Source organism: Cricetulus griseus, chromosome 8 (assembly GCF_003668045.3).
Source record: "Cricetulus griseus strain 17A/GY chromosome 8, alternate assembly CriGri-PICRH-1.0, whole genome shotgun sequence".
Classification (NCBI taxonomy): Eukaryota; Metazoa; Chordata; class Mammalia; order Rodentia; family Cricetidae; genus Cricetulus; species Cricetulus griseus.
In genome coordinates this window covers 10,631,400-10,698,809 of record NC_048601.1, presented here as the reverse complement: position 1 = coordinate 10,698,809, position 67,410 = coordinate 10,631,400, and the positions used below count along the sequence as shown (strand labels likewise).

General features: G+C 39.1%; 1 protein-coding gene across 1 annotated transcript; it reads right to left on the bottom strand.

Annotated features, from left to right (window-relative positions):
• Nucleotides 1–6,869: 6,869 nt before the first annotated feature.
• Lmo3 (LIM domain only 3) lies at nt 6,870–61,197 on the bottom strand. The gene is made up of 4 exons (XM_027429936.2): nt 61,173–61,197; nt 56,927–57,140; nt 18,739–18,864; nt 6,870–6,975 (listed from the first exon to the last, which is right to left on the bottom strand). Exons 1-4 carry the CDS (start codon nt 61,195–61,197, stop codon nt 6,870–6,872), a joined length of 471 nt encoding a protein of 156 aa, XP_027285737.1.
• Between the last annotated feature and the right edge of the window lie 6,213 nt (nt 61,198–67,410).

Below are 67,410 nucleotides of genomic sequence, written 5' to 3'. Positions count from 1 at the left end.
TCTCTCCTTCCCTTCCCTTTCCATCCCCTCTCCTCCCTTCCCCTTCCTTCCTTCCTTCCTTTCTTCCTTCCCTCCCTTCCCTTCCTTCCTCCCTTCCCCTGCCTCTCTCTCTTTCTTTCATTCTTCCTTCCTTGCTTATTTTTTTAAAGATTTAATTACTTATTTCCTTTATGTGCATGTGTGTTTGCTTCATGAGTTTATGTGTAACACTTTCCTGCAAGGGCCATGGAGACAAGAAGAACCCTCCAGATCAGATTTCCATGGAAATGGAGTTTCTGGCTGTTCTAAGCCACCCTATGGGTGCTGGGGACTGACCTGGGTTCTCCTCAAAAGCAGTAAATGCTCTTAACCATTGCATTGAGCCATCTTTCTAGTTTTGTAAATATGCAATGCAATTTAATCATGTTTTTCTAAGCTCTTCAGTTTAAACTCTGGTGTTATTCCAAAATCACTGAAGCTTCATTTGGCTCAAGCTCCTATTAGGACCACTCAACTAACACTATGACTGACAGGTTCAAAATGACCCCACTAAGTGGAAGTGACTGTAGGGAGGACAGGCTGTAGGTAATTGGTACAAAGGAAACAGGGATCCCTCAGAACTTTCTCTATATTATCATGGACATTTGAATAAGGCATTTTTTCCTGGGTAATTTGACTAACTATTTGCTATATTCTCTGTTGCTTCTGTGTAGTTTGCTTTATACTTCTAAGACACACAGTTCTTAGCTGTTTGGCATCGACCTGGATCCAGCACCCTCAGAACCTTTGTGGTTCAAGCCTAGCTTGACCCATATTGCTATTCCAGACGACCAAATCTCAATCTTCCTCCTGTTTCAAAGTTCCAAAAAACATCAAATATTGATATACAGTCAATTATTTTCTTGGCTTCTCAGACTTGGCTAGTTATACTTCACTGCAGTTTGTTTCTGGGTACACAAAGAGGCTGCTCTCAGTGCACATACACTCCTACACTCCTGAACTGAGACCACCCTCTTGTTCTCAACACTGCTCTGCTGAGAGCCACTAGCCTTAATATGGAGGCTCTGCAGGTTCAAACAAAGGCCTCCATCCATGGACTGATTGAGAATATTTCCAAGTAGACTGTTACTTGGAGAAATGTGACTATTCTTATTCTAAATCATTTCCTCCTCTGCCTCCTTGTCCTCTGCTTCCTATTGTTTTTGGTTTTTTTGGAAACATTGTCTTGTATAGCCCAAGCTAGTCTCAAATTTGCTGTGTAACCAAAGATAGATGACTTGTGATTTCTGATGCTTTGTGGAAATTCTGATACTTCTATAACCACCTAGAGTGCTGAGGTTGGAGGTACATATAACCATCCCCCATTTATGTAGTTCCGATGACGAACTTAGGACTTTGGTGCGTGCTAGACAAACACTCTACCAACTGAGCTAGAGCCCCAAGTCACCATTCTTCTTCTTTAATGACAACATTAACTCTGAAATATTTGAAAACTTTGCTCATGCATAGACACTACTTGTGAGCTCTTGGTTACTTCAAGAGGCTGCAAAAACAGTAACCATAAGATAATGCTAACAAAAAGATAGCAACTGCCACCCAGAAAGTGACATTACTAGAGGGACCAACATCCAGAAATCCTGTGTGTAAACCTCAGGGCCTCCACTCAGGACCCCTGTTCATCCTCTTATTTGACCTTGAGTAAGTCTGGGTGTGGCACCAAGTACTTGCATTCCTGGGTAACACTGGAAGAAACAATCTCAAAATAATAAATAAATAAAACAAAAAATCACTAAAACTGGCATATAGTACTTACATACTTATATACTGCTGGAGGTTGCAGAAAGCCACCCAGCTCATGATGCTGCTTAGTCAATGTGGCCTGTGGTTATTAAGAGCTATCAAAGAGACATCATATGTAAATGTTGCGTAACGCACATGTATTGCTCCCCGTCCCCTGAAGTCCCTGGCTCCTTTCTTTTCTTTGTACTGTGCCCACTGAATCTGGTGTAGTTAATGGCAGTCACCTTGCCTATAAAACCCAAACGTCCTTTTATCAGCTCCACCACACCAATTTCACAAGGACATAGATCCTCGGACCAGAATACCAACTGTGTAAAAAGTGTGATGAATTAGACTCCAGTTCTGATTGCAATGATCTGAGCCAAACAGAAACCACAGATGATGCAGGGTGACTCGGGCCTTACAGCTTTGTGCATAACGTGATCTGGATGCACAAAACAGGGACATCTTTGAATTTAACATGTTTCCCCCCCTCTTTTCACAAAATGAGATTCTTTTAATTAAAAACATTTTTTAAAAGTTCAGGATGTGTAATTGTTAGCACCTGCTATGTGTTACCAACAGATGTTTCTCACTTACCTAGGGGAACTGTTGTAATTATTCTGTAAGCATACTGGAATGGCATTTACCAAGATGGCTGAGAAAGTTTCATTTGTGACTTTGTAGCACATTTGGTTGGTTATTCTTTTTAAAAATCCCTCCTCCTATTGCTTTTTGTTCCCAAGAATCCACCCTGACCCAGCTCACCAAAAGCAGAAATGTCCTCTGGGGCTAAGAAAACATTTCTAAACCTGGCATTGGCGATGCATATATTAGTCTCATGGGGCTATTATTGAGATTCAACCTCATATGTGCGAATGCATTGTAAGACTTACCTGTAAGTGTCATAAGAGCTAACTCAGACATCGTGCAATATGGAAGCCCTAAATCTTCATTATAAATGCGTAACTGCCGTTTTAGAGAGATGGCATCCCTGTAACAGCTTGACTTCAAAGGAAGCTGTAGTGAAAATGGGCTCTCTTTATTTTCCCTAGGTCTTAGAAGAAGCAGGCACTCTGAATTCTTCATTCATGATACTAATCACACAATTACCTACTGACATGTGCTAAATATGAAACCAGTTTTAGCCAAATAATGGCCCAATCGCAAACAATGAATAAGGAAAGATAGCTCCGTTCATAACCACTGTTTCAACTGAGCTCGGTAGTAATCAAAGCAATCTGAGGGTGACTCATTAATTAATTGATGTTCTTTTTTATTGTGTGCTATTGAGTTAATGACTAATTTGGGTGAGATAATTCTCTGAGCACATCGATTACTTGAGATATTTTCTGAGGCTTTCACACCAATGACACACTGCGTTGTTAGAAGATATTCATATTTGTGTGCTCATTATGGATAAGTTTAAGATGAGTGTCAATGCTCAAAAAGACATAGTTAAAGGTCTGGATACATGAGATCTGTCTGTACTTGTCCACAGAGCAAGGTCTGACACACAGTAGGCATTCAGTGAAGTCTCAATCTTTTGTTTCTTATTTCCATGAATTAAAAACACATTAAAAAAGGAAACATGTTATAATGGCATTTTAAAGAAAAAGTAGTGATCAAAAAGCTTTTGCTTAAATTGTATTCCGTGTTAATGGCCTATTACAGTAAACATGCAGATTGTTTTTGCAACTCACTGAAGTGAACACTGAACATGTTGGGCCTGCATCATTTCTGCAAAATGGTGTAAGTGACGATTCAAAGAGCAATCTGCCTAAAGTGATAGTTAAAACAAAACTGTTCGTGGATGGGATGCTTTACCAGACATTCCACTGTCACCTCCCTGCTTCAATTAAGGCACCGAGTGTCTTTCTTGAAAACACAGAATTTAGTGGATGTTTTTCATTTTAATTCATTTTGTAGGAAATTTGAAATTTAGTCTGCTGACAGCAACACAGTTGTTTTCAGTAAGATCACTTAAAAATATATGTAAATGCACAAAAATATCATATCCAGCAATTGCTACCTCCATTTTAGACAAATGTTTTTTCCCACAAAAGTAAAATAGCAGAGAACCTCCTCCTTCAGGACTCTTCACCATTCTCATTGGAAGGAGGAGCTGAGGTACCTTCCTTATGTTTGTTGGGATCTAACTTGGGAAAGGCAGTTTTCCGTTTTACGTAGACAATGGATGCTCTTTTCAGACCATCTTTGTTTTTGACAATTAAATGCAATCAAGTGGTGGAGTGCTCTTTTTTGTAGAAAACATGAATCTGGATATTTAGAAAATGAACAGAAGAGTCCAAATATGTATAGGCAAGATGAAAGTGAAATTACAAACACGGGTCTACCGGTCTGCCCAGGGTACTGGTGGGATGGTGGTTACCTGGTCCCTCATCTTGAACAGGCCCCAGAGATGCCTGCTGAGAAGAGAGATTTCTTAGCTTGTGAATTCAGAATGCTGTGTCAGGTGTCCTCCTGGAACACCAGGTACCATGGCATAAGGGCCACACAACGCAAAGAGAAGAACTCACAAAAAGTCAGGAGCTTTGTGGCCCCGGGACAACTAGCTTAATGCTTGATGCAAAACTGCTACTACTTGTGGTCAGTTAACTGGCAAATAGCTTAGAGCTGGAAATTTACCTTTGGCTTGGTTCACAATTTCATGGAGATTAAAGATAATCGAAAGATATGAAGGCCTTAACCTTTAGGCCAGGTGAGCATCTTTCCCAAGGGTAAACAGAAGCCATGTATACCCTGTTTGATTTAGGGAAGGCAAGGGTGGTTGAACAACTGCAGAAACAGAGAGAAGTTTCTTCGCATATTTTGACCTGCTATAGATAGTCTGAAAACCCATTTTGATGCAAAAATCTAAGGATCATTTCAAAACCATGTGCACAAACTTTATGTAAACTTTGAACAACTGTCAAGAAGAGCCAGCAAGGCTGCTAGGAAAACTTGCTGTGTGTCTTCTTCCTTTTCTGTCTGTCCCCTTCCCTACTCTATGTCCCCTTCCTTTTCTGTGTGTCCCCTTACCTTGCTCTGTCCTTCTTTTTCTGTGAGTCCCCTTACCTTGCTCTGTCCTTTTAATAAAAGGAATTGTGTTCCTCTTTTATTATTTTGTTTGGTATGTTTTAAGCTAAGCCTGTCTTATCTTCTCACAAAACAAATTTATGGGGAAATATGAAATGCCTTGTGGACTCCAAATGGATACTTTTGCAATTTTTCATCCTACCACAAGTGTGGGACTTGCACAGTCTCAACAATGAAGCATTTGGAAAATATGCCTATCATTCAGTTTTTAAAGAACTGTTCTTTTCATGAAGCAATATTCAGGTTTTCATGCATTTCCCTAATAAACTTATGTTTCACAATGGTTCAAAGACACACCAGCATTGCTTGCATTTAACACTTTGGCCCCAGACCAAGAATGCAGATAGAACCTTTAATGGCCATCTGTAATGCAGAAACTGGCAGGGAAAATGTGTAATACAAATAAAGGTGGGAGACAGTTCCTGTATAAGTGATGAGGAACAAAATAAGGAAGCCCATGGTGTGGAGTTTTCTTGAGAGCAAATATGGTCCACGGTGCTTGTATAGAGAGGATTTGTGGAAAATCACTTCTACCACAGAATGCAAAACCAAAACAATGACGTGTGAACAGAAGAGGGAACCATATTCTTGGTTTTATTTCCTTAATTGCAATTTAAGTAATCATTTCCCACAGTTTCTGTTTCTAGAACATTCTTCTTCATCAGCTATCATTTAAATAAGGGGAAAACATTTCACCATTAAAAAAATGAAATGATAGATTTTAGCCAAATGTTACATAATCTGAGTAGGAAGACGGCAAAGAACATGAGGGGCTGAGAAAGTGTTGCAAACCAAATCAAAGTGTCCTGAACATGGAAATGGTAGGTGAAATACATAATAGTCAAACAGTCCTCAACTTTTTATCAACGCTTTGTTTCTCTTCTATAAGATATTGTACCTATAATTACATTGCTGTTGACAGATCACTGTCTGACTGGAATGCCATCACAGTCTCAATGTGCATCATCCTAATTCACTTGCAAATTCTGTTCAGTGCCATCGATTCATTAACCACAAAGACGTTAAGCCCCATCTCCTAGGGAGAAACCTGGACAACATTTATACAAGAGATTTAAAATTTGAAAAATTATGTCATAATTGTATCAATACCTTTTCCATTTAGAGTAACCCTTTGGAAATTTTTTACATGCTACCCAAAGGCACTAGTTCACATAAGTGTGTGTGATGGGAAAAAAAGAGAAGTAGAATAAATCTATAGTGAAGGTAAGGAACACAATAAAGAATATTAAAAGGACATCACTAAGCCTTAAAGTCATTCTAAAAATGGCACTTTTCACGTTGGTAGAAAATGAAAGTGCTTCAAGATGAACTCTTTATCGTTTTTTTTTTTTTAAAGCTGATCTTTAGTCCCCTGAAAATAGGGGGTGGGGGCAATCATGAGAACATGAATACACCAAACTGTAGTAGCCATAAGAAGTGGATGTCACTAACTGCTTTGTGTGTGTTTACTTATTCATTTTCACTTCTAATGTTGACAGTCTTGCTTTATCTGTGCGCCATCAGTAAGGTTTGCTCTCCAATTCTTACTAGAAAGGTACAGCTCATTGAAAATAGCTGGTAGACACAGAAAGCATAAATATACAGTAAGTTTCAACACTGATTGTACTAAATGCAACGATACAAAGAAGCAAACAAAAACACAAATGGTAACACAATAAAACTGTATTACATTTGTGCTTCAGATATTACAATACATTATATACAATAGTCCAAAATAAACATCTCATGCCAAGTGACACAAAAACGAACAGCAAGCAAAAAAATCCAGCAATATATACATTACTTTTCTGTCTTTAATAATGAACATTCAACTCTTGAACTGGGGCAATCTCACTACGTACAGATGCAGTCCGCCTTTTATTCCATATGGCCATCCTGCTGTCCTATCTCTACCCTATTTAGTAGGTTCCTGTGTCAATTCTTATATACATGTGTGAGCAAAAAAGATAAAGGATGTAGTGCTTTGTGCTGTCGGGGGTGAGGCCGACGGATCAGCGGACCTGTGGTGCGTAGCCTTCTTTCATTAGACCTTCCTCATAGTCCGTCTGGCAGAGAATCATGTTATTCTTCAAGAAAAACTTGTCTCCGACACAAAATCTGAAAGCACACAAACATAAAGTGTGTAAGACCACTGAAATCCAAAGGACTCTCTTAGGAAGTTACTTTTATTCTAAAAGTTAAAATTGTTAATGTCACTTATTAACACTTGCACACAACCTTTAAAAGTCACTTTCAAGTATAAATGTGGTAGAAACATTTTGGATACCAATGGTTATATTCCTTATTTCTTCCCTTTTCTCCTTTGCTTTTCCATACCACATTGGCAAGAAGAAAATAAGCACCCTTGTTAAAGTAAAATTAAATATGATATCAATTCTTACTGGTCATGATCATGAACGATTTTATACTGGTTCTTTGTCCAGTTAATACAAACCATAAAAAACATTACAGTGAACCAAAGAATTAAGAAATGGTCCAGATTAAAGTTTTCTATCCCAGGCTCCCTTTAACTCTGTTATTTATTTATTTATTTGGTTTTTTGAGACAGGGTTTCTCTGTGTAGCTTTGGAGCCTATCCTGGCACTCACTCTGGAGACCAGGCTGGCCTGGAACTCACAGAGATCCACCTGCCTCTGCCTCCCAATTGGTGGGATTAAAGGTGTGCATAACCAACACCAGGCCTTTAATTCTGTTATTAAAATGTGACTGAATCTTAGAAATTTGGAAGGGCCTACTGTCCAGTGAAAGGTCCCTGCCTGAGGGTCCTGAGGCTGAGCTACCTTCTTCTTCCATGGCAAGTTCCCCAGCTATGAAATGGTAATGTCACTTCTTAGAAAGCTTCCCATTAAGACAGAGTAACCTGGATGAACTTCCTAATATTGATGTGATAAATAAAACCAGCTCCCAGCAGGAAATCATGCATTTTAGTTTATGAAGCATTGTTTAAAGTGCAAGATTGTAATGTCTTTAATAAGTGCTCTTTATATATAGTTTCCCAGTGGGTGATACTATGGACACAATTCAGGTCAAAAGTAAATGCTTGTGCTGTTTCCAGTACATTTAACAATAAAGTAACTCTGGGGAGATCTGTATATATATTTAATTGCAACAATTGAATGTTCAAACAGCAGTGTTTGGTAGGGTTGACTGAGAACAACTCTGTAATTATACAGGCCGACCTCTGTGACCTTTGGTGGTGGTCATTCTTTATCAGATAGTCAATTCTGAATGATGCTCAGGCAGAAATCTTAGTGGATGGATTAAATTGTGAAGTGAAAGCCATCCTCTAATGCTCTGCAAAGTTGAAGGTTTAAATGAGGGGCACTTGGACTGATTTACATTTGCAAAGATTGGAATTCTAGACAAATAGCGAATCTATTTATTTTCCATCCAGGCAGCTTTGGAAATTTATCCTTATACTCTCTAAGTAGATAGAAGGGAAAATAGTGTAATAAAAAAAGTAGATTGAAAAGAATTAGCTCTCCTCTTAAAGGAAAATTGGTCTGTTTATTTGTGGAATTTACTTTTTCCCTAGGATTACTGCCTACTGCTGATGTTGGTTTAAAGTAGAGGCTCAGCTCTGGTCTTGAAATCCTGGATTTGTTTGCTGCTGCATCTTTTGGACAAAATGCACATTTAAGTTTGGGACTTTGAGTATATTTTCCTTTTTTGCTAGCGTTAGCCTGTATGCTTTAAATATTGCATTTAAACAGCAATGTTTAATAAATTGGTATATGTAGCTATTATGACCATGAAGACATGTTGGATAAATGAAAATATTCTTTTATTTGGACAACCGGTAGGAGCCCAAATTTGGCTTTTATCTTTTATGAAAAATTATGTGAAACAGCAATAAAGACATGTTTAATGAGTGTTCAAGACAATCTGTTTATATTACTGCTGAAATTAATTTCAGTTCATTAATAATATAATAGCCTATTTGAATAAATACATTCAGCAAAGCATTTCTGTCTGCTTCCTGTTATTGAGTTGGTTTTCCTACAACACAATTTATCTGAAGATTCTTTTCAATGTTCATTGTCTTTAACTTTGTTTAATTTCTTACCAGGAATTCAAATTCTATTAGTCATCATATACAGAGATGGGATTCTGTCATCTTCTCCTGTCCTATAGTATCCTATCATTCTGAGCTCAGAGCCCTTTAAGACAGAATATTTTATTTTATATGTGAGTAAGAGCAAGGTTGTCCTGGGGACTTGGCTGCATGCTCTGCTTCTGTCACATACCTGATGCAGGTAAGGGAACATGACACTCTTTCCCTACTTAAGGTTTTTTTTTTTTTTTTTTTTTTTTTTTTTTTTTTTTTTTTTTTTTGGTAGGAGAGCTGACGATACAGTATCCAGCTAGAGGGAGTTACCATGAAAAGCACAGGGAAAGCAGAAAAGCAAATGCAGTGGACAAGCTCCAGATTCTAGCCTTCTATGGTGTCAAAGACAAAGCTCCCCCTTTTGATCATATAAAATGATCAGACTTGTTTCTCACATCCAGCCTAGCAGCTCAGTATACCCTGGGCTGCTACCAGAATGCCAAAGGCCTGTCTGGTTTCACACAGCCTGTGGAAATGTGGTGGGCAACTGAAGACACTTCAGCTATTTGTTGATCCCTGGCCTGTTCTTTCATCCAGGCCAGGACAACATGAAGAGTGAATATAAGTTTGTTTATTAGCTTTATTTCCTTGAAATAGGGTCTCACTCTATTGCTCAGGCTGGCCTACAATTCACTTTGATGTCCTCAAACTTACAGCAATAATCATGCCTCAGCCTCGAGAGTGCTGCTATTACAGGAAGGAACTGGCACACCCAGACCCACAATCTTTGCATTTTCATAAATCTAACTACCATTTGATGAAATATACATATCATTCATCCTATTGACTAGTACAGAGAGAGACAGAGAGAGAAATGGGTGAAATATATAAACATGAGAGAAAATACATCAAAATAGTAAAATATTCCTTTCTGAAAGGTTACATAATTAACATTTTAACAACTGAGAAAAGTACATAAGTGCATTTCAATCTATATGTGAAGGATAAAGATGACACAGAACATGGGTTAAAAGTATCACAGTCATATTTACATATCCATGCCCCCATTCTCTCGCCTTCCCCTCCTCCCATATGAGTAGTTAAAAATAATAATGAAAAATGAAAAAAGTATCACAGTCACACCTAACTTAGACACCAATGTAAACAGTGTTGGCAGCTTTGGTTAGGAGCAGACCATGGCTGTGCAATTGAAATCATCATTGTCCCTAATGAATGTCCCATATAGAGGCTGAGAAGATGGTAAAGTGCTTGCCACGCAAGAATAAAGATCTGAGTTCAGTCCCCAGCACACAGATGAATGGCCTGGCATGCTACTTCTTGCTTATAACCCTAGAACTGGGGAGGCTGAGACAGGAGGATCCCTGGTGCTCGCTAATCACTTTTTTTGAACTGCACTGATGAGCTTGAGGTTCAGTGAGAGACTCTGCCTAAAACAATAAAGTGGAGAGAACACTATTAGAGAAGACACCTACTATCAGTCTCTGGCCACCCCATGTACACTCACCTGTACACTCATCCACATATCAGTGTTCATGCATACAACATGCAGGAGTGCATGTGTACACATGTACACACACACACTCACACACACACATTCACACACACACACTCACACACACACACACACTCACACACATACACACACACACACACACAATCATGTATTACACTCAAATATACAGATTTTGAAGAAATTAGATAAATTACAGTGTAGATATTAGATGCTCAACAAAATAAGCAGTAACTTTACTTTTGCAAGGAAAAGCTAATTTCCAACGTCATATAACCTGCTTCTTATGAGATTTAACATTTGTAGAAAAAAAACATATTGAATATGGTGATGGCTAAAGAATGCTTTACGTTATTAAAAGGCCAGGTAAAATCCTCGTGAAATCCCACTCATCATCTTCCTAGTCATCCAGTCTGAAATGCTTGTGGGATGGTCAACTCTATTAGCTTTATCCTCATTAAAAAATTACTAAAGAAGGAAAAAGGATGTCAATTAGGTTATTAACTAATCTAATATTCATATGTGGAAATTCAGAATGCAGTTAATTTCCAGCTGAGGATGAGTCTAGCTGACTTCATAGAGTTTTTTCATTTCTGGGAAGTGTAAGAATAAAGTGTAATTAATGAACTGTTCTAAAATGGGGGAGTATAGAGCAGTTCCCCTTTTATATTTTTATTGATTCTTTGAAAATTCAGTACAATGTACTTTAAACATTTCCCCCCTCTTGGTGTCCCCTTACCCCCCCATCTCAAGTCTCCACCCCTTCCAGTTGGAGCAGGTTGTCAATACCCTGTTCTAAGAGGCCTCCATTCATAATACGCATTTGAAGAAGTGAGAATGTTAACTTAGTTGTCTTATTTCCCCAAGGTCAGTGATGTCCAATTATAATTTATTTCTATCTTTATAATGTTTAAAAAGAAGAGGAAATCTGGTATGTATTCCCAACATTTCCATTTCTCACTCGGCATTTGTAGCCACTAAAGGATGGAGTGTTCCATAAGGCTGTATGCAGCAAGAGGAATTTGCCAATCCCTGCACCCGTGAACAAATTTCCTGTCTTTTCCCCACTGACAGCCCAATTGTCATTGCATCCCTCACTCCTTACAATCCTTTTGGCACCGAGGAATGCCATCCATATCCTGAATCCTGCTATAAATTATTCAAAGTCAACTCTACCTTAGCCCTGCAGGATCTATTTATACTTACATATTCTTAGTCAGAAAACACCATGCTCTTCTGAAATCCCTCCGCTCCAGAGAATAAAATCCTGAATTGCTTGGCTTAAATCTTGAGTTGATCACTTACTATCTTGGGCAGAGACTTAAATTTTTCTGCACATCTTCTATATCTGAGAAATGTTACTTTTATGTCTGTTTTTAGGGCTGACCATTTGTCATTGGATAACCAACAAACTGGTGTGCTCTTCCCAGTGGAAGATTGTTTCTCTTGCTTTAATCTTTCCTTAGTTACCTGTAGTTCTTTGAATCTGGTTGAGGCCTCCTGGGCTTTCCCAACTCTATGTTAGCATGTCTATTGTGTGTGTAATTAATGGCAACCTTTTCAGTCTGCAATTATATGTAATATACATGATAGTAATGTATGTATTTAATTATATATATAATCAACAATTAATGAAAGGAAGATGGATTACAAAAAAAGCAAAGAGGAATGTATGGAAGGGTTTAGAGAAAGGAAAAGGAAGGGGAGAATGATATAAATAAAATCTCAGAGAAATAACAAAAAATAATCTGCATTCCTATTTGTCTACCCCAGAGGCTAAAGTATCATCTACACAATAGTCATTTTGGGAATTAAATGACACCGATATATATATATATATATATATATATATATATATATATATGTATGTATATATATATCAAAGAAACAAAGTATAAATCTTAAAAACTACAATTTAAGTTGTATTTGCCATTTTAAATTAGCATGTTTCAAAATCTTTCTCGCTCTCTCTCTGTTTCTCTCTCTCTGTGGTGTTCATGTAGGTGCCTCTCTCCGCCCCCTCTCTGTCTCTCTCTGTCTCTGTATCTCTCTGTGTGTCTCTGTCTCTTTCTCTGCATGTGGATGTTTCTGAGTATGGAGGGTAGCTCTCAACTGCAATGTCACTCTTCCAGAGCTGTCCACCAATCTTTTTGAGACAGACTCACACTGAGACACAAGGCACACTGATTTCGCTAGGTTGACTGTTCTAGGAGCCCAAGGAATCTTCTCATACCCACCTTCCCAGCTCTGGGATTACAGATTTGTCTCCATACTGGTTTTGCTGTTTTGTTATGTTATGTGACTTTTGGAGCTGGAATTCAGTACAATGTGCCCATCTGTCACACATCTTACTAACTTAGTCATGTCCCCAGCCCAACCAGGACCCTGGGGACTCTTTTATGAAAATTAAATATATTGGACTCTGAACTTGAAAAAAATTGGATGTCTCTTCCCTCAGCAGAGACCTAAGTCTGATTAAGCTCTTCTATGAGTCTCTGGTACCTTGTCTCCCCCAGAGTGCTGAACACATGGAGTTTCTTAAAGAAATTAGACTTTATTCACCTCAGTTTCCACAAGCCTAGCATTGTTTCAGTCCTTAAAACAGAAAAGCAAAGGACGAGCCAGTGACTCAGCTCCATGGGTCAATGTGTTTGCTCCTGCATTTGATTCTCAGAATCTGCAGGGTGGAAGAAAGGAGATAACCAACTCCCACAGGTTACCCTGTGACTTCTGAACATGCACTGTGGTACACACATGCACACACAGCAGAAAATTAATATGTATAATTTTTTTTCAAATTAAACACCACAAAGAAAAGAAAAAGAAAGATCTTCAAGATCTGTTCCAAGGTCATTATGCTATGGAATAATCTTTTTGTACACTGTGAATATGTGTCACTCTGATTGGCTTAATGAAAAGTTGAATGACCAATAACTAGGCAGGATTTTCAGGGCAGAGAGGATGCTGACGAGAAGAAGGGCAGAGACACCAAGGACACAGAACAAGCTGGAAAGGCTTCACAAAGTAAAGATAACCTAGCCACATAAAAGAATGTAGGCTAAAAGATATGGGTTAATTTAATTTAGAAAAACTAGTTAGAAACAATTCTAAGCTATCAAATGAGCTTTCATAATTAATAAGAAGTCTCTGTGTCGTGGTTTGGGAGCTGTCTGTGATTATAAACTAAGTTACAGAATGATTTTCCCCCAGTTTTCCCCCCCCTTTTAAAAGGAGATACTTCTATAGTTAAAATACAGGATGTACATTTTTAATCATGTGTTGCTAGAAAAAGAAGACCTGTACAACCTAGTCTTACTGCTTTGTGTCTCTCTCTGTGGTGTATGCATGTGCAAATTCATGTATGTGCACATGTTATGTGTTTATGTGTACACATACTACTTTGTGTGTGTGTGTGTGTGCATGTAGGTGTTCATGTACTGATGTACTAATATGTATGAGAGTCAGAAGTGGACACTGGGTGTCCTCTAGTACTTTCCTCATTATTTATTATTGTTACTATCAAAAAATCCTTGGAATTTTCTTTCAATTTCATGAAATAAAAATTGGGAGTCTTTTGTTTTGGGGGGCTGATATGTAATTACACGTGCAGAGGTCATGGTAGAGCATAAGGGAGTCAGTTCTACACTGTGGATTTCAAGAATCATACTCAGACTTTCAAGTTTGGTGGCAAGTGTTTTTATCTACCCAACCATCTTACTTTTAAGATAGCCTTCTCCTGATTCTGGATTTCTCAGATTCAGCCAAAGGGGCAAGTTCACAAGTTCCATGGAACTGCCTATTCCTGCCTCCCCAACATTGAGATTATAGGTGTGCAACCTTTTGATCCAATTTTTATGTAGGTGTTGTGTATCTGACTCTGGTCTTCTTGCTATTGGGTTATTAGGGTGCACACTTTACCTTTATTTCATGAGAATTCTCCACAGCCACTATTACTACCATTTTTAAAAAAATATTTGGAAATACTTTAGATCTTCATATTTTGACTTAAAAGTGAAGATAAAGTGGGTCCAGTAGTAGAGATCTGCCATGCCTGCCTCTGGGGGTGGTGGTGGAGGAGCTGAGGCAGAAGGATTCCAAGTTCAAGACCTGTATAAGCTATAGAGTGATTTTGTAGCTAATCTGGAAAAGCTAGTGCTCCTTCTCTCCAGAGAAAAGAAAAAAGAGGGCTTTGGGCATAGTTCAGTGGTAGAGTGCCTGTCAAGAATGCATGAGGCTCTGGATTCAATCCCCAGGACAGTAAAGATAAGTAAATCCATACAATAAATACATACTTAAAAACAAATTTAAGGTGAATACTAAATAAAATTGATATACTACTTTAATTCTATAAATTGAAATGTTGGCAGAGTTTCCTTAAGGGGAAATGCCCATGAATGACCTCTTTCCTTTTTGTTTTTCTGGGAAAAATAAAAGAGGGTTGGGACAAGGCTTTGCATAGGCTTTGTTAGGACAAGTTCAAAGTGCATACATCCCCACAGCAAAGTTCCATGGAAGAGAAGCATTTCCATCTTGGAACCCTCCTGTATTCAGGGTGGACCTCATCTGTGAGCTCTGCTTGACTGATGAAGATGAGCTGACTTCTTGCATTGAGGAAGTTTGTCTTGTAAGGACCACAGTGACAAGACAATCACCAAGTGCTAATTGTGCATAACCAGTACTAAAGATATGCAGCCCCTTTACGGCAGGTAATAAATGAAGCGGACATAGAAATGTATTAGGTGCTTTTGTAATGAGGTTGGGACGGTGTTTTGCAGCCATACGAATGCGAGTGGTTTTAGAGTCAAAATTTAGGAGCGTTTGTTTTACTTGACTGAGTTCCACTGAGCAGACAGACTTAATTGTGAATGTAACTTTTTATTTCCATGATGAAATAAAACTGATCTATGATTTGTAAATAGCACTAACCACCTTCAATTACTTTGTCTCATAATGGGATTTAGGCTGAGTTTAGCACTTGAACGATGCTTTCATTTTCAGTGTGGTATGTAGATAAAATATAGAAGCCTGCCCTGGTAGGCAAATGGACATAGGGCATAAACAGTTCCCAGAGGAGGAAAATCTGAAGGGCTACAAGTCAGCAAATAAACACCAATTAAAAATTATAATCAGGTAGCAGCTTTTATCTCTGAAGCTGACAAGAATTTCTTTCTAAATAATAAGCCCCAGTGTCATGGCGAATGTGTGAGATCATAAGTAAATTTGGTGTGGAATAATAGGTATGAAGATCATTTGGTCAATATTTACCCTAAGCTTTCAAATTGTTGTCTTCTTTGGCCAACTAATTAAACTCCTGTGAACTTGTCCCAACACAGGTTTGAATATTTGTCTGCTTAAAGAGTCAGTATTCTATTGATGAACAAAAATGTACCATAGAAAGAACCAAAGCATCAGACCACACCATGTGGGCTTAATACTAATGATAAAAATGAATGCAAAACAGCTTAAAATATCTTAAAGTAAATTAATGGCGAGCAAAAGATAAATAATAGAGATTAAATGAAAGAGTTCAAGTGTCACACATGAAGATCCTCCCCTGTTAAATTGCTTAGCATGGTATTTAATCAATTCATTCTATGCTTTTGCACAATCTCTTTAACTCCTCCCAGATACACCCAGATCTCTCAACTCCCTCCCAATTTCATGACTTATTTCTGTTACTGCTATTACTACTGCTTTTAGACAAGATTCTCGCCATGTACGGGGTTGGAACTAACTGGATCTTCCTGCTTCTATTTCCTGAGTGCTGAGATTACAGGCATCATGTGGGAGAGTCCTATTACTATTTTTTAAATCTGATTAAATATCAGTATATATTGAGAAGTTATACATAACTTGTCATGTGCCCATAGGAAAAAAATCATGGGTGGCTATATACTAAAATACTATTTTCTTTTAGAATAATGAAGGCTGGAGTTATTTCTCATTATTGAATTTTCTTCTATAAATATGTAAGCTCTTTTAAGTAGAACAGTTGGACAAGATGCTTTCTCCAGGTTACCTGTCATTGCTCCTGCCACGACTAAATATACCTGTCAAGTGAATGGAGGTATTCTACCACTGTGGCTAACATACCTTTAACATGTGTACACATGCATATACGTGTGTCTGGATGGATGTGTGGATATTTGCGCTTGTATATATCCATATTTTTATTAAAGATAACACGTGAATGTGATAGTTTATTGCAGGATAAGTGTCACCTTAAACTGATGTCTTTGTTGATATAAAACGTTTGTTTGGAATAATCAGTCCCTAGGTTATTTCCTAGGAAATATGTTGAGTTGTAGCAGGCAATATTCTAAACACCTAAATTTGGCAAGATACTCTACTGGGCTATTGGTTTTATAGAAATACCAAGCAACTGGGGTACAATTTGGACAGGGCACATTATAAATATAGAAGGGATGATTTTTGAAAATGCATTCAATATTTAGTGAAAATTATTTTAACTTCCATACTTTGCAAGGCAATTATTTGGTGTTCTATTTTATTGACACAAAATTGCAGCAATTTAGAGAGATTAAATAACATATTTGAAAACACAAAGCTAATGATTTAGCTAATACATGGTGGGGCCAGAATTTGAATCTTTTTTTTTACCACAAACATCATATCCTATTATTTCATAGAGCCTCATGAAGTGACTTTGAGTCAAACAGGACTTTCTAGCGAAAGTTATGTAAGTTGAGAACCCAAAGCAATAGTCATTGATGACACACATATGGACATTTTCTCATAGAAATACTATACATTCTCAAAATTCTAGCAAGGGTTTTAAATTTTAAATACTGTAGTTTTATATGCATTGTTTGCCATTTTTTGTGTTTGTTTATTGGCTGTTTGAGACAGGGTCTCACAATGTAGCACCAGCTGTCTTAAAACTTGCTATGTAGACCAGACTCATCTTGAACTCAGAGATCTGCATTCCTCTACCTCTGATACACTGAGATTAACTGTGTATGCCTGGCCCTGGCCCTGATAGGCATATTTATAGTATTTCAAAATCTGCATTACCTAGGCAGAACAGGTTGGAGTCGTAGAATAATTTCTATGGGGTGGTGTAATTTTTGATAAAGAAAAATTAAAGGATTTAGTATACTCTTCATTGGAAAGAGTTTTGAAATTGATTAATCAAGTGTTACAACTGTAGAAACTGGATCTAGAGAGATGATGTAGTTAGCTTAAGATGGCATGGCCAGTTTCTAGCAGAAGCCAGGCTGCAACTTAGCTTCCTAGACATCTGTGCAATACTATTTCCTTTGTTGTCTTTCCAATGCTGGTAATTATTTAAGTATTAGCTTTATTTGTCTTCCTTCTCAAAGAGATTGGAGGTAGCTAAGAGTGTATAGAGACCATGCTTAGAATTCCAGAGAAGTCAAAAGATGGGAAGCAAGAAACACATGCAAGGTGAAAACAAATTTCCTGTTATCAATTCTTTGTCTCTAGGAGAATGACACAACAGGTGAAAGGTAGAGGTGTGTGTGCATGTGTGTCTGTGAGTGTATGTATGTGTGCATGTGTGTGTGTGCGCCTGTGTGTATCTGTGTGTGTGTCTGTGTGTGCGTGCGTGTGTGTGTGTGTGTGTGTGTGTGTGTGTGTGTGTGTGTGTGTGTGTGTGTGTGCGCGCGCGCGCGCGTTCATGCACATATATAGGCCTGCCACAGCACATGTGTAGAAATCAAGAGGACATATTCTGGCATCAGTCTTCACTCTCTACTTTGTCTGGTTGCTCATGGTTTGCTGGGTTTGAAACCAGGTTAGCTGGTTTCAAAGCTTTGGGTGTGTGGGGGGGAGTCCCCCATCTTCCTCAGCCCCTGTCCCCATCTTTCTACATTTTGCTGTAGGAGGACTAAAGTGACAGGAATGTACTAAGTTGTCCATCTTGACAAGGCTCCTGAACCCAGGTTCTCAGACTTCTGTAGGACATGTTCTGCTCACCAACCATGTCACTGTCTCCATGCAGAAACTTTAAACCACCATATTAAGAGACAGTGCAACAATAACACAAATGAATGATGGATCTTGAAGTCAGTAGAAGTATTTCTGTGTCCAGTTGCTGTCACATAACGCCTTCTTTTGAAGAGCTCTCTCTGCAGTGGTTTGTTTCTGGTAGTGCATGAACATTTGCAGAACCCCAGAACGTTGAGAATAATTGGTCTAACAAAGTGGACTGTGATCATTCCCACCTATTAAATCAGTACCCAGCCTGGTGAGTGGCATCGTTTGGGGAGGTCAAATTAAATGTATTAAGTGTACTCACCTCTGGTTGCAAAGCTGACAGGCAAAGCAGTCCAGGTGGTACACATTATCCTTGGCACGCATCACCATCTCAAAGGCAGGGATGAGCTTGCTACAGGCAGCACAGTTTCCCGTTACACCGAACAGCCTAGAACAATAAACATTTTCTTTTTCAACTTAGGGAAACCTGGGTTTGCAAACTAAGAAGCTGTTAATCCACTCTTTGAAGCCATCCATTCACAATGCCTCGTGATGCTCATAGATGAGTTTTTATCTGAGCTGTACACTGTACACGAATATTCTTCTTCGATGCATCCTCCCTTGACCTCTCCAGATGAAAATTGCCCCTCATTTTAAGAGGAAAGGAAAAGATAAACACGTTAGGATGTTTACACATCTGCAACAAACAGCAGTCAACGGGGTAAACTTGCTCAGAAAACGCTTAGTTGCTGGAGTATCCATATAGAAGCAGTATAATCAGACCTTAATGTTACATAGTAGCATTTTTGTGAAAAAGAACCTGGTGTGTCTGATGCGTTCCTATTTGACATCTAATTACTAAAAGGCTTGCCAGTGACATTAAAGAGCACCTATGAACAAGCCACTTAAGTGATTCTAACATACAGAGGTGCATGCATGTGCTGGCCCTATAGAACAGTTACAGCTGTGATTATGTACTTCAGGTAACACATTACAATAAATGAGGCTATGAGCTATACATAGCCGGTTCAGGAACTGAGCTGAAATATACTATCAGAGTTAAGGCAATAATCTGGGAGAACACACACACACACACACACACACACACACACACACACACACACACACGTGCACATACATCTCTTATTTGCTGAAGATTCCCAGAAATAGTCATAGTAATGACTTAGAAATCATTACCAAAAGTGTCTTAACATGATACGAGAGGGAGACAGAACACTTTTTCTATCTGCGTTGGCAGTATTTAAAGCAAGTTTCTTTAAAGTTGTTAATGGTGGTGAGAAGTTATTACAAATAATATTTTGTGCACAGTGGTTAAGGTCTTTTTAAAACTAGGGAATGAGCTCAGAGAAAAACAGCCCATCTGCCAGCTTTCTTTTTTCTCCAGCATCAGGCTGACGGGAGAAAAAATATAATGGTTCTCCTGGGAAAGACGAAATTAAAAGCAGTTCAAAACTAATGAATTCAAAGGTGCTATGGAGAAAGCTTGTTTTGGTTATAAAAAAAGCACTTTCCAAAGTCTTAGCCTTTCATTTTTGAATTTTAGGATTATACACAAACATGCTGGAGACTCGTTTCTTCCTCTAAACTCCAAAGGTCCTCACTTAAGGTGAGCATATCCATTTTCAATTTATAACCTTTCCTGTTATGGAACTAATGATGACACTTGGACAGGGTTGTCACAGCAATGCCCAGGAGTCTGACAAAAATGTGGCACACAGATTTTCATGTGCCTGTTTTTGTTAGGTTCTTTCTTCAAAAAATACTAGCCTCTTGAGGATGAGACAGCAAACACCTCCTAAAGGGCTCTGTGGTGTTTCTTGAGCACCAGCTACAGAAGCTAACAGGCTTTGCAACAAGATTAAATTCAAGATGAATAAATACTTATCTTCCTTAAAGATTGTTTAAAATTCAAATGCTCATCTTGCTGGATGCACACACCTATATTCCCAGCATTCTTGGGAGGTGGAGGCAAGAGAATCAGGAGTTCATGGTCAGCCTCACCTACGTAGTAAGTTCAAGACCAGCTGGGTGATATAAAGTAATTGACATAATCTTTACAGTCTCAGTTTGCAATTCCTATCTTCAGAAATAGGATTCCTTTGAAAAGGACTTTCATGGAACAATGTAATGTTGTGGGTCTACTCCCAGCATCATTAAAAATGAAACCAGCACACAGCAAAGCTTTGATCTTTTCCCCCTTTGCTTTTTTGATTTTTCTTTCTGTGTGATGTGTTTCATTATGGGGCTCAGGCTGGTCTTGAACTCTCAGTCCTCAGGCCTCAGTCTCCTGAGTCCTGGGATCACAGCTGCCCACCACCACGCCTGGCTTCATCTCATTCTTTTCGGGGCAGAAGTGTTCTAGTTCCTTGAATCACGGCACATTTACCTCTGAGTATACTGCATACCATTTACTCAGAGGTCACACATCGCTTACTCGTGTAATTTGTGGCTTCTTTTCCCTTGTATTTTTAAGAAATAAGGAAACTCAAAGGGTTCCTATTATATGCATATCACGATGTTTTTGCATATAAAATCTCACAAATATGAGATAAGGTTATTGTTAAGAATTACTCAGTTTTCCTCACATCTAATAAACACACACACACACACACACACACACACACAATGCCATTTTGAAATTCTGGACATAGTTTCCCCCAATTTCAATTGCTCTTGCTAGCTGAGCATTTATCAGCTACCTGATTAGAATTTGTTTCCACACAAACCATTGATCATCAGCCTATTACTAGGCAAATGACAGTTAATTACCCACTACATTAACCACTGGGACCTGAGACCTGCTTCTGCTGCCATCAGTCAACATGATAAATGTGGCAAGTTCAGTAATGCATGGCCAGCCCTGAGCTGCCTGCTATACTGTGAGCAACCCTCAATCTCACTTCCAGGCCCAGGAAAATCTATGGCAATCTGCATAATTACAAGCTCTGGGTTAATAACAGACAAATGATTTGTTGCATCTAAACAAAGTCCTTGGAATGGTCCCAGTCTCTGGTGGCTTCTGTACAGCGTTCTGCCACCAGTACACTTTCCATGACAATGTGCACAAAACAGCTCTCTGGCGTTATAGCCTTCCAATTTGTTGCCCCCCAATTTATGGATTCTGCATATGTGATTTTTAATCATTAAAGGACTCTTGAAGCAATATTATCTTAATTATTCTCTGCTGTAACCAGGGAATTAGGCTTCAGATAAAATTTTCTTCTTCTGTGCACTTTCCTTGCCTCGCTGGAGGCTCCATCAGTTTCCATCTACACCTGGACTCTGAAATCCTAATGATGAATTATTGCCCCTTTTCCTAGGAGGGCGAACCTTACAAGGGAACATTTTACTGAACTGTCAGCTCACAGACTGAGTGCGGAGATGCGGAAATCTGATCTAATTTACTGCAAAACGATGCATTTGTTAGACTTTTCCCTCAGTTTTTGTCCAAGGATCAAGAGCTCATTCTGTAGCTGTGCTCATGTTCTTGGTTTTCTCTGGGGGTTGTGGGGGTGAACCCCAAGATTCTCTGCACAAGGAAATGCAGAGACATGATGGTACCCTTTGGTAACTATTGCATTTGGATTCTCAGACAAAAATGTATCTTTTCACACAGCAGTTAAACTTAAGGTATTTATGTTGAGGTCCTCATTTACACAGTACTCGAGTGTATCTGGGAAATAGTCAAGAAGAACCTCTTGGTTATAAGATCCCTTTAAACAAAAGACCATCATCCCAGCACCACTTTGAACCTTCTCTGATGCTGTTCGCTCACTTGTTTATGAGGCAGATTGACACTCTTGTTTGTAGTGCTTATGCAGCAATTATACCATCACCATGAGAGAAGAGCCTGCATGCTCTATCTAATACATTAGAACAAATGGACCTTTATTTAAAAACCTGTCATTTTGAAATTTAGACCCAAATAAATCACGTTGCACTAGCTTGTGAATTTATAGTGAACAAAAACAGAGACTGACTGGTTTCTTTCATTTGTTTTAGGAAATCTTAGAGACTGTTAGGGCATACTTGGGGTTAATTGGCCTCCTTATGGGCTAGGTTGTCCCATAACATTTATATTCATAATAGGTTTTAAGCAATATGGCTATCACTCTGTGGATGACATACTATCAAAAGTTGACTTGCCAAACAAAAAGTGACAAGCATCAACGGGCACCACATCCATGCCTATCCCTATTTCCGCACACCCAAAAGATACTTGTATTCCTTGTCTATTTTAATTTTTGCTTTCACTACCTGGTATTGACAATCTATAAACAGACAAGACAAAAACCAAACAGACAACTTTCATATGGAACAGCTCAGCTTATCTGTGCACTGGTTGATGCCTCCGTATAGGGAGATATTCAGGAATTCTGAGAATGCTTAGTCAATATATGCATCTATGTTTTTTAAAGTCATCAAGGCAATTCTGCATTTTTATTAAATGTTCAACGGCTTTGGTGGCACTGCTGTAAATCAGGAGGCTTAAAGTATACTCATTTCCAAAGTTCCTGGTAGGTGGGAGCTAGAGAAAACCTCAAGACATCTAATCATTTAACATAGCAATAATAAATACGGTTTACGACAGGCATTGGGGGAAGCCAGTGCTCATTGTATGAGTATCTTTCTATTCACAGCACCAGATGTTTCTACGGATTTTTATCAAAACCAGGTCAGTGGCTCACATCACTAAACCAAATTTCCCCAAGCTATGAAAAACATAGTGTTTGACTCAAATTAATTTATTGTTTGGAAGAAAAATACACAAATAAATAGTGTTGCAATAATCCTCAATTCTGAACAAAGAGAAAAATTTCTCCTCCAGCCAGGTACTTAGCCACACCTGAATGTAACATTAAGGATTCCCTTTAATCTTCAGGTTGAGACTACATTAATTATCATCACATGTCTAGAAACCCTTTCTCTGTGGAATACCTGGAAACGAATAGAGAAAGGTGCCCCTGCTTTCCACAGATGTGACAGAGTGATCAACTGGAAAGGTCTTCCAGTCTGGACTGCAGGCTGGAGGGTTTACCTGAGCCTGCGATACCAGCAGGAATGGGGCATTCCCACAGACCAAGAAGGGCGATCTCATTTTTGTCTCCTGTAAACACTTTTCATCATCTTTCCAAGTTCACTTCTTAAACCAAGGTGTGGAGTGCTGGGAAATGAACTTCCTGTCAGCATCCCATCCCTTTGAACCTGAGAAATCTCACCCCTACAAAAGGGTGAAGAAAAAGGAACTTACTCCTCCCTCTCTTGTAGGGTCTTCACATCAGTTTAACGTTACAAAAATGAGGATGTTGTAGGAATTTAAAATCAATAATGCCAGAAACACTGAACATGCAAAACTGAGCAGAGGAGCACATATGATACACTCCGAGTTACTCTGAGCCCTGTTCCTAATTTGCGTTTGGTTTGTTTCCAATTAACAGTACACACCGGTGCACAGAGAAGGTGATTCTGCTTCCTAGAGGTAAGGCAGAAAAGCTGAAATGCTGACTGCATACTAATGGCATGAACATGCATCGTGCTTACAAGCACTTGGGGCTGTTCATTGACTACATCATGCATGGTATCACCACAAAGCATTTGTACTTTATGTGGCTTATAACTTAAGTTCAGTCTTTGTTCGTAGTACTTTTTAATTAGCATATGCTGATTAGGGCTGTGGGAAAGTTCTAGGCAGCCTGGATAGGACACCACAGCTGATATGACTTAGGCTTGAGGTCCAGTGCGTTTGTTTTTAGTGTTTTCAATACTGCCACTCTTCTGTGCTCAGCTCAACCCTGCATGTCCTTGAATCATGCAGAATAACACCAAGGAGCAAGGGGCTCTATGCTCATCCCTGATCACTTGGTTATTACCAGCCCCTGTCTGCCAGACACTGAGGGGACTTACGGTGTCAACTCATGTCCACTTCTTTTAACAAAATCGGCATGGGTAGAATAAAAATAGCTAGGTTGAAAATAATTTCTACATTTTAGGAAAGAAGATCTGATTTTCCTAATTCTGGAGATCCAGTCTTAGTCGTATGTTGGCAACAAAAGGCAGTGTAAAAGAATGTTAATGATTTGAAGATTCAGCTCTGCAGTTGAGCAATGTATGCACCCAGCACTAGGGGCAAAACTCAAAGGGAATGTTAAAGTTAAGATGGGAAAGAGATTTTGATGAAAGCCACTGTCAACTTGTTCTCTAGGTGCAGTGTTAGACAGAGAAAAAAAAACAACAAGAAATATTCGAGGAATCCCTGGTTTACCATTAAACTCACACAAGATTTGTAGGACTGCAGCATTTCATCTGTGCAACGCTGATCTTTCATAAGAAATCCCTGATATAAAGCACTGACAGTTTCTACTCCAGCTTGGGTCTGTGATTCAGTTTAGATTGTTTGAGCCTTGAAATAGTCCAGAAAAGCAGATTGAAATAGCAACAAACACTCTACACCCTGTTTGCAGAGTTTTTAGTTTTGTTGTAGAGATGCTGCTTTGCTTACCTACATCCAATGAATACATAAGCCAAGCCAGCTACCCATTTCCTCTCATGCCTGTGGTGAGGCAGGAACAGCATCCAGCACTTACGGCTATGTGGGTCTAGCCACTACTTCTAGACTAGGTATGTGATTAGTCTTGAGTTTTGTCACACACAATCATAAACTACTTTATGAATTCTTTTGAACAATATTGATTACATGTGGAGATGATGGACTTTTGGATGCACTGTATTGAAGAAAAGATTTTAAGACAAATTTCACCTGCAAAAGAAATGTCCTTTTGCTGCCAGGACTGTCGCTATATGGAGCTTTGATTTGTATTGGATAGTGTAGGCTCCTGTAGGCTGAGTTTCCTTAATACTTCCTGATATGTGTCAATTATAACTTTCAAGGAAATGGAGAGTTATAATTTTTTAACCGGGATCGATCCTAGAAATTTCTGCTCTAGACTAAACACAGGCTAGAGATGTGAGCATATCGGCTTACAATGTGAGTCATGATAGCTCAACCTATAACCTGAGTAGATGACAATACCCCAACAATTCTTGTCAATTTCAGACAGTTGGGTGTTATTGCTTTCCCGGTGTTTTACTTTCTCACTCTATACTGATACAACAGAACAAAAATACAAACACAGCAGGGTGGTGCTCTGGCTGACTTGTCCCATCATAGCTCTTGTCCATAGAGAAAAGATACTCCATGTCTACAAGGGGAAGATGTAAAATTAAGCACCATAGGCATATGAATAATTTACCTTCCTCACCCTAAACTTGTCTCTCCCCCTGTACTATTTTGTGTTTCCCTGTTAAAGAGACCATAGAAGGGGTGGGGGGGAGATGACTCAGTTAGTGAAGTGCTTGTTGGATAAGAGTGAGGACCAGAGTCCAGATCCCAGCACTCATGCAAAAAGTAGGGCTCAGTGATGCTTGGGGCTCTGGGTCTCATGCTAAACATCCATTCTTAAGCATCATATACCAGGTTCAGAGCAATTGTAGAAAACACCTGATGTAAACACCTGGCCTCCATACACACACATGTGTGCACAAACACCTGGCCTCCATATCCCTCATATGCTCTCTCTCTCTCTCTCTCTCTCTCTCTCTCTCTCTCTCTCTCTCTCTCTCTCTCTCTCACACACACACACACACACACACACACACACACACACGTAGGACAAGAAAAGGTGCTTTGAACAAGTCTCTAGCCCTGGGACCTGTCAGAAGTCTATATGACCAGCTACAGTCCTTTGTCTCCTTCTTCACATCTCACTGTTAAAAGTTGCAGAAACTGTTTAAATGCTACACTTTTGTTTTTAACAAATCACTGTGGGTTTTCCCTCTTTAAAGTCTCATGAGCAGGTGTTAGGGCTGTTTAGATCAGTGCAGCAGCCCCTTGGGACAAACTGTTCAGAGGAAAACAAAATTGAATATTTTTCTCTCAACATTTGGTGAGGATAACATCTCTGGGCAAATGCGACAATTGTATCCGCAATTCATAGAATCACAAAATCTAAGAAGAAAAGTGTGTCAAGCTTGTTTTTGTTGTTGTGATACTGAAAAGACAAGATTTTGCACAACTGTAGATATAGTTATGGAAATAGAAAATGTTAAGAAGGATAGAAGAATATCAGGAAAACAAAGGAAACACATATGAACTGTAACCAGGAACAGATTTTTAAAAACTGCTTTATTTTATCTTACAACTATAGCCTTCCTAGTCTAATTATAACATGTTTATAATGAAAGGCAGAATATATCTGTGGTCTGTGGTTATAGATCAGTGGAGGAATACCTGTCTAGCATGCACAAGGCCTTGTGTTCAAGTCTTGGAACTACTAAAATTAAAATCCCTAAAGTGCCTATAAGTTTAGTGTTTTTGTAATTTGTTTTTGTTTTTGTTTTTGTTTTTGAAACAGGGTTTCTCTGTGTAGCTCTTGCTGTCTTGGAACTCACTCTACAGACCAGGCTGTCCAAAAACTCAGAGAACATCCTGCCTCTGCCTCCCCAGTGCTGGAATTAAAGGTGTGCACCACCACTGCTTAGTCTGTTTTAGTTTCTCTGTACCCTCTTTTCAGAAAAGTCATGAAAGCTGTTAGTAGAACTAAATAAATTCTATTCAGGTTTAACACAGTGCAGTAAAAGCCACCTGGAAGATACTCTATGTGATTTTATAATAAAAGCTTTAAGAATTTTAAAAGTTTTAGTCCATTTTATCACAAGTTTGAGAAAGCTTTGTCTACAAAAGACTGGAGACATCTTTCTAGCGAAAACTTTAAAAGTAAATACCACTTTCCTAAAGCATCATTGAAGCCCTTTGATATTTTCCCAGACGTTTATGAAACCCATAATTTCTTCTTTCTTATCTTTTCTTCTCACACTTTTCTTTTCATGCATCATTTATAAAAGTTTCAAATAGAACCTTACTTGGAAATATTATTTTTACTCTCATGACTGATTAACTTCAAATAAATGAAATTTTTTCCAAGAAATAGAAACCAGAAAAGGAACAGAGAAGGCAAGGCGAGAAGGTCTACTTGGTAAACCACTAGTTGAGCAGTGACCTAGAAGAAGACTTCCCCTTTCACCCTTGTCATAGAAGCTATTGAATGTTTTCACACTTCAATTTCAACATGTTTCAAAGAGTCACCCTTTTATCCGGGTACTACACCCAGCTGCCTAAAGTGCCACTGAGTGACACCCAGGCAATTGATTGACAGTGCAATGCAAACCTCATTTGTTCTGATACAGAATGTGTCTTTCCACCCAGAGGTTCTGAATTAGAGATAGTTGATAGTTTGGACTTGAATGGGTTATGTGGCATTTCCTCTATTTTCAGACAATCGTCTCTTCTGTGATCAATTATTATAGCTTATTTCAGTTAAAAAAATGCTATGTTGAATGGCAACAAGTCATACAAGAGCCTATTGTTGAGAAATTAACTTCAGGTTGTATTGCGATCATCCATGAAAGACAACTGCTCAAGTGCTCATGCTTCTGTTAAAGAATAAAAATAAAATACCTGTGTGGTGATCAGCTATTTGGTATTTTAAATTCACCAAATCAGTTATACATCAAAAATGCCATCCCAGGTCTTCCCTTTTGTTTTGAACTAAAGGATTTATATAGTGGAAACATCATCTCATATATCATAGCTTTGAATTACACAGACATGATTGACATGAGTCATGGAATACATGTTACTTACATTTATTTTATAATTTCTTCATATCAAATATAAGTTCTGGGGATAAGAGGCAAAATTACCGTTTACCTCGGATTGTTTTAATGAATGGAGAATTATTTTTTAAACCCCTTAAACAATAAATTATTTTTAAGTTCCTTAAGAAAGTATTCTTGATGCTACCCTGTTAGAGCATGACTCATGAATCAAGTATAATTGTCTGTCAAAAATGTTCTGGGCTCCATAAGAAACTGCATGGTGACCAAATGTCAAGGATCAAACAGAATACAAATGTTTTAAAATTGTTAGATACTCAGTCCTCCAGAGACCTATTGTGTAGATTGAACTAAACACCCTTGAAGAGAGGTGTCTAAATTTACAATTCTAAGATCCTGTGTTCTGGTTAAGTATAACTGAACTATTCAGGTAAGAATTAATTTGAGTTTAAGTTCTCCGACTGGATTTCTAGTGATCTAGTATCCAAGGGAAATGAGAAGCAACACAATGTTTATTTAGCATTGTGGGGTGTGTGTGTGTGTGTGTGTGTAGACAAGTGCATGTGCGTGTGTTTGTATGCATTTAAGAATCCTTTAAATATTTTAGACTACATTAAGATATTATTTAAGAGCATTATCAAAATAAAGCCTGGAAACAATTATTGGTAGGATTAGATGGGTACTTTGGGACTACTAAAAAAATAACAAGAAACAAGAGTCCAAACAATTCTGTGGAAGGATTTGATGCTATTTCTTCATAGTGTTTTTCTCAAAGTTGATGCAAAATGAATCAGCACAGCGTTGAAACTTGCATTATGGCAGAGGAATTTCAGTCAAACTTTGTGTTGCAAAATTAAAAAAAATTATAGTCCAAATGTAAATTGTATGTTCTTATATACTTGTACAACATTATTATAAGTGTTCATAATGCTTTCTGAGTAGATTTCAAACTTTTTATCGAGAAAATGCAGTTTCCAAAGAACTAGCTGCATTTCTAGAATGTATATGTATTTCCTTTGTGGCATCACCTTCAGGAATTAACATCAGAAGTAAGTTTTTTAATATGTTATGCCACAGTATCTAGAATTTTAACTAGTCTTTAAACATATCAAAACCCAGGAGTCAAATCCTACACACATATAGGGGTATGTCTATTGGGGGGCCACATCAATACACATCCCACTTCTAATTTACCTCATGCATCAAGTTCAGCTATCTTTGGGATCATGTATAAATTATTAGCCATGTAATGATCTTCCTGGTGTCAAAAGACATTTTTGTAAGAAACACATGGAATCCACTTTGGGAAAATCTCTTCATGAAATATATGTCAGAATAATTCATTCCAAGAAAGAAATGACAGAACTATATAAAATCAAATACTTTATATTTGATCTGAATTTGCACATGCAATTTCTAAAACTCTAGAAATAAGAGGTGAAAATCAGAACAGTTGATCAAAGAAAAAAGTAATAGATATGAACTATATATTATTTAAAAATAGAGATTTATTTGCAAATGGTATAATTTTCAAAAATATGAGAGTTTTGTTTTTATAATGTGCCTCTTTAACCAGGTTTATTTTGTTGAAGAAAAACGTCTTGCATTTTAATGATGAAGAAATCACTTGGATAAGTCATGAATAGGGAGAAAAAATCACATTAAATAAATACATTTCAATATACATACATACATTCATATATATATATATATATATATATATATATATATATATATATGCACCCATCACTTAAACTTACTATTAACATATATTGTTCTGGGCAAGTTTAACGTTAAGAAAGAAAATGTTGTAAAGAACAGTAATTATATGAAGAAATCATTAGTGAGTAAAGTCAGAGGGAAGGATTTTGAACTCATACCCTCCAATACAGAACAGTGGGGTATTGGGGTCAGTCCACAGCTCTAGTTCACTAGCTTATGCAGATCCCAGAAAGACAACTTTGGAGCTATTTGCATGCGCCCCTATGCCATGTGTCCGCATGCACAGATACAATACTAACCTATTACTTATCTCTTTTACTCTCAGCCTGTCAAAAAAAAAAAAAAAAAAAAAAAAAACCTGTCAGCTGCATGGGCGATAAGGGGCGCATTTTAAAGAAGATATTGGAGCCTTAAGCCTCTTAATGTTCCAAGAATCAATCCCATGAAAGCAAACAACTTGAAAGGGGGTTACACTGTTTAGGGAATCACTGACGCTCCTTCAGTCCAGCTCCAGCTCGAGCTGGTGCTCAAGTCTTCTCACCCTAATGACCCCTGAAGTAGCCCCTAGGGACTGCAAAACAAGGCCGTTACACAAGGCAGCTTGCTAATTGAGAAGTTGATCAGGGGTAGAGAAACCCAGCCTTACTGCGTTGTGTCCAAATCAAGCATGACGGAATTGACGTCGCCAAATCACCGTCTGGAGGCCACTCCACGCCAGGAGCAGCAGGGTTTTTCACACCTGATAGGCCTTCACTCTGTCTAGATCAAGTCACATTAAGAAAGGAATGGATTACAGGGCGGGGGTCTATGCCCCAAAGAGCATTACTCCCGTTGCCTAATTGCTGCATCTCTGCTTTCCCAGAGGAACCCGAGTGCACGTAGGAGACCTGATGCTTACTTGACCCTCTTGGAAAATCAGCTCCTTGTACTCCTCTCTGCCTATTCAGTCTCCAGAAAATAACGAGGCAGCAATCAAACCCTGAGATAAGTTGAAGCAAGACAGTTGGACTTTTAGACACTGTGCATTATATATCCCATCCCACTGGGTGAGGAGGCTGTACCCCGGAAACAGGTTTTAAACCACATCTCTTCAATGTTTCTTAAAAGTTGCAGGTGTAGGTGTAACTTGGCATAGGTGGAAACACTGGGGTCAGAAAGCTTCTTTAGACTCAGAAAGGTTCCTAGAGCAGAGTCCTGCTTTTGACCTTTGGGTCCCCAGACTAGGAACTGCATCGCTCCAGTCTAGATTCTCCTGTGACAGCCCAAGCCATGTTCCCAACAGCCCAACTTGGCAGGTTAGGATTCTATGGAATTTTTTGCTGTTCTGTCTCTGACAAGGAGAAACCACTTCACCAACAGTTCATTTCAGGTAGAGAGTAAAGCCTGAATTATGAAGGTCCCTCTTAGTTCTGCTGGTTTTAAATTTCATTTTTTGTAACTGGAAATCCCTATGTTCTCTCTAGTAACAGTGGGGCACACACAGACAAATACCACACATTTCTAGGAATATCAGCTTTAGGTGGCCACCAGAAAGCAAACTATTATATAACTTTTTTTATTTTATTTGCAGGTGTGTGTGTGTGTGTGTGTGTGTGTGTGTGTGTGTGTGTGTGTACAGATGTCTCTGTCTGTGCAAGTTTATATGGGTACCCAATGAGGCCAGACGTACCTTCCATATGCCTTGGAGGTGGAGTTACCGGGATTTTCAAACTATTCAAGGTGGTTGCTAAGATCAAAATTAGTCCATCTGGTTGAGTAGCCCTTGCTTTTACCCACTGAGACATCTATTTAGCTCCCTGTTATATAATTTCATTATAGGAAAATGAAATAGTGGTGGTGGGATCTACAGGTAGGTAGGTTAACCAAAGTGCAGAGGTAACAGAGCCTCCCACAAGGTCTCACCGTCACTACAGCAGGGATGGAACAAAGGCGGAGCTCATGTGCTCCTACGGGGTCTCACCGTCACTACAGCAGGTATGGAACAATGGCGGAGCTCATGTGTTCTGACAACCAACTGCTGCTCACTGCAGCTGGGGATTTTCCCTCACTCTTAACCGAAGTATGGTACACAGTGTGACAATTACTAACAAGAAGAAACAACCAGGAACACACAAAGGAAAAGGTATTCTTTCTAAGAAAAGATGACAGGGAAATCCATAGTGCTATATGACCCAAACACTATTGACTTACCAGTTTTAATCCCAACTTCACATGTTTCTGTCATGTTTTTGTCTGAAAATTTCAACAAGATAATTTACAGCACTCACAACAAGTAGCTAAACATGAATAAAACCCCACAAAGATTGGATCTTTCTTTTTGCAAAATATAAAGTATAACATGAAATTCTCCACACTCAAGGGGAGACTGTCTATGAAGCATCTTTTATGACAAAAGCAATATACAGAGTCCTTTCAGATAATCACACATCAGCAAATTAGAGAAATCAGTCAACGGATTTTCCTCTGCTCACACTTTTAAAATAAATCTCAAATTTATATCTCAAATCAATATCAATATAAGATCTGGTCAATGTTCTGAGGGCTTAGCCTATAACAGCCAGTGTCTTTTGAGTGCTGTCTCTCTACCAGACATTATATTAAGCATCTCACATGGGTTATCTTGTCTTCAGTCCTTACTGCAGTGAACAAGGCAGGTGGTATCATGTTTTCCCATTTTATGGATGTGAAAGATGAGAAAAATTGTGTACCAGGCTCCAACTACACTAGATTCCATGTATTAAGCCATTTAGAATACCCTCTCAAAACACACACACACACACACACACACACACACACACACACACACACACACACACACACACACTTTGTTCTCAACAGAACAACTTAAAAGCTCATACAGGCAGTACAAGAGGATCCCCTCTGAGGTCCACTCCCTGACCTCTAGGACATGCTCATAATTAAAGCTGTAAGACCTAGTTCCATCATTGCCTACTTCTTTCTGTATAGCATCCATTCCTTTTTGCCAGCTGTATTCCCCTCCACTGCTATTTCCAATGCCAAAGCAAATGTTGGAAAATCTGCAAGACCTTAAACCAAAGATTCCAGATTCATCTTGGATTGCTACTCTTCTCAGGCTTCCAGATCCAACTCTGAGTCTCACTCAGAAGGGGATACATTAATACGCCCTCTTTTCTTCTTTCCTAGTGACCCAACTCTAGCAAGCATCTCCCTTCTGTTGCATGAAGACTACACCAGCGATCTGAACAACCTTTCTCTAAGCACACTTTTCTCTGTTCCTCACTGCCCTGCATACTCTGTAGTCACTAACCTTTCTGGGACATAGGTATAATGCATTTCTCCTTTCTAGAACCTTTCATAGCTCCTCTCTATATGTAGGATAAGTGGATAGCACCACAGAGACTCAAACTCTTCACTCTCAATTCTTACCCACCAGCCGTCACTGCACTGCACTTTCATCCCCTCTCCTCTCTCCTTACCAAGTGCATTAGGGTTGATGGCCTTCCTCTCCTCCACCCCCCACCCCCGTTGAGACCTCACCAAATCTACTCTGCACAGAAGATCATGACAGTGTTCCATATTCTGTTCAAATGTCACTTGATCTATGAGTCTCCTCTGATTTCCTTCTGGCAGAGTGAACGCCTTCCTTTAGATATTAAAATGCTTGTTTTCATATAGCACCATGATCTTTCAGAATTTATATCAGCTTAAGTCTTTCTGCTTGTCTCTTTCTTGCCAGATAATAAGCTCCCTAATAGCTTGCCCTCTCCTTCACCCAGCACCTAACACATGTGCTATTCATCTGCCCCCCCAAATTACTGAATTACAGGGTAGGAATATAACTGAAAATTAGTATGCTCCCCTGGTCTAATGCGTAGATTTCAAATGGGGATTTTACTTATGCTCGCCAGATTAGCACCACCAATTTCTAAATCCCATTTTGAACTCAGTGTATAATGAACATGAGCTCTGTAGGTGGAAGTAAAACATAAAGTATCTGAATCCTGTTACAAAGGAGCAATCACACCACTATCCCCCACGCCCCCCCCCTCATTCCTGAAGTATCTCTTTGAGAAATAACTGGTTAAGGGCAAAGCTGTGCTATGAGGCAGCATTGGGCTCTCTAGGCAGCACCCTCATCTACTTGCAGAAACTCAGCACAAACCTTTGATCACATCCAAGATGGTTTTCGTGATGCCCACATATCAGAACCCTGATCGCAGCTACTGTAGAATATGTTGGTGTGTTCTCATGTTTATCGTTTATGACCCCATTACACCAAAGCACTCAGAAGAATTACATTGAATATCCACCTCAGGCAGGCAGCTCGAAAGGGCATGCCACTATCCTTTATATTGTGAGGGAAAAGGCTTTACTCCCAAGACCCAACTTCTAAATGTTCTTTCCAGGTCTCAGTCCCCCATAAAGCCCTCCTGGGTAAGGGCAGTTATCAAAACCACATTCCTCTACCAAGTCAAAGTTTTTTTCTTTTTGTCATTTTCCAATACAAAGTTGCTTCATTGCATTCAAGGGAATCAGCTTCCTCTTTCTCCAATCAATATTAAGTAGCTCAATGTTCAGTATTGTATAGGAATAGTATATACAGTATATACAGAATAACCACCTAAAGTAATGTTGGAAGTTCATTTGGGGGATTTCTTAATTTCCAAATGTTGTAGAAACGACTCAAGTTGGAGACTTTTTTTTTTTTTACTTAGTTCACTTTAGAATATTAGTTAAAAATTACTGCCTATCTCTTTGGCCTTAAGGGGGAGAGAGAACAAGGTGAAAGATTTTTAAAAGTTTGAAAAGGAGGAGGTAGTTGTAGTTGGGCTTTCAATGGTGTAGACAATGTCAGTTGGATCCATACTTAGGTCTGATGTGAAGTTCTTAACGCTTTAAAGTTTTATAATAAGGCCCACATTTAGTTGTCCAGAGAGAAATGTCCATGAGGAAAATGTTTGTCGTTATGTATTTGAATTCTTACTAGAAATAAAAGTGAATAGAAAGACATCTCAGCTGCTAAGAGCACTTGTTGCTCTTCCCAGGAACCAGAGTTTGAGCCCAGAACCCACAGGGCTGCTCACAACCTCTGCAACTCCATTCCAGGAGGATCTGGTGCCTTCTTCTGTTCTTTGTGGGTATTGTAAGCATGTGGGTCATGTACATACTTGTAGGAAAAATATCCATACACATAAATTAAAAAATGAAAGCAAGTAATAGATAAACTAATAACACCCACATTTAAATACATACAAAAGAAGTAAAAAGAAACAATTTATTAATTATTTGTTAAGGCCTGATATATACTTTTGACAAATTAGGACACTGCATGTTGGTGACTTTTTCCAACCCAAACACTCGATGGAGCATCAGTTCTTCTTTAAAGGCACTGGTTACATAGGTCATAAACTTCAGTAGGGATATTTCAGAAAGAGAACAAGACATTTTCTAGCAATAAATTATATATCTTCTCTTAGACATTCATTATTTAGGTATTTGGGACAACCATCATGAAGTCATTTAAAATTTTGAGAAAATAAGAACAAATAATTGTCCAAATTTCTCTATTTACTCAGAAAACCAGTATCTGAAAAAATAATAGATGTGCTTTACAGAAGGATTCTTGGTGAACCTCCAAACAGAGTTAAAAAAAATCTAATGTGTGTAGCTAGAGCTTCCCATAGCCATTCGGCCCCCATTAAACACACAAAGACTTATATTAAATATAAATCTGTTGGCCGATGACTTGAGCTTCTTACTGGCTATCCCTGTCTTAATTATTAACCCATAACTACTAATCTATGTATTTCTACATGGCCTTATTTTACCAGAGAACACCTTGTGCATCCTATCCTCCTGGTCCCTCATGGCAACTATTTCATGGTCTTCTTCTGACTAACTTTCCCAGAATCCTCCTCATCTCCTTGTCCTGCCTAACTTCCTGCCTCATTGGCCAAATAGTGTTTTATTTATCAACCAATAAGATAAACATTTATATAGAAGGACACCTTCCACCAAATATGTCTGAGGCAACTGGATGAGAATCAAGTGTCCCTTTGCTGACACTTAACACCTGGCTGACAACTCAGAGATGGTACACCATTAGCTTTAAATAACAACACATGCATAAGAGAAAGTGGTCATCTTGCTTCATATTGTCACCATATGAATTTTAAAAAGAAGTAAAAGAAACTCACTTTCTTTTTGTGATTTTAGAGTAACCTCAGCCATTAGGCAATACCCAAGTGATCAGACTCGCAGTGAAGCAATACCTGGGATCTTCTGGCTCACAAGGAGCTCAGCAGGAAGAGACCAAGGCTGCTTCCTCTTAAGCTCTCCATTCTACCTGCCTTACAAGACACTCAGTATGAAGCCAGCAAATTATTTTCTTGCTTTCCCAGCAGGAACTGTATTTCAGGGCAAGCGAGAAATTTCAGTTGCTGACTGAAAAGGCATGCTTTACAGGAAAATATCAGCTAATAATCATAGGTGTGACAGAAAATGATGAGATAATTTTTTAAAGTTAGACAACAGTTATCAGTTATTTCAGAAATGAACGGTCTGTGACTGGAGAGGTGGCTCAGCAATTGAAAACACTAACCACTCTGATGAAGGACCTGAATTTAGTCCCTAGCACCATCATGGAGTGGTTCATGACAGCCCGAAATTGCAGGTCCAGGTATGTGATGCCCTCTTCTGGCCTGTGTAGGCAACCCACATGTAGATGGTGCATATCCATTCGTGTAATCACACATGCATGCCCCTGTACTTGCAAGTGTGCGTGTGTGCGCAAACACACACACACACACACACACACACACACACACACACACACACACACACTACAAACTAACAAACAATTCAGTGGAGAGCCAGGAGGAGTTGTTCTGCAAGTGACAAGGCCCAGAAGAGTGTCTGGTCACAATGGGCAATGGTTAGCTGAGAAAAGAAGTAATGCTTGTCCTCTATAGCTATATAGCATACATTGCATGTTTTCTGACAGGATGCAATGTAAGGAATAAACTGTTGCTCATGCATTGTAGAAAAGAAAACACACTTGAATGTTACTAGTATTTTGTGGAAATTCTGTTTTTATGGGTGTTTTAGGGGTAAGAGAAAAAGATCACTGATCCCAAAAGGATGACCCCATCTTGAAGATGGTGGAACATTCTATATGGCAGGTCTTACTATATCTTTTATTAATAAGAATGCCATCAAAATCAGAAATGGTCAAGATTAGGAGACATGATGAACATAACATGTAATATAAATTATAATCTTGAGATCCTGATATGGGACACTAAATTTGGAGGACTTGGGGGGGGGATGAAGAGATCTACATATAGATCAGATAATAGATTAAGTGATAATATGGTACCATTAATAGATTGAAAATATCAGGTTACAAACAGTAGGAAAAGATATCACCCCAGCTGGACAGTTGGATAAATATTTATAGCTATGTATAAAAACAAATCTAAAAAGATTTTGAATTTTAGGAAAGTAAATATCAGTAGGCTCTTATAGGGCTTTTGTTTTGCATTTTTGCCCCTTCATAGCTTTAAGTATTTTACACGATATGGATATATTTTCTTGTGATAAAACAAACTTCTTAAATATGATGATAGCAAATATAGCATTGACCATTTATAACTGATAATTGCTAACATTTTTTGTTTTAGTGGTTCAAAATCTATTATTGAAAGAAACATACATTGTTGACCATGCTCAATGCAATCGCAGGTTAGTATGCTAAGTTCTTCTCTAATTTATGAAATGTAGTAGAATTTATGGTACAGACACATTGCAAGTTGACCCATGCTCATGTTGTCTTACCATAAGCTCTTAATGTTTCAAAGACATATCATAAAATCATGTCAGTTAGCTGGGTGGTGGTGGCATACACCTTTAATCCCAGCAGTAGAGAAGAAGAGGCTGGCAGAACTCTGTGTGTTTGAGATCAGCCTGGTCTATAAGAGCTAGTTCCAGAACAGCCTCCAAAGCCACAGAGGAAGCCTGTCTTGAGCCCCTCCCTTAAAAAATCATGTCAGTTATTGAAAGTATATGTGCAAGGATCAACTGTACATCATTCTATGAGAGCTTTGCATGAGTTGAGTTTTAAATCTGAGGTGTCTCTTCAGTACTAAATCATAGATGCCAAGAGAGGTGTGAAATGTCCAATGCTTACCAGTAGTGGGGGTAAGCACTCTACCGGTTTAAATGCATCAGAGTAAGAGGAGAAGTTGGCAGTAGTTCTGTGATCCTGTAATCCTAGTGATTACATGGCCAAGTCAAGATAGCAACAGCAATAGATACATAACACTGCCAGGAAAAAAGTAATATCTTAATAATATCACGGTTCCCACAATACAATCATTCCCCCCTTTAAATATTTTATGGGGATGAACCACCTGGAATACATCAACATTGGATAGGATCATAGAATCTGAGAGAATAGAAATCTTTTACAAAGAAGTCAACACTATTAGAAGATAAAAAGACTACAAGATGATTCTGAAGAAAATGACATTTGATTCAATAATTTGATAACAGGGTGTTCAGTATCAGCAACATGGATGAGGGTGACACACAAGCCACGCGGGGTGCGGAGCAAGTGAAATTGAGGAAGTTCAGATAACAGGTGTGGATTACTATTTTTATGAAAAGAATCCTGGGATTAGAGAGTTAACTCAGTGGTCAAGGGCACTTGCTGGTCTTGAAGAAGACCAAGGTTTGATTTCTAGAATCCATATGGCAATTAAAAACAACTATCCATTACTCCAGTTCTGGGGATGTTGACTCCTGTGGGCACCAAGGATGCATGTGGTGCACATATATACCTGAAGGCAAATGCTTATCCACATAAAGTAATAAAATTAATAAATCTTAACAAAACAGGGATCCCAGACAATAAAGGAATTTGATAATATCAGTGCATATTTGAAAGAATAAAAAAACAAAGTTTTTAGAGTGGAAAAATTTTGTCTATATTCACAAATTGAGGGTTGAGATCCTGGGTAGTAAAATACAAAGAGATTAAAAAAAAATAAAAAGATACCTTATAAAGCAATGACTCACAATGCAGGGTTAAATGAAGCCAAGGACATAAAACTGGATTTGAACAGAATTTATATTGTTCATCATCTGGATGAATGTGATAAAAATAGTTGTAGGTACATTGAAAAGGAGAGGAAATGTGAATGGTGGCAAGAGGAAGCTAGATATAAAACCCAAGACAAAAATTTCATGTCAGTGTACGGATTCTTAGGTTGATTTTAGAAGCAGTAGACATAGATGAAGAGCAAAGGGGCTACTATACCTGTGCCCATTTCCCAGACTGCATCCTTGGTAAGTTCTTTATTGGAAGACAGACAAGAGACAGGAAATGATGTTGGAAGGCTAAGACCATGCTATCAACCGGTATGTTTCCAGTGGGCAGGGAAAGCGACTGAAATATTTGATTAAATTGGAGAAAGAAAATATATAATAGGGAAGCTGAAGGTTGAAGTCAAGGGTCAGCTATAAAGCAAGAGAGATAGTATGCTAATATAGAGTATAGATTACTGAGATGAAATATTCTGTGCAAGGACAAGCCTCTATATGCGATCCTGAGATGAAGAGCTCATATTCAGTATACCAGAGAGATACTAGGGCTTGATTTCATTTGGGTGGGCTATATTAAATAAAAGTCTCCCAGGTTCAAGAGGGGAGGGAAAATACAATAGTGACAAAGTGTAAAAGGTGAAGCATACGAGAGTGGATGAGCTTTGTAACAAGAAGCATCATTTTTTTTTCTAGTGAGTGAAGATGTCTTTTTCTGGGCTCCTCTTGGATTCCCAGAATATGGAATATAAAACAACTATGATGCCTGGCTTCTGCTGACAGTCGGAAGGAAAAGTGACTCTTTAAAATCAGAGGCAAGTTACAGTTGAAACAATGGTTGAAACTCAATTAAGGTGATGTTTTGATTTTTGTAAGTATTTTACCAGAGATTATGGATGTTAGAATGTTCCTGATAAGGACATTCAAGTTCACATGTTCAGTGGGAAAGAGTGTAGGTGCCAGTAGACCAACATACAAACAGAGGAAGAGAACAACAACAACAAAAACATGTTTAGAGTTCACATTGATTGGAGAGGGGTGATGGTATCCTTCCCCCCTCTATCCCTCCCTCTCTCTCTTTCTGTGTATGTGTCCTCTCCTCTCCTCCCCTTCCCTCTCCTCTCCCTCTCTTCCTTACTTCTTCATTTTTCTCCCCTCTCCCTCTCTTTGTTTATCAGATTATTTTCTTTTTTCCCTTTATTTAAATACAGGTATTGCTAAGTAGCACAAACTGGCCTCAACTCAAGATCATCCACCTTACCCTCCTAAGTGCCAAGTACGGGAGTCACAATATGACATGATGTCAAACTTTGGACATGAACTTTGCTGGTTAAAGTTTCTTCAACTTGGCACAAGCAGCTAGGGTCATCTGAGAAACCTCAACTGGGAAATATAGGCAAATCTGTGAAGCATATTCTTGATTCGTGATTGATGGATGAGGGTATAGCCTACAATGGGCAATGCCACCCCTAGGCGATTGGCCCTGGGTTAAATAAAAATGCCAGAAGAGTGACATATAGAAAGCAAGTCTTAAGTAGCATTCCTTCATGTTCTCTGCTTTGTTTCCTGCTCCCAGGTTCCTGCCTAAGTTCCTACCTGACTTCCCATCATGATGAGCCGTGAGCTATTAGCTGAAATAAACCCTTTCCTCCCAAGTTGCTTTTTGTCATAGCAATAGGCAAACAAACTGGAGCACTCAGTGTCTGATGGTTTCAGATGGAGAGGTCTGGTGGGATGTGGATGACTTCAGGAGACTGACATATGGCCTAGTGAGGGTCCTGAAAGTATCTCCATTAATTCCAGGGAAACTGTAATACCTACCACAAGCTTGGGAAGTGGCAAGGATCCTTTGGCCTTGGAAGGAGCTGCCTGGATCTCACAAGCAGAGTGAGAACTCTTGCTACACTAAGATCTGACAACATGTTGAAGCAAAAGTGCCAATGGAACATGTTAATGAGCGGTAGTGATCCCATTTTAAAACATTCAGAATGACACAAGCACTTTCAAACGCCAGCCCATTGTACAGATGTTTAAATGCATTGGAACTAGCATTAGGATTCTAGCCAAGAGGTTACCTGCAAGCTATCCATGCACCATCATCTTTATCATCTTAATTTTAAGAGATTTCCTTTATAGATCTAGAAAAAGAAACATAGTTTATCTGGATGTGAGCAATATTAGGCCCACAGTAACACAGCCTGCTGGAACTGAGTCATGGCTTTCCCTCTCAGGAGGTATATGAGCCCTGATTTACCATATATTTTATGTGCCAGACTATACTCATGGACCTGAAGACATTGATATGCAATCTCCAGCTCAGCCCTCTGTGAGTTAAATAATTCATTATAATTTACATCAAAGAATCATTATAGAAAGCGAGTTACTGATTGCTGTTTTAAAATATCAGTATCACATGTATACGCTTGCTTTTTAGGATATACTACTTCATGACAAATTAATCATATATCTATAAACATTAACACACTCAAAAAGGTGCATTGGCTTATACTATGCAGAATGAGTTCAAATGTTCCCAATATGGTTTCCGAATACCCTTCACTTTCAGCTGTATTTTATTTTATGTGTGACATTTGGGCGATCCCTTTTATCACATTCTTCCTGCCCTTAAATTTGTCTCACTCAGCCATCTGCACTTCCACAATGACTTGTGCTCCAAGCTCTACTTCTTCCCATTGTACTTCACCCATCCCAGTATTTAAATGAGTGAAATAAACCTCAAAAAATGCAAATACCTCTATCTATCACAATTCAGAATATATATATAATAACCACATATAAAAGCCATATATGATAATCACCTATGTATAATGATCTACCTATAAAGTAACCATATACATAAAACAACCACACACATGCAGGTTAAGAGGAAACAAAACTCTGAAGATCATAAAACCTATCATTTCTGAATTGTTGATGGAAAGTAATTTGGCCTGAGCTTTCTGGAAGACAAAGTAAAGAGAGAAGTACAAAAAAAAATTATGAGTAACAATGTCCAATACAAATTGTAATGTAATCACTGACAGGCCCAGGAACTTACTTGATACTCAGATCTGGGGAAACTGTTACCACTGATTTTGTAGAATATTGTGAGATATGATAAACGTTGTCCAGAGCAGAGCCGGAGCAATGAGTAGGTTGATTTAGTGTTTGGCATGCAAGAATGTGTCTCTGGCTCCTTAGAACCACACAAAATCTCACAACAGCATGGTGGTGTGTGTCTGTAATCTCAGTGCTGATCAGGGGAAACAGGAGGGCACAAGAATCTCCTGCTGGTTTGCAACAGGTTACAGGGAGTGAAGGAGGCACTTAGTTCTCCAGCCTCCAGATACCCAGGTGCACACCCACACTCATGAACACATACACACACTTACACAAGTAGACACTAAGTTACAAATATTTTTTAAATGTCCACAGCAGCAACACTTAGACATTGGAATTTTTGAGCTATTTATTAAAATATTCCATAGCATAAGATTGTGGTAATACTGTGATATGTAATTCTGTGGGAAAGCTCAGGAAGATCAAAACAGAGATCAAGGTTTAAGAAAAAAGCTCTCTAGAACACTCTAAACTTAGGATAATATTTAAAACTATCAGAAGGGATAGTTTAATATTCACGTTTTCAGATAACCTGCCATAAATGCTGGTTCTTTCAGTTCCCTGTAAAATCAAGAATGGAAAGGTAGTGCTTGAAGAACACAGTGCCAAGATGCCATCATATGACAATGTCTGTGTGTGGACTGAAAAGTCACAACTAAAGCACAAGTGTGCATGGGGAGCCTATGCCCAGGCACAGTGTGGGCCACTTTGTCTGCTCTAACATTCTACTGAGTGGAAAATCTTCACCACTATAATTAGACAAATTTAAAGTTACACATTATCTGACATTGAGGAGATGACTTGGTGATAGGTGTACTGACCAAGAGGGTCTCAATTTGTATACCCACCACTCACGTAAAAAAAAAAAAAAAAAGATCCTGATAGAGCTCGAAATCCCAGCACTAAAAGCAGGGATTGGCGCATTTCTGGGGCTCACTGACTACCTGCTGTATCCAATTATTGAGCTTCTGTTTCAGAGAGATATCTTGCCTCAAGAACAAAATAACCAAAAGTGATCAGAGAAGATACGCTATACAACAAAACCCTCTGGCCCCACATGCTTATGCACACCTGCATACCTTTGCACACATGCTTGCATGTGGACACACACAGAGCACACATAACCTTCTATAGCACAGATTTAAAAAAAAAAAAGGCCATGTGTGACATTGTCAGAGTCAGGCCCACTAAGCATCTGCATAGATATTGCACAACTCTGGATGTCATATTTTAGCAGGAACAATCATCCCCGAGGTCTTGTTAATGGCTCTGTCAATATGATTCTGGCATCAGGTAGAGAATTCAGGACACACATCTCTTGACCCTTCTCCCCACAGTAATGGATAACGCTTTTTTTTTTTCTGCTGCTCTGGTACCTGAGCTTAGCTCCCTGTGGCTCCCACCATTACATACTGTTGTAACTTCTTTTTACAGAGAACACATAATCCATACACAGTTGGTTTCAAATATTGCTGTGCAACAGACAGATTTGTTTGTAAAATGGTAAAATTAGGTAATGCATCTCATCTGAATTTGTGCTCTCCCTCTAATAATAGATTGTGTGTGGCTTAAGAAGGCATGCTGTACCATCATCCGGGAGTATGGGAACACTCTGTACTCTTCCAAATATCCAACATAGCTCCTTGCTTCTCATCTAGTGATTTTCTCCTCCCAAGTCTTCTTTTCCATCCGATGTATTCTACTGTCCTTCTATTCATACAAGGCTACTTGGACAGTAGCTTACATTTTAAATTGTAGTAACTGTGGGTACTGCTGGGCTGTCAATCTCAAAGGTATTTATAAGCTACACACACACACACACACACACACACACACACACACACACACACACACACACACACACACGCAATGAGCAAAATAATTCTGCTTAACCAGCTCTGACTACCCACTTCAAGAAAATCACAGGGTGTGCCTAGGATCCAACGCTAACAATTTGTTACGCAAGACAGTGTTATAGCTTTCTAAGTGGTAAGTAACTGTTTAAAAATTCCCAAGCATTCTGAAAATGTTTCACTTAAACATTTCTGCAATAAAATCTTATTGAACTGTTGCTTTCATTAATTTTCTACAGGCTGGAGAGCAGCGAACTCAAGTTCGATTTCATTTTCTTTCAACTTTGCCTACTACAAGCAAATAAACTGTGGCTATTTTAAAAATAAACCTATGGCCTTGAGGTTTGGCCCCTTAATAGTAGCCTACATGGTTGACTACCCTTGGTGTCAAATTTTCTTAAATTGTATTTCTGTCAGTGTTTCATTTTTTTTTTTTTTTTTTTAAGCAACGGACCCTATAATAGCAAGCACTGGTCTGTCAGGAGTGCATTTTAACAGCACGACACAAGTATTTTTCACTACAGGAGACAAACAATGATATGTATTACATGCAATAAACATTTCTTTGGTACACAGGGTTCTTTTAGCATTTATCTGTCGAAAATCTCACTGTGTCCTGGAGGAGGGTTTGCCAGGGAGGGAGAGGATCCCTGCCTCATGTTAACACTGCCAGTCACTATGGTACAGCAACAGAATTGCCACAGCATTCATGAAAGGCTTGGTTTAATATTAAATGACCACACCAAGACTTGCTAGTTCATAATTAGCAAGCCTCTCATTTTCAAACAACCGTCACAGCTTTCTCCTGTAACTCCTATACCAAGCACTCATGTTTGCCTGCTCCCATCACAAAATGTCATTACCAAGAAACTTTCAATCAAGCATTAAAAGCTACTAATGTAGTGTGGTCTCAAAACTGGGGGTACAAATTCCTAGGGATCCTTTAAAATATTGGCATTCCAATTTCTATTTTTCTCTCATTTCAATATCACCACCATAATTTAAAGTAATTGCAATGGAGGATTTACAGTTTATCAATTTTTAAGATTTTATTTTGTTTTAATTATGTGTACATGTCTGTGTGCAGACAGGTGCCCCTGAGTGCAGCGGCCATGGAGGCTAGAAGAGAAGAGAAGAGGAAACCAAATCCTCAGAACTTGGAGTTACAGGGAGTGGTGAGCCGTACAGTATGGGTACTGGGAACTAACCTCAGGTCCTCTACAAGAACATCAGGCATTCTTAACCACTGAGCCATCTCTTCACTCCCACCCCCAGAATGATAAATATAGATAACTTAAAGGTTCACACTTAATTGTTTTAAAGAATACAATCAATATGTTTAGAGAACACTGTGAAAAATGAAAGACAACACAAAGATACTGACAACCCTACATCCTTGTCATTCAAAGAAATGACATAAAAATCAAAACTATTATGGAAACCTAAAACAACCTAAAATTTGTAATTCTGCCTTAGGGAACATTAACTGGAGTGCTTTACAAGGTCATGGACTTTCACATGCTAAAATGGGGCCAGTGAGGGCAAATAAGATATCCAAGAAAGCTGTCACTTCAGTTACAGAGGAAATCCAATTTTCACTAATTCCCCTAAAGAGTCAAATTGGCCCTAATAATAATCTCCACTGTTAGGAAATCTTGTTTTTCTTTTTTTTTAATGTGGCCTCAAGTGCACATGATATTTAGCTATTTCTTCATCCATCTTCTTTGTAAATGAAAAGCCAGCAAAAGATCTTATTACAGTAGCAGCTTTTCATATTTGTGACTATTAATCACTCTTAAACCTCATCTTAATCTGTTTCTCTAATGTTCTTTTTATGTTTAATTTTCCCACTACCTTATCTTCATAACTCAGTGAAATTCTTCCTTCACAGCAACAGAAACTGCCAGTGAACTGTCAGTTGATATGCTGAGCTCCTTCCCATGATGATTCCCCAACAAATCCATGAAAGGGGACAGGACCCCGACCTGCCAGGAAGTACATGATGGCCCACAGCAGTGGAATAATTCACAAAGGATTTCACAGATAGGTTGTTTTGGAATGGCACAGATTTTGAAGCTAAGCTGTTCACTGTTCTGCTTTTCAGCATACCTCTGAAACCAGAGACTAGATCTAACCATGTCTGGTGGGCGAGCTGTTTGAGGAAGTGATGAGAATTTGTGTGACTTATTTTTTTTAATAAGTTGATATTTGCAGAAGATAAATACCACATGAATTGGTCATAACCGGGACAGCTGACTGTTCTGCCATTGATGCTGATGATGACAAGGGCATCTGTGGTGGGAGAGTAATTTGTGACAAGTAGCAAAGTGGTTAAAGTTGGTAGATATGAAGCCAGGTGGGGCGACTCACATCCATCATGCCAGTATTCAGTAACTGGAGAGGCTGTGAGTTGGGAACCAGCTGTGCTAGAACTGTGAGTTGGGAGCCAGCTGTGCTATACAGTGAGTTGTAGGCGAGACTGGGGTCAAGAGTGTGACTCTTTAAAAATAAAAAGAAGCAAACAGGGATATGTGTACAGCTTAGTTAGTAGAGATCTTGTCTGGTAGCACAAGGACGTGGGTTTGATTTATGGCACTCTGTTAATTGGGCATGATGGCCATGAGCCAGTAACCAGCATTAGAGATGTGAGCACAAGAGGATGAGACATTTAAGTTTATTCATAATTACAAAACAACTGTGAGAACAGCTTGGGAAATGGGAGACATTGGCTCAACAAACAAACAGCAAGCAAATACAGCAAATAAACAAAATACATAAACTACCCCCCCAACTAAAACTGAGTGGTGAAAACCAAAGATTCTGATTATTACCAGTAGATAAATACATAAAGTGAACTTTTGAAAGAGAGTTAGTTTTTAAATCTCTCAAGAGTTAACTGTGTGGTAGGTCTCTGCAAATGTCTACTGTTAATGGAAATTACAGAACATTTAATATGTTCAGTCAAATGAGCAATTAATCTTCTTCCAAGACAGTCTTTGTTTAATAATGACCACTAATAAGTTTATTTAAGCAATCAACAAACTATGGGGTCAAGATGAAGTAACCTTTCCTTAAAATCAAAGTAAACACTGTCTACTTTAGAAGGAAGTAATGCCAAATTATTAGGAATGTCAACTCAATTTTCACAAGATGGCAGTTGTAAGAGGTAAGCCAGCTACTGGGACAACTGGAAACCACAGGAAAATGTACCTGGGACTCAAGATGACAGTAATGATTCATTCTTACACTGCTGATTAGAACAAATATGTTAGGCTAAATGTTTCTTTTTTCCTAGAAAACAATTTAATTTCATAAATCTGAACTTTTAAATTTTATTTTAATCACCCCTCACCGTGTGTGTGTGTGTGTGTGTGTGTGTGTGTGTGTGTGTGTGTGTGTGTGTGTGTACATGGACACATGCATGTGCATGCTCATATGTGTGTATGTGCTTAGCTAGAGTCTTGTGGATACAAGGTGTCTCATCACTAAGTGAAATCTAAGGTTATCTTTGAAAACCACTTCAAACTTAGTACAACTGACTTCAAAAGTTGGAAACTGACCACATTTGAAAAAGTCCCATCTCTGCAATTATCATTGCTGCAGTCTGGCAAGAGCTCACCGGATGGCCAGGCGATATCTTTCTGAGTAAGAGCTCTTGTTTACAGCCCCACATCACCGTGGCAGCGGCATGCGTCTCCTTCTTATTGCCACATCCTCTTGGATCATAGTTCATAGCTACTACTTAACTATGAAGATTCATTGGCGTGCCCAAATAAAAAGACACCCAAAGAAAAATTAGAGTAAAGGAGCTACGGAATTTCCCATGCAATTTAGTACATGGACTAGGTAACACCAAATGGCACTGATGAATGCTGCTCAGAGCACACAGCTTCCCTATGGGACACTGAGAATTGTAAGGGGAACTCCAACTATGGCTGTGACAGGGCAGAAGGGGGACTCACAGCAACCACCTTTTACCTCTATGGCTCTTGATCTTGCTATGCCCACAGCACTATCTTTGACGCTCCTCAAACTCATCAGAAGCATTCCTACTTCTAGGTTTTCATCCTGATCCTTTACTGTGCTCAGAATGGGGTTCACATGCATGCCCCTCGTTGCTCTGTCTTCTCCTTCGGGGCCATAACTGAGGACACTGTCTCAATGAGTACATCTCTGTATAACATAAGGCAGAGGTCGATTTTCCATTTCTCCGTCTCCTCTTCTCTTCCTCTCCATCTCCCTCTTCTGCATCTCTCCACGAATGCATGGGTGTGTTCTTGGATCTCTCTCTCTCTTTCTCTCTCTCTCTCTCTCTCTCTCTCTCTCTCTCTCTCTCTCTCTCACTCTCTCTCTCTGTTCCTTATACTGCCTCATTTCCCCCATAGTTACTAATGCTTATATAACCTACTCTTGTTTTGATGATTATCTACTCTGTCTAATTAGGATAAAACTTCCACAAGGGCAGGAGTTATTTTCATGTTTTATTCAGTATTAAATCTCAGGGCCTTGTTATCCTAGAATAATGATATTTGTTGGATGAGAAAATGAGGACAAGAATGCCAAATGTTTTGCAAGATGTCAATAGTAACCTCCAATAATAGCCTGCCAATATCTGTGCAAAAAGATGTGCAGGTTCAAATACAGTGTCACCCTTATCTCATTGTAAATGAAAAAAATATCCATGAGGCTCAGCTTTTCTAGAGATTCCTAATTTACAAAACTATCTTTACACAAAGTCTATATTTGTTCTTAGATTCTTCCTTCTGAAATTTGTCTTTTCTAATTTGTGTTTTTATGCTGGGGACTAAACCCAGGGCCCTGAGTATACTAGGCAACCGCTCTACTACCCAGATATAGCAGCTTGACCTTCCTATCATGTTTTTCAATTTCACCCAGTCATACACATCCCATTTTCTACATTAGTCATAACTTGAGTAAAAAAAAATTAAATATCCTTAGTTATTAACAAGAATGGTACCTATAGTTATACGTTGTAGAAAACTTAAATGTTAGTTTCTTCACAAATTTCTCAGAACAAGTAGCCAATTATTCTCTTAGTAAAATATCAATAGCTACATTTTAGTACTGATGTGTCATATAAAATCAAGTAGGAATATTGCATTTTACATCTATTATTTATAGCAATAAAATATTGATACTCAAATTATTTGTTTGTATTTCTCATAATATAAAAAACTGCTTAATGGGATGTTCATATGCAATCCTTCTAAGCTTTAAAATTGGGCTCAAGATATAGTTGAAGTTGTTACTTCTACAGTTTGAGAACACCTGTCCATAGCTATCCATACCCATACTTAGTGTTAGAAGGTATGATCATTCTGCCCATTTTCTTTCTCTGTTCCCACTCACCCAAGCAAAGGAACAGAAAAGAGTCCACTCCTTTAACTCAGACTTTACATGTCAAGATTAGGGAGAGTACACATTTCCTGGGCAAATGAAAGATGCAAACTAAGCATTGCACTTGTGATCATAAAGAATCATAAAATGGTCTAATCTTGACTTTTTGTGGTATGTGAGAATTATCTCAAATGATATTACTTAAGACTATCTAAATATTTTAAGACAGGGCTAGTCCGTCCTCCAACTGTTGATCCTCCTGCCCCAAACTACCACATGCCAGAATTACAGTCATGTGCTACCTTGCCACAGGTAAAACGTTTAAAAATAAAACAAATCAAAAACTGATTTGAAAAGCAGATGGCTATGAACTCATCCCTGAACGGTTATTAAAAATGCCATCGTTCTGAAGTTCTAGAAACTGAATTCCCCAGCATGTATGGAATTAGCTTCTCTCTCCATATTGCCTTTTGAGATCCTGTAGCACTAATGAAATGGGAATTTAGTTTTCCTCTGTGGTATTAGATTAATATTAAATGTTAGCATTAGCACACTCTATGAAGTTCTGTACCCCTTGCTTGTCCTCCACATATTTGATATTTATGTTTGCTAAAACTGATCTTCTGTTTTATTAATAGGATGAGCTTGATGTGGACACCACTGTATTGCACCAGTAATAACAATTTCACTTAAATATGGCTTTAATGTACTCCTCTGCAAATAATCCTTCAATTCATAAGAGTCTTTTATTTTCCCAGTAGCCCAGTTGGAGAGTTTTTAATATTAAATTGAATCATAACAACACATGCTGATTAGAGTCTAACTTAATACACAGCTTAATGTTAATTTTATAACTTCAAATCAGGGATCTGACTAGTCCAGCATAGTTATTTATCTCAAGTGTGATTTTACTTGAAACTTGTAATATATATATATATATATATATATATATATATATATATATATATATCAAACGCTAACACCATAGAGAAATTTAGAAAGATTTATGACTATGAAAATAATGCTGAGAATTTGTTATGATGAACTTGGGATAGAAAGCAAAGATGACCTAAGTATATGGACATTTTAATTATGTGGTGAGCCTGTGAATTTAGTATGTGTGTTTGATTACTGAAATTCTAATTGCTTTAATGCAAAATTATCCATTGGCATCAATAATAAGAGGGAAAACCATGAGTAAAATAAGAATTTTTAACTAACAAAAATCCAATGCACATCACGTTTCACAGTGCAAACTTGCCTCAAAATGAATTTTACATAACTAACTTGACAGAGGAAATACATAGTTTTCAGATAAATTGTGTTTCCATCATTCAACTCTCACTAGAGAAGACAGGCTCAAACTCCAGAGGAGTTGAAGAAAATAGAATCAGAAGATAATCATCAAATGGGAATAAACCCAGTGTTATGAAATTTGTCTTTCACCTGAGACTAGCAAAGACATAACATGGAGCAGCAGATCAGTGCTGTGGTTTCCAACAGGAGGAAATTAGCTGCCTTCCACTGTCAGTACCTAACAGATTTCAAGGCTCGACACACCATGAAACTGAGAGTTGGGAAGAGAGGTGAACGACTTCTAACAGAAACACAGATAACACACCGACCAACAGAACAAAACAAGAACAACAAATCTGAGCAAGAGGATGAGATAATGCTATTTTTACTTCCACTTCCCTTCTTTTCAAGATCTCATCAGATATTTATGCTTTATAATCATGAACATTAGTTGATAGGAGTGAGCTGTGTCAGCTAACTGGGGAGGGTGGGATGCTGAGAGGAACTGAGGAACATTTTCAAACAACAAACCAAAAGAAGGCTTGGAAGGGTTGCAGAGCAGGGAGGGAAAACACTGTGATCATTTAGGTGGCTAAAATTCTTATTTTTAGGATCTGTAATTTTTTTATGTGAGGCAGAAAACTGAACCCATAACACATTTTTGTAATGTAAATATTCATCAAAACCATTTGCAAAAATTACTACTTTCAGCATATTTTCAAAATGAGATCCCTTAATAAATTATGTTTATGCAGTCCAAACACAGCATTAAGATGTATTATTAGTCACTTAATGGAAGCTAATGGTGAGTTTATAAATGACGTGTTGGCTTACTTTGATATTTTCTAAGAGCAACCAGAAATAGATATTCTTTCCCAGAATTCTATGTATTAATAAAGTGCAAAATAAGCATGTTTAGCAAGTCTCAAATGTAGTTCTTCTAAATGCCTTTAATCCTAAATATACTCTTAGAAACAGGGCTTTTTAAAATTTTTTTTTGCTAAGTCAGGTGTGTCTAACTTATCCAAGTTTCATATAGAGACAACCCTCACTGAAGTATTCCATGAATTATAAAATCATAAAAGAAACAACAAAAAAACCCAAATAGATAAGTAGTGTGGAGTAATTTTAATATTCCCAGACAGTTGGTATTTTCCAGGAAAATAGCTAAAGTATATAAAACAAATCAAAATAAAAAACCACAAAAATAAATATAGTTAATTATATTAATTGTATATTACTCATTACAAATGGGTAATTGTGGAATTAAAAATAGAAGGAAGCTATGGATAAATTTACAAAGGAAAAGAATTTCTACATATAGATTAAATATTTTTTAATGGGCATAGTTTCTGTGTACTTGTCCCTCAGAACGTCTGCTATGAACCACCACTTATTTTTCCAGACAAAGAACATTCCTCTAAAGTGTTGCATAAAAAGAAATTTTCATCTCTTCATTATATTGTTCTATGCATATTATATAGTCTAAACTGGAATTCAATAATACTTCCCTATGATAAAAGCAAAATGGAAAAGTTGCAATTCTTTGTAAAGCTGTAAATAATGTAAAATAATTTGTAAAGGTTGTAATAGTATTTTTCAACAGACCATGGCATCAAGTGTGTTCATGCATCAAAATATTTTATTATACTAAGATCAACTAAGACATTCATATATTATAAATTTTAGGACTGTAGTTAAATGGCTAAAATCATGAAATGCAGCCTGTAGAGGAAAGTTTACCCATAAGATGTCTCAATCTAGATAGAAACTTCTTTTACTTTTAAATTTAGAAGATAAAATGTTATTTAAAAAATAATAATGTACTGCTTTCTAAGGCAAATATTTCCATCTGCTTCATATTCAGAAGGCTGAAGTGAGGGGGAAAGAATGAATACTTTATTCCACATTAAGACAGACGCCGTGCCTCATCTTGCCCAGATGAAACAGTATTAATAACACATTCCTATTTACATTTAAGGCTATAATTATACATCAATATAAATTTAATCTTACATAAAAATTTAGAAGTAAGATGTTTGATCAGTGTGAAATAAAGTTATAGCTGGATTGACGCTCTGTGCAGCATTTTATTTTAATTTTTCTCTTTAAGAGTTATATTATTATATTAAAGCATATAAAATTTGCAGTCAGCAGAGCAAGCTTCAATCATTTTAGTTAATTGGCAACTTTGGTGGGATGTAAAACATCACCCTTTCCCAGTAGTTTCATTTTAAACAAATCACACTCACATATAAAAATAGCAAATTGCATTAAATTTTATATAAGACATTTTATAGCTTCTCATGGAGAAACAGCCATAAGCAGCTTTCTTTCATGGCAGACACCAGAGCAAACAGCTTTGAATCAACTCTCTGGCAAGATACCATTCAAAGAGATATGAGATACAGGCTGTGTCAACTTAATACTTAGAATACACAGTACAGATTTGCAGGCTTACACAAACACTAAAAGCCAAAACTTCCCCCAAAGATGGAGTAGTAAGATCTGATATTCTTTTTTTTTTTTTTTTTGCCTCTAGGTTGAAAAGTAAAGAATCAGGGTATTTCTGCCATTTCTGACTATTTAATGTTTACACAAAGTCTCAATTCTAAAATTCTGGTAATACCTGGCTATTCCACATTTTCCAAAATGAAGTAGAAGTGACAGCACCAACTAGAGTCTCTTAGGTATGCCTGCTAAATGTTGCTATTTTTATTCAGCAACGTCTATTCTTAGCCATGATCAATTTTAAACTCAGATTTAGATTCTAGAATTGTTTTTTGTCTATTTTGTCTTGCAGTTACCTTAAAATCCTTGAAAGGATGTATTAATGTGGTGGCCACATTTTAAACAAATGCACTCTTGGGTTTTGACACAGAACTGCTAAGCAGTAGGTAGACTGCAGAGTTTTCATGTCAGTCATTTTCTTTCTTTCTATATGGAGCAAGTTCCAGAGGAGGGAAAACAGTCTTGCAAATGGGTATATTTTGTCACCTTGGATATGTGCGTCTTATACTCATAGCAAAATAACAGATGAAGTGACAAACCACAATGACAGCCAGCTTAGGAAAGCGAGCAGCCTCACTCTGGGCTCAGAAGCTGGACCAGGGCAGGTGTTTTGTTTTTCCTTAAGTGGAAATGGCTGTGTCACAAAAGTAGAAATTAAAAAAAAATTTAAAAAGACTTTCTTGAAGAAAGACATATGTATCTTAATAATGATGGTTATGCCTTAGACAGTTTTCTGAAAAGTTTGTATATTTCCATATTATTCAATACCTCACATCGTTAATCAAAGGACTTGCATGGTTTCATTAGATAACACTATCCCAGTCACCCAGAATAAGTGTCAAGCCTTCAAAAACTCATAGCTTAGAATGAACTGGCTTTTGTTTTCCTTCTTTATAGTTGGCAAAAAATATCTCCCTCTTCTCCAGTTACAAACAATTATTTAGTGTGGGAAAATACCAATAACCAGTAATTATAAGCACTTTCTTTTTTCCCCCTTAGGTTACTAGTGACTCAGAGGGACAATTCAAATCTGTAGCTTATTTGTGGTTGGTTTTTTTTGTTATTACAACAACAGATAAGACCCAAAGTTCAAAAACGAAACTATTTTGAAATAGAATTTAAGTAGTTAAATATTGGCTGTGAAAAATAAAAAATGTGTATATTGAACAAAGAAGGAAATGAGAAAAATGATTTTTGAGGTTCAGCAAAATTAACACAGTAGAGTATTTGTTCACTGATTACATTACAAATATTTTCACAATAAAAGAAACTATCTTAATAGCCACAGAGTCTTAATTCTGAAACTTTGATTATGCCTGAACCACTTTGTATTTCTTCAAGCAAGTCTGAAAGCAATTACTTAATGACATTTTCCCTTTATTCTTAATTTCAGCCATTGTTTCCAATTCTACCTTCCACACAGTAGGTATTTAATAAACATTTGTAAATGGCTGTATCCAATCAAAGTCTTTGATTTATGAATAAACTTGATTTAAAAAACAGGATCCAGTTATTTAAATTTCTTCGAGGCACATCTCACAATATCATCGAGAACTATGCTTTTCACAAAACATACCACATCTGTGGCATACTCTGTACCCCATAACACAGCATTTCATGCACATACCAGTTTTCTAAGTCACTTTGACACTTTCTGTGTTGATGACATTGCCCAAGTCACATTACACAGCAAACCTTCAGTTTAAATAAGAAATAAGCTCGCTGTTAACAACCTAGTCTGAGATGTTAACAATCCTTAGGCTGTTAATGTAACAACTGGTCATTAATGTGGTAATGACCAATTTAAGAGGAAATGGTTCCCTGAGAAATGAATATATTGGTGATCAGGATGATATTTGAAAGAGTAAGATGTATGTATACTAAGTTAATTGACATTAAAATGAAAGCCTAGCAGAAATAAAAAGCTTTATTACAAAGAGTAATATGTATTTTTTTTAAGATGAAGACTTAAGATACAGAAACCATTTTGATAAATTCTCTTGGATGAAACAGTCAATTAAGATGATCAAATGCTAGGTTAACACTGCTATCATAAGGAAGAATAAAACAAAACAAATCTAAGGTTGCTCTCTCTGCTCTCAACACACTGAAAATGCATAGCTGTTTTACCCGTAAAACAGGCAAAGTCAACATTTGTGATTCAGAAATATCCCAAGCATTCAAACAACATTCTTTACACTTTCCTTAATGTTTCTCTTTTTTACTTATTAAAGTGCCTACTCCATCTCAAAATGTATAAACTCCTTGTTTGCCGCTGCAACCTAAACCCACTTGATATACTGAAGTTGTGCATCAACGTAAGTCATAGGGAGTCAAAAAGATGTGGGTATCAGTTAGCCCAGACAAAGCGGACCTGGAAAGCAACACGTCAGATCATGAAAAGCAAACACAAATGCTTTATCTGGAAATGAGGCACTCATTCACCATGAGAGCAGGAGACATTTTTATTTCAGAGAAGAAAAGTTCAAAGACGGCAGAGTCTTGTAAGTTAACTCTGATTAGTTTTGCCACCATAATGAGGGAAATCCTGGCTCCTGAGAGTCACTTCCCATTTTGGCACCTTGTGTGCTTCTGAGCTCTGGGGACACAGGGAAGTGGTAACAAGTACTTATAATTATCCAGGAGGCTGTGAGCACAAGCCAGAAGCAGTGCTACCAGGGGCAGAGCAGAGTGTAAGAAACCACACTGGATTCGCCCCTATGCAAATACCATTAATCAAAAGATATATATGTATTAGGATCAAAATCTGACTTTAAATAACTAAATTATAGGCTGAGAAAAGACGGATCAAATTTCTTAAGAACAACCTCCCAGAATGGCCGGGGAGGGTGACTGGTTAAGGAGTTACTACCAATTGATAAATTTTGTGTCATAAAGAAAACGATTCAAATAAATAGCTTAATGTCAGGCCAGAAAAAAATGATTAATTGTATCAAATATGAAAACCCAAATGATGCCATATATCATTTCTCTAATTTGATAGATCCAACTTTATTAAGATAAGTAATTGGCAGCTAAGTCAAGTCCCAAAATCCCCTTAAAAGAAAATACTTCCCCTTCAGTAGCATTTCTGTGTTGACTGGAAGCAGGGAAGCTATGTTGAACTAACTTCAGGCTGTCATGGATACCCACACTGTCTTGAGACTGTTCGGATGTTTGTGCTTTGGAGGGTGGACATTGGTTCCCATCAACACTGAGGTCTTTACTTTTTCATTCTCCATAAAACCACAAGAGAGTCTGAGGCCACTCAGCATTGAATCGATAACTTCAAATATCATGGGGTGGGAGACGCAGGTATACTTGTGTCAAGGCTCCAAAGAATTGCACTCATATAACTACTGAACACAAGTCAAGAATTTAAAACTGACTTCCTTTAACAGGAATGTGAAACAGAAAAGTTAGCTGAACAACCAGATTATTCAGTCCCACTAAAGTTCAACTTATTAAAGTACAGAGGTAAAATGTTCAGCTAAGCAACAAATGCATTTCTCTTTGCCAGACTCAACCAGTTTCATCTCTCTCTTATGCTTTAATGAAAGAAGCGACATGGATGCTGTTGTCCTCTACGGACATCCTTGGCACTAGCTGCCATTTTCAATGTCAGTGATGAGTGACTGGGTCCTCCTTCAGAGCACATAGGCCAGCCAAATTAAAACACTAGATGTTTTCCTTGGCTATCCCTTAAGCAGAAGTTTTTGTGACACAGGCCAACATTTTGAAGGCTGGCAGGGCAACGTCTTTCAAGAGCATCAGTTGGTAGTTAAGGAAATCAAATAAACAAACCAAAAATACACTTACAAATGTACTTTAGAAGGCATCCAGCCATCGCTGGTATGCAAAGACAATTCCTACCTAAGGTAGTCTCGGCGACAGAGGATAAGGTTGGCTTTAGTGTACAGGGTGGAGCCCACCTCTCCCAGACGGCAGTCACAGCAGGCACACTTCAGGCAGTCCTCATGCCAGTATTTGTCCAGCGCCTTTAGGAGGTACCGATCCTTGATTTTGCGGTTGCAGCCAGCACAACCTTTCGGCTTGGTGTCTGGCTGAACTGAGAGCATTTGTATGCCTGAGGAAAAGAAAGGAGAAAGGAGAACTGAGATTCCAAGACAGAAGGAAAGACAAGCAGGTGGAATAGTTAACACTGCCTCTGCACTCTTTCTTTCCTCCCTCCCTCCCTCCCTCCCTCCCTTCCACCCTCCCTCCCTCCCTTGCTTCCTCCCTTTCTGAGAATTGTATTCCAACCAAACAACATTTTGTAAAGAAGCCTTGAACTTTGCAAAAATCCATAGGAAAACCTTGATGACTCATTCACATAAGCAGCAACAGTGATGAAGTGGTGTTGTATGTTGGACCTTGTCATTGGATATGGGAGGTTACATAGCCTTCAGTCATTTCCATAGCGTTCCATTCTCCACAGAGAATGGTGCCCCCAGGAAGAACATGTGAGTAAATGGATGGCAACCTAGAGAAGCAGACAACTGAAACTAGCTTATACTTGGCTGACCTGATGGGTATAAAAACTGCGCTTTGCTTAATTGTAGAAACAATTCATTTAACATGTGTGCGATGGAAGCATGCACTTGTGTGGGACATTCAGAACCTTACCTAATGGAACAGATATTTATAGATAAGTACACCTGAAACCCATCAATCCTATAGTGCTTGCTTACATCTAAATACCTGCTCCCGTGTCGGTGATATTTCAAAGTGTTCATTGTGTAAAAATAACAAGATGTATTTATTTTCATACACATTAGTCACTGCTTATATTGAAGGCTCATTGCTTGTTATATAATATATGCTCTAATATAAAACAAGTATAGCATTATGCAATTGATAGCCACAAGTATATACCTAATTTATAGGGGAAAGAAGAAACAATAGATGACAAAGTCTACAAATATACAAAATTACACAGTTGTCCACAAACAGATACATTTAGAAAGTATACATATACCATATTAAATATGAGGACATTTCTATATTTCATTGATGAATATTCTTCATATGCAAGGGAGGCAGCTGGCTTCTATGGGTTTTACAACTTGACTGAAATATTTTCAATTAATCAAGTCTTCATTTTTGAATTTTTCTTTATTGTTCCCCAAGTGTCAAACACTCAGCCTTTAAAGGAGAGAAAAGCTGGCCAGCTATGCAAAGCTTCATTGTTATCAAATGATGGATTTGAGTTAGTATAAAATACTGCAGACATCATCGATTCCCTTGTATTGCAAATTATACTACAGAGAGGCAGAGAAGCAAAGTGGCCCCTTGAAAGCTAAAAGACAGTGGCCCTATGGACATGGTACCAGGTGGTCTACCTGCAATCCACAGACCACCCATTAACACTGTTTCCTCTCCTAGGCATAAAGTTTTAAACTTAGATAGACAAAGATATGAAGCACCAAATATGAATGCATTTAAGAGGGTTTCAGAATGGAAAATGAAGCATTTATGATTCATTTCTCCTCAAGATAAGTAAACTCTCTCCTTCCTTCTGATACCGTGTGATGAAGGGTTCAGCCCTCATTACCTCCTCTGCCTGTAAAAGAAAATCACATTGGTAAGGGGCATGAACGTATGCCCACAGCCAAATGAGTTTCCCAGCTACCAATGTCACATGAACTACACATAATATTAGAATGTTCCTGAGCTTTCATCGGAGAACAACTTGTGTGGTAGAGCAGCAGAGGAGGGAATGCAGGGAAGAAAGCAGGGTGGCTGTTCTGTGTGCCTGACAGGCATGGCTGTAGTGCTCTGAGCTGTGGACCAGCAGCAGATTTGTGCTGAAGAGCAGGTGGTACCCCTGTAGCCTGCTTTCTGCTCCTTTTCTTTGAAGGAGCTAAGGGCCTAGTGTAGATTAATCATAACCCTTGATAGCTCTGCTAAATCTCACTCTCTAGAACTTCTAACAAATGAAGTTTCTTTGATCAGAACTAGTTATCCTTTGCTAGCAAGGTCCCACAGGCATGAGTCCCATTAATTACAGTGCACAACAGGCCCAGGTGCCTCTTAGTCATATACTTGGGGGAAAAGGGGGATTCTGATTTACTAAGGAAGTCCGGATTTCATGACTGAAAGCATACAGAGGTATGCTAAAGGTAACCGTCCTAATTATCTAATTTGAAGTCTGTGTTTTTTATATCACACACCTAAAAGATGAAAAAGGAATTCTTCTTAGGAAGCTAAGCTCCATTATTTCCAATGTTTGTGACATTATTATTAAGTGTAAAGGTTCAGCTATCTTTATTCAAAATAAATTGTAACCAAGACAGCAGATACCAACATTTGGCACAAGGAATATTATACTGCTTGTCTTCACAAAGCGTTTTTGTTGTGTTGACATTTTAATGTAGCACCCAGAGGCCAATTAATAACTGAAACTCTTTCATTCTGTTTGGCCTTGTGTATAAAAGAAGTTTGATATTTTCTATTCCATCCTCATATCTTCTTTTAAAGAACACTAACCCCTTTTCTCTTGCAAATGGAATCTGTTCCATTCTATGCATTTAAAAAAAATGTAGGCAAACAATCACTTGGTCGTCACCACGGTGCCAAGCACCTAAAAAGCAGAAAGCACTGAGCAGTCTCTGCTCTTGATCCAAGAGAGTACGTCTGGGGAGAGTTATGTGTTCGTGGCTAAGAGACACTTCACAAGTTGCTCACAGCCCATCAGCACTCATAACTAGTTTTAGATTGGCATGCAAATTGTTCTGAGGGAAATTCTTATTGCCTCTGAGACCCTGCCATTCTGAGTTATTTGACAGTTTAAGGGAAATCATAATTTTCAAAAAAGACATAAATAATAGCCTGTGCAGTGTGCTGTGCAGAAATAAGTAGAACCGTTTCATTTAAACTCTGGTGAGCTTTTAATTGCCTGGATTGCATTGTGAGAAGGCCTGACGGTTGATTGCATCCATTATGTTCCCTTGTTCTGTGTCATTCATCCGCACAGTCTTAGCTTCAGTAGTTAACACAACAAAGTAACCACAACTCCACAACACACAGGGGCTTAAAAAATAATCACAATAATGAAAGATGCGCAGCACTTAGGCACAGTGTTTTTTCTTTCTTTCCTTCTCTCTCTCTCTCTCTCTCTCTCTCTCTCTCTCTCTCTCTCTCTCTTTTTACACCAATGTATTATTTGGACTGATCACACAGAATGAATGGGAAACATTCTTTCCCTTTCAGAAGATTTACAGAGGACAATTTGGGGAAAAGGAGAAGGGGCTCTGTCAGAAGGGCTTTTGGAAGAGAGGATGCTAAAATTGGGACTGCAGGTTTCGCAGCTGGGAGCAATGACATAGATTAAAAGAATTTGGCCAACACAGCCTTTCGATTGCCAAGAGTACCAAACAAAAGATTTTCTCTCCTCCTGCCCATCTTCATCCCACTCCCAGTCACTCCCCCCAACCCAGATTGGAAAACTGGATTGGGCCTAAAAGCTTGTTTCTCTCTGTTCACTGGCCCAGAGCACCCCTACAGGCTGCAGCCCCCTAAGGGAAAACAATGCAAATAGATGTCCCCAAATCTCTGGCACTAGAGCTGCTTAACTCTGTTCTGCCCCTTCAACTCCCAACCCCCCTCCGTGTCCTTCCACCACCCTCCCCTTTTTGAGCAATGGAGCTGGGAACCAATTTGATTCCCTTTTTCTCCAATGCAGCTGCAAGGCTCAGAGATACTGACATTTCCCCACTCTTATCAGTTTAATTACAGTTACCATGGCAGCAAAGTGCTAGTGCTTGGCAAAGGCCAACAAGAGATTTGCAAGACTGGGTTCAATTTTGATGCAGCTCACATGCAAAATAAAAAAAAAATAAGAAACATACATACACTCTAACAAAGAATCCCCTTGCGGAGTTTATGATCCAACCTTTTGTGGCTGTGTCTTTGCAGCAACACAGGAATGGTTTTGCAAAGAATGTACCAGTATTTATGGCACCTAGCGAGATTAATTGGTGGAAAGCAGCAGTCTTTAAAAGCAGTAGACACAATAATATTTCGTGTCTTCAGCAACAGAAGAACTGGCAGGCTTTGGAGCTAGCCACGAGTGCCGAGCGCCCCGAGAAAGTGCATCTATGAAAGACTGTAACCTTACCAAAACTTTTCTCCTGTTTCTGCATGAGTTGTCTTAGGCGTGCCTGAGCCGCTGCAGCTTCGCATGGAGCACCAAGCCCACAGGCAGGAAGTAGAAGAGGGGAGTCACTTTTGGATTTGGGGCCCAAGCGTGGATCTGGTGAGCAGCGTACAGGGCCGAGGATCCACTATTGTGAGGCCACTTTGGGAGCTAGGGTCTAGTGGTGAGGGAGGCAGGCGGTGGGGGAAGGGACAAGGGAACGTGTAAAATGATGGCGAATGACAAAGCCACATGCTTCCCTAACTCTGCCCGTAATCCTAAAATCCCAGCGGCCCCTTTTAGCTTCCTGGTAACAAATGGATTTGATTAAACCGTCACACGCAGTGTTAGCATAGCATATCGTGTTCGGTATGAAAAAGATCATAAATCTGACTTGCGTTTCATAACAGCAATCTGAGTAGCCCCGATTAGAATGTGCTGAATCTCTAGACCTGTTAGGATGCAGGCACTTGAATCCAAGGAACCTGCCTCTACTGGACACTTGTCTCCTCTTTGCATGGTCCAACATAGTCACTTTTGCAACACACAGAAGCAGTGTTTTGTTATTAGAGCTGCCTTGGGTAGAAGCAGGGGTGTGGGCAAGAACAAGGTTGTAATTTCAACTCTTTCTTTGGGGAGGGCACGGATTTCACCAATCAGGCATGGAGAGGGCTGAGAAAACACCCGAGACTGACACCACTTCCCTTAGTCTGGAAGCATTACCCCCCCCCCAAAAAAAAAAAAACACCTTTGCAAACTGTCTCAACCCCTCTTCCGGAATAGGGTGTCTGGATGCCGCAGCTCCCAGTGAACTTTGTCTATTATGCTCTGGACTCCTACTTGAGATGTCACGCTGTAGCCGCACGCTCCCCCTCTTCCTCAGGCATCCTCATCTTCCGCCCCGCATCTATTTTGTGTCTCATCATACAAAATAATGATGCCTCCCACGATTTAAACAAAACAAACAAACAGAAATCGTCTCTGCAGACCTGCAGCCAGTAAAGTTGCAGCGGTGGTGGTGGTGGTGGTGATGGTTCGCGTGCAGCTTTACTTTATGCTTCATTGGGAGAGGATAGGGAAGAAGAAGAAGAAGAAGAAAACCACCCAACATCCGCACACGCACGCGCGCACCCGGAGACACACACAGCACAAATAAGCCGACGCGTGTGTACACAGCCTCTTACTTACCTTCTCAATTAAGCGATACAGGGGAGGGTGTTCAGTGAGCACAGAGGCTGCTTGGTAGCGCTTCTCCTTGGGAAAGGTCAAAAAGAAACATTGTTTGAAAAAAAAAGGGGGGGTGGATCTCTATTTTTTTTTTTTTTAAGTTTAAAATAATGAGGTCCTCCAGGATCCGCCAAGTACCAGTGTGGACTGCATGCGAGCCACAGGTGTCCTTCTTTTAGGCAACTGCCGTCCGGGGGATGTCTCTCTTGGTCCTGGCTCCAGACAACTTACCCCAGCAGCGTGCGAGCAGCCTGAGCTGAAGGAAGCCCTGACTCTCAGCCGCAAAATGCAATCCCTTCCCAGCCAGACATAATACAGCCCAAGAAAAGGTCACCCAGTTATTACAGCGCCACGGAGCCCAGGCAGCGCCTGTCAAGACCACAGTGGAGGCAGCTCCCTTCCGATTTAAGAGTATTTACCTCTCGCCCCCACCCCTCCCTCTTCTCTCCCTTCCTTCTCTCCCTCCCTCTAGCTGGCTCCCTTGCTCGCTCACTAGCTCGCTAGCTCGCTTGCTTTGCTTGCTAGCTTGCTCTCTCTCTCTCTCTCTCTTTCTCTCTCTCTCCCCACTGTCTGTTCTGCAGCTCAGTCAAGTACAGCCGCCCTCGGAAAGTGCAAAAGCAGCCACGAGACAGATCCAGGCTTTGTTGCTAATTTCCCAGGGTGAAAATTGACAAGCCTGTGAGTGCAGTCAGCACAGCCCAATGCATATGCTACTGACAAACGCTGGGGACCATCCCCTCCCACTCATCCCCATCACACAGAGAATGTGACCTCTGCAGGACTGGACTCCCGGAAGGACCATACCTCCTGGACTTACCCACAAGAAGAACTGCGAAGCAGCTCTGGAGAAGAAGGGTAGGGCTTCCTAAAATAACGGGGGCATTTTGGAATAGGATGGGCACGTTGAAAGCAAATTGCCCTCTAAATCTGTTACTGACTGTGCCAGTGGAGGAAGTTAGAATTAAGAGCCAAGGAATCAAAGGCTACCAAAGTACACTGGGAAAAAAACACAGTCCTTCCTTTTAGTAAATGTCTGGGCAGGGGGTGAGGGTTGGGGGGGGGGATCGGGTCTGCAGTTGCCCAGGCTATGACTTCCATTCAGAAACTCTCTGAAGTCCCTGCTCTGAAAGTCTTGGCACACAAACCCAGTTCAGGCAATGCCACACACACCCCTTCCTCTCTCTAACCGCTAAGAGCCAGACTGTGAACTTGTACCCCGGGACACCGGGTGCTGAAGCCACAGTGGCCGCTGAAACTCACTTCCTGCAGATGCTTGAATGCCTGAATTTATAACCTGCTTCAGTGCTAACCCCCAGGAAGTCTAAGCCTGGCTTTAGGGACTAAGTGGGTCCCCTGGCCACCCTCCTCTTAGCCCTTGCCTTCATAGACTTATTTTAAGGCCTTGACAGACACCTTTACATTCTCTTTAAATCTGTTTCCTTGAAAGAGCCCCCCCCATCTCCCCTTTTCACTCTGCCTCTCTGTAGGTCACCAGTAGCTTCAAAACACCTTCTTTTTCTAAGTTTTCAAACTTCAGTCATTCCCCCTTTGGCAGCCCTTGCAAGGCCCCCTCAGTGGGTCTCACCAAGCCTTGTCAGAAGATCAAACTTAAAAATAGTGCAAATTTGAATGACACTGGCTGAGATGTTTTAAGTGCCAAGAAAGATTCAATTGTGGAAGTAGATAAACAAACAAATAAATAATAACATAACCCCCTCATAAAACATCCTTTCCTTCTCTGCAACATCAACTTTAATCTAGTTCTCCATTTTAGTTTATTTCTAAAGAAAAGCAACCTCCTTGAATACTTATGCTAAATTATGCTTCCCTGTATCCAGAGTCCTGGCACAGCAAGGCTAACTTATTTTTTTAGCCCCAACCTTCAGAAGGCTCATTCATAATCCACGAGTATGTGGCTTGCCTTCTTCCCACTTTAAAAGGCAACAAAACTCAGAACTAACCTGAACAATAAGGAAATTCAGACAGGCAGGTTACTGAGAACCCTTCAGCTGTTCAGTCTACAAGCAGACTTCTTAAGTTTTGGCTTTTTCTGGCTGGACGACTCAGGCACACACACCTCACCCATTGACACAGCTCCTGGCAGGCCTACCCAACCTCCCAGCCACAGCTTCTCTGGAAACACCGGGTGGTGTGTGTGTGTGTGTGTGTGTGTGTGTGTGTGTGTGTGTGTGTGTGTTGCCTGTTCTCTCCAGCAACCAATGTACTGAGAAGAAAGGAGGGAGGGAGGGTGGCAGGGAGGGAGAAGTATGTGTGGGGAAAGGGAGAAATAAAATCAAAACAAATGGTACAGCTAATGAGGACAATTAAATTAATTATGTTCAAGGAGGATGAGATTTTTTTTTCCCTCCAACTGTATGATCTGTTACCCCTCGCTGGCAACTGCTTCTCCGTAATTCATGGCAACTGATGAGTGCATCTATGCAAATCTTTGTTTAAATCATTCAACTAATTAAATGATGGGATTATTCCTCTGCCTACGGTGACATCATTCGCAGTAATTAGTACTCTTTTGGACTGTGGCAGTTAAGATCCCCCATATCAACACCAACCTGCAAAGGCATTAACCACTTTGACACCTAAAAATAAATAAATAAAAGGGACAAATATCAGAGCTCTAATTGTATCCCATTCTCTTCCTCTCCCTCCCCAACCTTCTTTTTCCTCTCAGTCTTACCATATAGCTTTTGCTTGTAGAGAGAGAAAGAGAGAGGGAGAGGGAGAGGCAGAGAGAGAGAGAGAGAGAGAGAGAGAGAGAGAGGAACTTAGTGAATAATATGCTAAACCACATGTGTAAAAGAATAAAATGGAATAGTTAACATTCAGCTCCATGCCATTCATTTTCCCCTAAAATGTAATGATAATTAGATGGGTCATAAAATGCTCGTCTTTTCATTATGACTGATGAAATGCATTAAAGCTGACAGGGTATTACCTGACAGTAATTAGGTTTTGTCATGAATTAAATTATTTGAAAGCAGACTATCTCCCCAATCATGCAATTTACAGCAAGATTTTTTTTAATCTGTGCCACAGAAGAGAGAGAGATAGAAAATAGCAGTTTTTCTCTTCATAATCATATGAATTATTCACAGAAAAAAAATCATCAGAAAAACCCAGTGCAGATGAAGAGGCTTGCCACTTAATGTGTACAGATGTGATGATCAGTGCTCGCCCGCCGACAATGAAATACACAAGTGCACACAAAGTGATCTGGTGAGCAAGAGGTGGCATTTAATCATCTTCCGCTGACACTTTGTGCAAAACACCGCTAACCCCCAGCAAACCCCCTGTTTTCCTGCCTCCCCCAACCCCCAAAGTCTCAGCCCCTCCTGCCAGGGAAAAAAGTGAAAGAGGAATGTGCTTTTGTTTACTCAGCCAAGCTAAAGGTTGGATCCAGCCAGGCAAGCACTTTCCTCATTTCCTGAGAGTAAACTACCCACTTTAATTACACATGCTTCGGAAATCTTTGCAAAAGGATTGCCACCAAGAGCCACATCTTCTTGGTCCGATTATCTTTTGCCTGCCCCTTGTTCCTGCAACTTATCATACATTTGATGAGAGAATTTAACTCAATCCATCCTACATACCCTAACACTTAAAAAAAGGTAGACTACCTTTTCCTGGGCCCTTATATTATGATTCCTTTATGAGGGGAATGGTAAGGGGGATGTGTGTCAGAAAGGGGGAGGAGGTTTTCAAGGGGGTAATCAGACATATGCTACTTACCTTTGCTCAAAAGAGATCTTGCTCAAGAAAACAGTGTATGTGTGTGCCTGTTCCTAAATATGTCTTCAAGTTTTCAGCCGTCTCTTTCTGCAGAACACACCTCACAGATAACTTTTGGGTGGGGATGTTCAGTAGTGGTTTCTGTAGCCTCCCAGGGATGCTTCTGTGGTGTCGCAGTCTTTGTTTTTTGTTGTTGTTTTTTTTAAGTGTATCAGACAGGTTGTTGCTGTGGGTGGGTGGAAGGCAGCACCCTGTCTAGAAGTCCAGGTACAGTCAAAGATGTCAGTCAAGGGAGGGATGAGGTTGACAAGGCCCCCTGCTCACACACTCCCACCATCACGCCTGGAGATGCAGCCACACAAATGAAAGAGCCTCTTGCTTCCTTCCGCCTTCCTTGGTTTTCTGGCGAGCTTTTCTCTTCCTTACTTTCTTCCCGAACTGCATACAAACCCTGAGTGGGCCAGAGCGGCTCCTCCAGTATTTAAACACCTCGCCAGGTCCCTAGTTAGCAGCTTCCTTCAGCTCATCCAAGAAGCTGACAAGTACTGTTAAAGGCGGCTGTACATGCTGCTCTAATGGACCTCATTAAGTTCTACTTACAGATGTTCTCTTAACATAATTGATCTGCGGTGAGTTGAGAGGACTGCAACTTATTCCCTAGCCCCCAATTATGGTTGGGTAATTAGATCCCCAACCTCCAATTTTTCACATTCACCCTTCTAACATTCCAAAATATCAAAGTATGTCTCTCTCCAAAGCTCCCCCTTACCGGACTCCACTCTCCTCACTGTATTGACAGTTAGATCTGCTCTAACCTTTGTAGTGACGCCAATTTTAATGGTGCATTCAGACCATTGACAGAGCAGCGTTTCTCCCCCAGTCTCTCCTCTCCTCTCCACACACCATCCCCTCCCACTCCCTTAACCCTCAGAAACAAAAGGGTAAAAAAAAAATCCTCTAACTTGTATAGTTTGTACTTTTGATAAAAGGTTTGGGTGATGAGCCCTGGCATGGCCGCTTCCTTTCTAATGTCTTTTTATCTGTATTAATTCCTCAGATGAAAACTTTAAGGAACAATGAAGGAGAGAGGTGCCGCTCTGAACCGGTGAGAAGAAAAAAATTACACAGCACACCTGGGACAGATGAAGCCAAACTAGTGCTTTTATAATGCCAATCAGCGCGGCTGTTAGCATCCCTCTAATTAGGAAAGCAGCCTAAAACAGAGCGCACTTGGGGAAATGGTAAT

Excerpts from the sequence above, each read along its gene's own strand:
- Lmo3 (XM_027429936.2), bottom strand. The coding sequence starts at position 61,197 with ATGCAGAAACAGGAGAAAAGTTTTG. Across the intron at positions 57,141-61,172 it reads GAAACAGGAGAAAAGTTTTG|GCATACAAATGCTCTCAGTT; the intron begins GTAAGGTTACAG and ends TCTTTTCCTCAG. Across the intron at positions 6,976-18,738 it reads TGTCAGCTTTGCAACCAGAG|ATTTTGTGTCGGAGACAAGT; the intron begins GTGAGTACACTT and ends GTGTGCTTTCAG.